The sequence below is a fragment of the Papilio xuthus genome, unplaced genomic scaffold (genome assembly GCF_000836235.2).
Source record: "Papilio xuthus unplaced genomic scaffold, Pxut_1.1 DF826945.1, whole genome shotgun sequence".
In the NCBI taxonomy this organism is placed as follows: domain Eukaryota; kingdom Metazoa; phylum Arthropoda; class Insecta; order Lepidoptera; family Papilionidae; genus Papilio; species Papilio xuthus.
Genome location: NW_013531704.1, coordinates 5,644,209 through 5,716,297, shown reverse-complemented (window position 1 = coordinate 5,716,297; position 72,089 = coordinate 5,644,209). Strand labels below are relative to the sequence as shown.

The following is a 72,089-nucleotide window of genomic DNA, read 5'->3' as shown; positions in this document are numbered from 1 at the left end:
AGCATATGAAGCAGGTCTTAAAGCCTTATGGTTGTATAATATTAAAATATTTTAAAAGATAGTTGGTATTGTTTCTATAGTGTTTGTGAAGTGGGCCTCTGTAAGGAAATATTGAAAGATATGATTATTATCTCAAGTGCTGCCTCAAGCCTCAAAAAAACGTACATGTCACGATAGCTAATATTTGTAATGTATTGCATTTACTTATATAGTTGTATGTTTATTACGTAATTATTTAACAAATCAATTTTCAATTTTAATCATAACTAACTGTCGCCCGCGACTCCGTCCGTGCGGGATTAAAAATAGATGTCGGCCGATCCTCAGACCTACTCAATATGGTCACAAAATTTCATGAGAATCGGTCAAGCCGTTTCGGAGGCGTATGGGAACGAAAATTGTGACACGAGAATTTTATATATAAAATGAATGTTGCTACAAGATTTTTGTCATTATTACTATAGATGCAAATTAAACGAGGTTGTTTTTGGTAACCGTTGATTATTAACTATTTTGGTTGAAGCTTAAACACTGAAATAAATTATCTTTGTCATCCCCCATAGGTATCAAAAGAAAAGTATGATTACATGGATGGATATTTACTAATTCTTGATTGTAACTTCCAGCGGCATTTCTGTTGCTGTGTTGCGCGGCGGCGCTGGGGGGCGCCTCCGCTCTCTCAATCAAATTGAGACAAAATCCGGAGACTCTTTGCCTCGGCCAAGACAACTTCCTACGCATTGCCAGCGTCGACAACTGCTATGACTACTACCAGTGCTATGCAGGCCGTTCCTACCTCATGCAGTGTCCGGAGGAGACCTGGTTCAACGAAGAGGACCAGGTGATTCTTTACTATTAATTTCAGTGCCAAAGTTTATGTTTTGTCAATGAATATACCAGCGCTTGACTATGATCCTATATGATGTTAAGTGATGACTTGCCTTGCAAAATCAGTTTAATACATTAAAAAAATCATTGTGATGTGAAAAGCGTTAAACGCTTTTGTGCCTTAATAGCGAGGAATAATTTTTCAAGTACAATAAATATCAGTAGTCCACGTAACTTGTCAAATCAGCATTTCGAAATGTCATTTAGAAATAAAGAGTGTTCACATCTATATTATTAATAGGTATGCGATCGGTCGGAGCTTCCGGCTAACTGTCGGTCTGAAGGCGAACCAGAGCCGGAACTTGAATCGGAACCAGAAACAGATCCTGAACAAGAAATCGAGCCAGAAGAGGAAGTGGAAGAGGAACCAGAACAGGCGGAGGAAGTAGAAGAGGAACCAGAACAGCAAGAGGAGGAAGAAGAGGCACCTGAACAGGAAGAAGTAGAAGAGGAGCCAGAACAGGAAGATGAAGTAGAAGAGGAACCAGAACAGGAAGAGGAAGTACAAGAGGAACCAGAACAGGAAGAGGAAGTACAAGAGAACTCTGAAACAGAAATAGTACAAGACATCTTACCGGAAGAAGACTTGGATTCTGAAAACGAGCCGGAAGTTTCTCTCCCGGAAGATATTGTTGAGTCAGGTGAATCTCAAGAAGAAGATGTAGAACGTGAAGAGGAGGATGTCGACGCCGAAGAAGAAAATGAAAACGAAGAGGAAGAACAGGAAAGTGAGGAATTAGAAGAAGAAAATGGAGGAGTAGAGGGAGACGAAGAAGTAGACGAGAGTGATGAAGATATAGAGGAAGTTGAAGAAGTAGAGGATGGTGATGAAGAAGTGGAAGGAGATGTCGATGAAGAAGAAGAAGGCGATGAGATTAAAGATGGGGAAGTCGAAGGTGACGATTCTAGCGAAAATGAAGATAGTGCAGAGGTCCTTAAATTGAATTCACAGCAACATCACCATCACCATGTTCACGATCATGACCATCATCATGACCACGACCACGACCACGATCACGATCATGACCACGACCACGACCACGACCACGACCACGCTCATGAACATGACCACGAGCACGATCACGACCACGATCACGATCACGATCACGATCATGACCATGACCATGATCACGGACATGATCACGACCACGACCAGGAACAAGACCAAGAAACAAACGATGATGAGTCCAACGAACAAGTCGATGAAGATTTTGACGCAACACAAGATGATCCTCTGATGAAATTTGTTAAAGCTTATAGGGAGTATAAACTTCAAGAGGAACTAGACTCTGATGAAGAAGAGGAAATCGAAGAACCTCTACGGAATCATCCTCACCCACCTCAACCCCATCATAATTTATATCCATACGGACAGTACCCCGTTAAGCAACAAGAAATAGAAGATGTCGAAAATGAAGAGGAACTAAATGAACAAGAAGAAGAACAACGGGAATTGTCTATGCGTTTCCGACGTTCTCTCCTGAGACAAAATGAAGAGGAAGATGACGATCAAAATGAAGATTTGTTTGAAGAAGAGGCTGATAATCAAGAAGAAGAAAACTTTGTAGAAAACATCAGCGAAAATGATAATGACCAAGATGATGAAGAAGTCTCAAAACGTTTAAGAAAATCTTCAAAGCGACAAAATGAAGACGAAGAAGATGCACAGGATGACGATGATGATGATGAGGATGATAACCAAGACGACGAAGAGGTATCAAAACGTTTAAGAAGATCTTTAAAGCGACAAAATGAAGTAGATGCACAGGATGAAGATGATGATGATGAAGATGATGACCAAGATGATGAAGAAGTATCAAAACGTTTAAGAAAATCTTCAAAGCGACAAAATGAAGACGAAGAAGATGCACAAGATGACGATGATGATGATGAGGATGATAACCAAGACGACGAAGAAGTATCAAAACGTTTAAGAAGATCTTTAAAGCGACAAAATGAAGACGAAGAAGATGCACAGGATGACGATGATGATGATGAGGATGATAACCAAGACGACGAAGAGGTATCAAAACGTTTAAGAAGATCTTTAAAGCGACAAAATGAAGTAGATGTACAGGATGAAGATGATGATGATGAGGATGATGACCAAGATGATGAAGAAGTATCAAAACGTTTAAGAAAATCTTCAAAGCGACAAAATGAAGACGAAGAAGATGCACAAGATGACGATGATGATGATGATGAGGATGATAACCAAGACGACGAAGAAGTATCAAAACGTTTAAGAAGACCTTTAAAGCGACAAAATGAAGATGATGAAGATGTACAGGATGAGGACGAAGATGATGATGTTGAGGACCAAGATGAGGAAGAAGTGTCAAAACGTTTAAGAAGATCTTTAAAGCGACAAAATGAAGGTGAAGAAGATGCACAGGATGAAGATGATGATGTGGAGGACCAAGATGATGAAGAAATATCAAAACGCTTACGAAGATCTTTGAAGCGACAAAATGAGTCAGAGGAGGATGAGGAGAATGAAGATGATGAAGCTGATGAGGAAGAAGAAGAAAATGCCGGAGAAGAAGAAGATGTTGATGACGAAGCAGATGAAAATGAAGAAGACGACGATGAAGGCCCCAAAAGACAAGATGAAGTAGAGGAAGACAGCGAGGAAAACGACGACAATGAGGATAACGACGAAGATGATGAAACGAATGATGATGATGATGATGGTGATGATGATGACGAGGATGATGATGATGATGAGGAAGAAGCTGTAGTAGCTGAGAGCAAGCGGTTCCTTAGTCGACTTTTTAAGTCATTAGGACTTTAGACGTTGGCGTCTTAATTTCAAACACATTTTATAGAAAAGTGAAAGTTTGATTTATTGTAGGAAGTTAGGAGAAAATAATTTATTTATAATTAAGTTCGAGTAGGCTTTTATGTAGCAACACTTTGTGCAATTTTGTAAATATGCTGCAGTGCGAATGAAATAAAGTTGTTTAAGAATTTAAGAGTTTTATTTACGACTAACTTTAAATAAAGTAAACGACAACCAAACTGTAATGTGTTTTGCTACAATAATATTTAATTATAGACGTTTCTTTTGCTAGCTTTTACTCGCGACTTTGTCGCCTTGAAATTTAAAAAAGTAGTATTATTACCTTAAACATCACATACCTTCTTGTAAAAATCTCGTCAAAATCGGTCCAACTGACATGGATTTATGACATGGAACAAACGCTAGCACATACAAACAATTTTTTTCTTTCAACATTTCATATAGATACTCCAATTTTATTAACTAGATAGATTAATTAGAGAAGTCGATTAGGAGTGTTTAAGTTTGTTAACTTTGACTAGGTTTCAAGGAATTATTATACTTAGTTTAAAACAAGTTATGACCAATTAAAACTCATTATAAAGGGATATAGTTGGCGAAAGATATTTGCATAAAGTTATTATGTACATCTTACACGCTTAAATATTCAGAATATAATTTGACTAGAAATCTTCACTTACAAGTGGTTTAGGATCAATGAAATCTACACTAAAGAACTGATTAAGTAACTATTAAACCACTTTTATGCAGTAGAAAATCTGTTTCTCGTGAACTAGTAATTTAGAGTAAATCGCTTGTTTTAGCGGCTGGAGATAACTAACTCAAAACGCGACTAAATATGTTACGTGGGTACTTCATTAAAAATACATTAGGGTTGCCAAAGTAAAACATTAAAGTTTTTATAAATGTACAAAGTCTATTTAAAAAAGAAATAGGTCGTCCATCAAATAAAATACACATAATTTTAAAAAAGATAAAATATTTCTATTAACCATTACGCGATACTTCAAATTAAATCAATGATGTAATTCCAAATTCAAATGTTTCGTTTTTAAAATACCATCGTAAACATCGCGTACGAAACATAAATCCTCTTTTATACTTTACGTGGGAAATCAAATATAATCTTAGCATAATAGCATTATATCTTAAATATATGTTATATTTCTCAGAATTCACGTAACGCAGTTTCCACGTCAACATAAAACCTACAACAATACAAAAGATTGCAAAAAAAACGTTAACACATTACGTGAATATAATATTAAATAAAATATTAAAAACGAATTACCTAAAATATATTATTGGAAGGAGTCCCTTTGGGCAAGTTCCGAAAATACTGGCAGCGTTCCCTCTTTGAATAGCTAAACTAACGTGAATATTATGTTTATAAATTAGGAAAACTCAAATATAATGAAAGTTAAAAATTGTATTCACAAATTTCACTGGCTGATAATGAAATTTTTTGTTTATGGATATTTTGGAATATTTTAGTGTTTGAATTGATGACACAAATATCATCAGGTTACTTCTTGTCTGGGATTATCTTTATATATATAATTCTTCTGTGAGTGTGTATGTCACTGAACTTCTCTCAAACCACTGGACCGATTTTCATGAAATTTTTTGTGTGTGTTCAAGGGTATCTGGGAATGGTTTAGATTCACAATTTTGTCCGCTGGACAATGATTTTTAATTTATTAGTAGTTGTTGATTTTGGAATGTTTTACATTGGATCCGACAGACGGCGCTACCATCGCAGTGTCAAATTTTAAATAATATTCGAATTAAAGACGTGTAGACAGGACAACGTCTGTCGCGTCCGCTAGTAGTCTTATAAAGGTAAAATTGTTTGCATAGGTTTTGTTATAATTTCTTATTTGCAAATTCAACGACCACGGACAAACAGAACAAATAAATTATTTTTACGTAAACTTTAAGGTTGAGACTTTCTATTATGGCGTTTTTAGGTCTTGTAGTTGTCGAATTTCAAAATTATCACATCCGAATTTTCAGAGTTGCGATAATTTATAAATATGAATACAACTACACTTCACTCTTTATATAGTGAAAGTGATCAATTGAGGCGCTTAATACGTTATATTTATGAGGACAGTACTCAAATGATGGTTCTAATAAACAATGGTTATAAAGACATAGTAAGTTTCATATACTGCAACGTAATATCAAGCTGTAACAATCGATAAAAATATAAGTATACAAAGATATAATCATCAACCTGACCTTATTCCTATGAAGGGTCGATACAGTAACTCCTCCATACATCTCTATCAGCCGTCATATCTGAATCTACTCCTTTCTTACGCATATCCTCCTTCAGACAATCCATATCTGTTTTGGTCTTCCTCTACACATTCAATCTAATTATTTTTTTTTGTTTCAAGTCTTTTTCCAAATAGTGGACCTTTAAAATATTTATATTTCTATCTACATTTTACGATCTCCCTTCTTCGTATATATAATGTGAAATTAATATTATTCTAAATGCTAACCTACATAAATACATGAGTGAACTACATGTATAAGCTATTTCCGCAGAGCTACATAAATAGTACAAATTTCAAACCTTATCCATGAAACCTTACTCATTTCCAACTCGACCGAGTCAACACTAAGTTAATTTAGTGCTTGCAAACTCATTCAACAAGTTTCAAAAGAATCTCTAAAAGGGAAGTAAGGACCCATTCACTTTATCGCCTAGTTTTAAATCATTCTGTAGTTGTACATTTTAAAAGGACACTTAGATATATTTGATTAAAGGTACATATTACTTAGAAAAAGAGGCACTTTTTCCCGCAAAAGTTGCTTGAAAATTTTCTTTTGAAATTAAATAGTTGTAATCGAATTCTTCGAAGATATCTAGCATTATCAAATAATTAGTCTATTTTAAATTAATTTAATAAAGTTACACCTGTATACTCTCAAGTTTTTGTTAACATAATTACAGAAACAAAGTAATTAAGGTATTCTGTAACTCACATGTTACGCTTCTAAGTTGTAAGTAAATCAATCACTTGAACATTGGTAACATTCGTATTTCAACGCAACAGGTCTTCGTCAGAAGATTGATCGTCTTTTTTGTATACACCTGTTGCTACAAATGCCTATAGCTCTTGAACTAAGTACGTCATTATGCGGTCAAATGACGGAGGTCAACTAATGACCTTTGTACATTTGCGTGAAGTGCGTCGGTAGCTCAGGGGTTTCAGCACTTGACTTGTAATCTGCAGGTCTTGGGTTCGAACCCCGCCATGTACCAATGTGTTTTTTTCGATTTTCATATGTACTTTTATCCGACGTTCTTACGGTGAAAGAAAATATCGTGATGCAACCTGCACATATCTGTAAAGAAACTACAACATATGTGTAAAGTCCACCAACCCGTACTGGGCCAGAAAGGTTGAGTATGGCCTAGTACCCCCTACCTTAGGGTAGGCTCCGAGGCCATATAGTGAGCTGATGATTACATTTAAGGAGTTTATTTTAAAGGGGTTAGTGAGAATATAGTCACAAAATTACCACCTTGTCTGTGAAATTTACAAGCTAAGTACCACAATATTTTTGTGGTAGTGAACACCCTTTTTGCTTATATTCCTAGTAATAAAAATGCATATTAAATAGAACATTTTTATTAGGAATATAATTTTAATTTAAACGGGAACGATTTCCTTAGTGGCCGTTTTCTCAGCAGTGTTATTATAGTATCTCTTCATTTTGTAAAATAACTCATTATGTGGTCGTTTAATGAAATAACATAGCGAACGCTGTCTTTATTTAAAGAAATACGTAAAACTTCAAATGCAATGTGCTTAAGTGCAATCAATACAATTGTCCCAACACATATTTTGCAGAGTTTAAGTCAATATTTGCGGATCCTTGAACAAAGGGTCTTAGTATTGATTCACTGTTACATATCGAGACTCAATTGCTGAAGTTACCTTTTAGCGCAGAAGTGTAATATATGTTATTACATAATAACAAATTTTGTTTAAAATGTATGATCATCATGCCCTTATCCCTATGGAGGGTCGGCATATTATATACTATTCCTCCATACATCTCTATCAGCCGTCATATCTGAATCTACCACGTTACTACGCATATCCCCTTTCAAACAATCCATCCATACTTTGAATTGTCCTCTACCTTAATAGCTACATTCAATCTGTTAAGTTTAAAATGAAGATATGTTGTATAAATATTTTGTTAAGTATTAGCTTTTAGTAATAGATTTTTTTTTACTAATATTTCTTTAACCATTCCAACTAAGCTAGGCTTGTGCTAGGATATGGTTTACGACAGTAGTCGAATGGCAGGATTCGAACCCCCGACCTCGTGATCGGAAATCCGTACATTTAACCATTAGGCTATTGACGCTTGACTACATTGACTACATATTTGTTGTATATTTTTTGGAACATAATAGAAACTAACGATAGTGTCCGCTTCGACCGGAACACGCATTGATTCGATCAAACTCGACAACTATTTTCAATGACAAAAGGGCATTTTGGGTACAAGCGACCACAAAACATGAATGTAGCTTTAAATCAAACCAAAACTATTGCAAAATTAAAGATTCCTTCCTTATAATATTGATAGTTAAATTGTTCAAGATATCTTTGAAGTGTATTACAAGGAAAAGCGACATTTACATAGTTTATAAGAAAAGGACAAAATATAATTAACTATCTTAATAATAGCAGAGCCAACAAATGAATGCAATTCCTTGTTTAGTCTGAAAAGTCCCATACGGATGGGAAGGCGTCAACGATTTGGCAGAGGAATAGACTAGAAACATTCTTTTACTGTACATTCTCTCTTTTGGCTTTTAAGGGTAGGCAAAGCATTTGCGTCCTTAGTTTGTCAGATTCAAGTAACACGACATCACAGCAGCAACCAGCCTCGCGTCAATTAAAAATAGATTAAAATTACTACTCATCAAGAAAGCCAGAAAGAAATTCGTCACATGAAGAATTTTTTGATTGATTTTTTTTTGTAACTTATACTCTTATGACCTGTAATTTAAAAATTAATAATAAATTGCATTGTATATTGTGTTGATATATTCAATGGTCACTTCGCTATTTCGACATATAAAGGTTGATGCTTGTACATTTGTCACCTTCCAATAGTATAAAAAGGTAGGCATAAAAATAAAAATTTCAAAGATATGAACTTCTACATTATAGCGTAGAGTTGATATATCGAACAATGTCCATCAGGCATCATAGAAACAAGTTGTATGAAATGTGGCCGTAATAGACTTGCAGCTATTGTGCACAAACAAAGACAAGAGGACGTGCTTTGTTTATTCAGGGTACTGTGCAAGCTGCTCCGTGGAAAAGATACGAGTTATTTTTAACCGGAGCTAAGCCAAGGACACTTTTCTTATTATGTTATCCATAATACTACTCTTTCATCCTTCTATTATATTATGGGATAAATTTACTAATATTACTCGGATAAATGTGAATGTTTCGATGGATGGTTGTTTGAAGGTATCTATAGAGTGCCTAAACGGATATTGAAGAGATTTGGCATAGACGTAGAACATAGTCTGGAAGAACTCATAGGCTACTAAATAAGTTTCTTTTTAACGCCGTGCGGACGGTGTCGTGGGCGACAGCTGGTCTATGAATAAAAAAAATACAAGGTTCTTATTTTCTTCATATGTGATTATTAACCGAATTCAGGCTCATCGATTACTATTAAAATTGTTAAGTCATCATAATCAGCTCACTACGTCCCCACTGAGGGGCTCGGAGCCTACCCTATGCTAGGGGTGATTAGGCCATAGTCAACCACGCTGGTCTAGTCCGGGTTGGTTCACTTCACACATATCTTTGAATTTCTATATATGTGCAGGTTGCATCACGATGTTTTCCTTTACCTTAAGAACTTCGAATAAATGTACATATATAAATCTAAAATCGAAAAACATATTGATACATGGCGGGATTCGAACCCAGGACGTGCAGATTACAAGTCAAGTGCCACCCCTGTGCCACCGACGGTCTTTTTTAAGTATTAATGTCGAAATTGTACCAAATGATGTCTGTTTTATAAGTAATGTTTAATTGAAGGAATATTTGTTTCAGGACTTAAGTTTCAGCTACCAACAGGAATTCTGTAACCGTTTAAATTACATTTTCGAACAATAAAAAAAACAAATAACTAATTGGAAAAGAATAACCGTTTGATATTATACTACGTATAAAAGTACCGACAACTAAAGTTTATGAATACGGATAAATGAAAAATCTAAAATTTTTTTGTGTTATCTAACTTTTCATATATGTATTCAAATTGACTACAAAGTTATAAATATCGAATAGTTTGGGGTCAGAATACAGAACGCAAACAATAGAGACAAAATGCGTCAATCCATCAGTCCTATTGTTATCGTAAACTTTATCACTTACGTAAATGCTTTTTACAATTCATAATAACTTTTTAAATTCAGTAACCTTTTTGTATATAAAAAGCGAGTTTTCTTTTGTGTTTAATCTATATTAAAATTTAACATACGACATAGCATATAAAGTATAACATTAAAGACGGCATTGGAATTTTACTGTAACTTTCCTATTCCTTCCTATTCCTAGATTGAACAAATAATCCACATGATTGGCAAATGCAGGCGTGTCTAAATATAGTTATGTCACCGTAAAATTGACAACAATCTTACAATTTTACTAGTGACAATAATGATCCGAATAATTTATTTTTTTAAGAATGAAAATCTATAGTTTTAGAATTTATTTGTGATAGTCTATAATCTATGGACGTAAAAAGTAGTGAAAATAGTAAAAAAGACTTAGTAAAGAAATTTTTAAATAGGTATTTTTTTCCAAGACAAGACACGACATAAAATTCCATTATAAAAGAAATACTCCATTCAGTTATGTATGTAGTGAGATTTTGACAAGAAATATTCTCAATTTGACGGTAACATAGAATAGTTACAATACGCAATATCGACGGCGGAGCCTGTGATCTGTCGAACGGTCGTTCAATTAAAACGTACGTGATACAAGCTATAGTCTATGATTGCTATCAATACGATATACCAGAAATTATTCGTACCAAGATACCTTCTAGTTTTACTAAATTGTAATAGAAATTGAATCAGAGATCTTAGATAGTTAGCATTTAAACATATATAGAATTAACTAGCTGTCGCCCGCGACTGCTTGCGTGCAGAGTTAAAAAAAAACTTAATAAGTAGCCTATGTGTTCTTCTAGACTATGTTCTATATGTAGGTTTAATTTAATTGCGATCCGTAAAGCCGTTTTAGAGATACCTTAAAACAAACATCTATCCATCCATCCAAATTTTAATTTTATAATAATTAATAAGAAGTAAGATTAGGAAGGTTAAAAACTAATCGTGTGTTTCTGTGACTAAAATTTCCTTTATAAACATATTGTTATCTCTGTTTTATACCGAGAATTTGGTCTCAGAAACCAACGGTAAGTTACTCAAGACTACAGAATTTGAAATTAAAAATTTCAATATAAGGTTCGTGACACATGTAGTCAATCAATAACATGCTTTTAGATTTTAGATTATTCACACACAGCCACAAAAATGTTTCCAATTTCGTAATATTAAAATTTAAATGAACCCAACAGGGTGTCTATTACGTTGTCACTTAGAGATAATTCCGGTCTGCGGTGTTTGTCACATATTCTTGTATGACACCCCCGTGAAAGCGAACCAGGACCCATAAAAACCTAATTTTGGTATAAACTTAACATAGGTTTTGATTGATATAGTGAATCGTTAAGTAGTATACGTATAGGACAATAAATCCAATATGGAGATAAATCTGTGATACATTTTAGATTCGTTTCTATCTCTTTGTGTTATGAATATCGCTTTCGTTTCGCTCTTACGGCTGTGTGCTACAGGTTTAATGAGAAAACAACGTTTTGGTTTTAACAATTACCTTCAATCTTTACTATGTATATGTAAAATAATTTTACGTAGTAGAAAAGTTCATTCACCTCTTACAATCTAAACTATCGTCGAAATAATTGCAGAATTATTAAGAACACTTCGCCCACGAATCCGTCCGCACAGAATTTAAAAAAATAAATATAATTAGCCTATGTGTTTGTCCAGACTTTGTTCTATATGTATGTCAAATTTCATCGAGATCCGTTCTGCTGTTCTGGAGATACATTCAAACAAACTAAACATTCGCATTTATAATATTAGTAAGATTTATGTTCATACGACTCATTGTAGGTAATAATAATTTTACGTCGTACGATCTCAATCGGCTTGATATCAAAATTAATCGCTTTCGTAACATAAGTAATGGTTAAGAAGCCGTATCAGTTAAAATTTCACCTCCAGCAAAGTACTTTTATATGAGAATTTTGTTCTAAATGCCATTTCACGTTTCCGAGAATATCTGTAAAACAACCGTTATGGAACACGTGAACTACTAGTTGAGTTGTTCAAAGGGAATGAATTCTGCTTCCTGGAAATGTATTATAAAGTTTTGCACTCTTTTGGTAATAAAAAAGTGTTAGTACTTGAAAATAGTATAATACTTATATGATATAATTTTCTTACGTCCATTTACATTTACCATTTTGTATGAACGAAAATAATAAAATGGTTTGATAAATTAAACTATAGCGTGATGCTTCGACTGTAATTGTCATTGAATAAAGAGGCATGTGAATTGGAAATGTAAAATAATAATTATTCGAGAGAAATCAATAAGTTTTTTTTTATGAAATATTTAGTTAAATCATCTTATTAATATTATAAATGGGAATGTTTGGATGTATGATCTCGCTAAAGTTTGTCATAGCTGTACGATATAGTCTGGAAGAAAACATAGGCTACTAATTTTCCTTGTTAGGGTTCCGTACTTCGAAAGGAAAAAAAACGGAACTTGTTGTCCGTCCGTCTGTCTGTCAAGACCCATTTTTTAATTCCGCGCGGACGGAGTAGCGGGCGGCAGCTAGTTAATAATAAGCGCCTTCATCAAAACAAATCTATTAACACGTGTTATAGGATCATATTGTGCGACATTTATTAACACCATCATTTATCTTAAGCTATAATAAACATTATAAAGACCTATAAACTTTGATCTTACTATTCCTATATTACTTTAATTAAAAATAAATATAACTGGCCAACTATAAAAACGGCCAGTATTTCAGTAAAGAAATGACGTTTACGATTTAAAAAAAAACGTGATATTTTTGAACATAGCAAGTATGTAAAGCTGGCTGTTTGCAAGTTAATTTATGCTCGATAACTCTACAAAGCCTTTTAAGTGCCTTCCATAGTCACAGGTAATTGACACTTAGTGAAAGCGATCGTGACTTGACTTTGTATTCATTCCAGTTATTGAATTATTAGGAAACAGTCAAAATATTCATCCATAACCCATGTACAGTATATAAATAAATTTATCAACTACGCAAAACACACTCTAGTCGTCTAGTCTAATTTTAGAAATGCTTTTATCATCTTATTATACTAATATTGTAAATGCGAAAGTTTGAATGTTTGTTACTAGGTATCTCCGGAACGGGTCAACGGATCTTGATGAAATTTGGCAAAGATGTAGAACATAGTCTAGAAGAACACATAGGCTATTAAGTTTCTATAATTCCGCGCGGACGGAGTCGCGGGCGACAACTAATTAAAGATATAGTTAATTATTGGGTACAATATTATAATCAGTTTATTAATTTCTTTTTAATTAATTTTTATGAATGTAATTTATTTCATAATTGGTAATTGAATGTCTTTAAATGCGAAGGTTATAAATGTGTGAAATCTAGAAAAGAGAAAGATAGCGCTGTTAAAAATCCGGATTTAATAATAATAGCTCCGGCAACGAAAGCAGTTTAACGGATTAACTCGGTTTTAATTAATATTTTATTTAAATCCTGACATTTCCGTTTTTACTAGTTAACGTACGTAATTAAAATATACAGCGTTATTAAAACCGAGCACACATCGAATCAATATAAAACTACTAATTATTATTGATTCGTTACAACGTATCAGATAATTTATATATAATATAATAATAGTGAAATAAAATAGTACATAGCGGTATCCACTTTATAAAAACTATTAAGTCGTTATGTGGAATGATATAACGTGAAATGTCAATTTATTTTTAACAATTTTACTAATATTAAAAATGCTTGAGAGGATGCATGGGAAGGGAAGATATTTTCTTTCTGTGCATGCTCTCCTCCGTCTATTAAAGGTAGGCAACGTATATACAATTGCGTATGTCTATGGGCAACGGTCACTTCGTTATTTCAGCGATTTCAGGAGGCCGCTCGCTCGTTTGCAACCTTACGATATAAAAAAAATGCTAACATTTGGATGTATGGATATTTATTATAATAGTATCACCCGCATGGATCTCTCTGAAATTTTCCATGAATATAGAACATAACCTAGAAGAACACATAGGCTACTAATTAAGATTTCTCAATTCCGAGTGGACAGACTCGCGGGCGACAGCTTGTATTTTCTATATACGTAAGTGGTTACGTGAGGTTTCTGACGACAGTTAAAGAGATTGCATTTCAATTTCATGTAAAAAATCCAAGAACATTCAATATTTTCTAACGAATTTAAAAAGGATTGACTGGAAATTGAAATTGGCTGGATACGAATGCATTCATAACTCGTGAAAACTACGGTGTAACATATTATGACTAAAATATATAAAGTTAAATTAGGCCATCATTTTAAAAATAATGTTGCATATATTTAAACCTGTAGGTAAACAGAAAAACGTGCAAATAATACGAAATAAACTTTTATATTCACCTATTATTCTTTTTTTCATTTCAAGAAAGTCTATTTTCCTTTAAAAATTTCAACACAATGTTCTGGCTTATTTAAGCTTTATAGTAAGTTTTAAAAATATGTTTTAAATTATACTTTTTATGTTTTTAATCTGTGCAAAATTCTTTTTAAAATAAGAAGTTTAAATGAGTTTTATTTTTAGATATTTTGAAAATGGAACTTATACTTACATTATTTTTGTAGGTTTGGTTTTGACGTCATTACAAAACTTTATAATGCATAATTTAAACAACACTAACAACATTTTATAAGAAAATCAACATTATTTTAAATTATAATAACACTTTACAAATATCAACAAAAACGAAAAAAAAATTGGGCAATTATTGTTTTCTGTAACACTTTTGTGCAAGTATCGAATTAGCTATTTAGGATTTGAAAACGTTTTTAAATTGACAGTCACAAATACAAGTAGTGTTGCCATATTCAAGATATATTTTAGTTTTTTTTATTTTTTTATTTTTAGTTAATTAAAAAAAAATATAATAAATTATCAGTTACAGTTAACGACTTTTAAAAAATGCTAATTTTTAGATGTTTTCTTTACTAAAAAGAAACAATTATTGTTATTGATATTTATGATGATGATACAAAAGGTATGAGAATTTGCTTAAATGGAGAAATTATAAGATTTTTTTAAGTACTAACATATCAACAGTGAAGTTTCGTAGTGTTGCCTTTTATAGAAAAATTGCCGTGTTCCTTAAGCGAGTTGCGAAAACGACGGCATAATAGTAAAAAAAAGCGATTAGTCGTGTACCACTAGCTGAATTTTTTTCGTACAGTCACATTAGAAAATTGCGTTCTATTGGTTATTGTTCAGCATCTAAGTCATAATGCTTACGAAAGGAACAAACGGCTGTTGGATTTAATGTGGTTTAGTTCAAGTTTCGCCCGATTGTACATTGCTAGGGTGAGTAATTACTTATTTATATTTTATCTCAGTGTAACTTTTTTGTCTACCCGTCTGTAACTTTATGAAATAAATTTACGATTTAGTACTGAATATTAATTAAGGGTCCCCAATATTTCACAAATGTCGAAGTTAACGATTTGTTTGGAGTTTTTCTGAAGAATGATAAATATAATATGTGTATTTATCTTTATTTATCTGTCCCTAAACCAACAAAATTTTAACCAAAACTTATATATATGTTATCTTACTGTGTATTAAATATCGGATTCTATATTTATTTAATATTTATTGTACGTTTAAATATTTATACAAGTGAGTTAACTTTGTAAATAAACACAGACTTATTTATTATTGGAGTTGTATCAACTAAGTACTTATGTAAGAAAAAAGTAAACACTTGCTAAATAAGTATATAACACTAATTTTATATAAAATAAAGCTTATTACTCGCTTTACGTATAGCCAATTAACCGATTCGTTTTCATCAAACGCTTAACACATTCGATGCGCTGACCGTACCTAATACGTCGAAAGTCTAGCGCCACATGTTCATGTCAACGCTACCTACTGCGTCACAGTCGGGTACACTAATTAAGACTGAAGTCGATCATTTCCGTCCCTAATACTACGTGTCTGATATATTAAAGATTGATCAATTACTATAATTCTGTTTATCCCAAGTTCTATATTGGAGTTAACAGAAATAGAAATTACTATCAGCTTTCATCATCATCGGCTGACTATACTGTTCCTGTACCCACTGAGGGTCTCGGAGCCTACCCTAAGTTAAGGGTGATTAGGCCATAGTCAACCACGCTGGCCAAGTGCAGGTTGGTTGACTTCACACGTATCTTTGAATTTCTTCTCAGATATGTGCAGGATGCATCACGATGTTTTCCTTCACCGTAAGAGCGTCGGATAAATGTACACTTGTAAATCAGAAATCGAAAAAACACATTGGTACATAGCGGGATTCGTACCCAGGACGTGTACATTGCAAGTCAAGTGCTTGACCCCTGAGCCACCGGCGCTCTATCAGCTTTATTGATGTAAAATCTTTTGCCATTAATTACAAAGGGTGTTTATTTTTTGGGTGAAATGGTGTGTTTGGAAACATGTGTTATCCTTAGGGGTATTTATTGGTAACCGCTTGGACTAATTCTGAGAAAGACGATGTTTGTGACAGATGTGATTTGTAAACAGTATTATTACAAATCATATTACCTTTATGTCAAACATGTCTTTGTGCTTTGTGGTCAATGTTGTTGTTGACGGCAATTAATTATGCTGTAGACTAGCGGTCGCCTGCGACTACGTAAGCGCAGAATTAAAGAAAAGTAGCTATAATATGCCGGAGTTAATCAGCTACCTTCCCGTCAAAGTCCAGTCAAAATCTGTCCAGCCGTTACGGAGTTTACCCGGAATAAACGCGGCCTTGAGAAGAGAGACGGTGATACAAACATTTTATTTCGTCATTAGCTACGCAATTTCACCACGTGTACGAAAAATGATATATTTTTTAATATATATTGATATATACTCATATTGTAAACGTAGATTAGTGTCTTGATATTGACCAGAGTTGTATGAAACAGTAGGGGTTGGCGTACACGGACACGACGACGTGGACGACAACATTGGTATCACTTGAAAGTGCCACTACCAACTGTTTAAAGCTGTCCGTGTACATCGGCTCCTACTATTACAAAATATTTATAACACCTTATTAGAAAAGTTATGTTCTATGCGACATGAAACCTTAAACCTATTAATCTTAGAATAACTTGACTATAGGATTAATAGTTTGACATAAAATCGGTTTTATGAAGTAATGGAGCAATATTGTATATAATCCTGTTTAATAAGATAATATAAGAACCCTCACCTTCCCCATTATAGGCCTATATTGATTTAATCAGTTTATGGGTATACTAGCTGTCGGTCGCGACTCCGTTCGCGCGGTATTAAGAAAAAAACCATATTTAAGCCTATGTGTTCTTTCAGACTGTGTTTGTTATGCATCCCAGATTATATTGAGATCCATTCCGCTGTTCTGAAGATACTTTCAAACAAACATCCACCCATCGATTTATCCATTTAAACATTCGCATTTATAATTATTCTAAGATTTAACCTGTCATATTTATTAAATCAGGGTAGACAGGGAAAATCTTATAAATAAAATTCTAGTGTCACAAGCGGACGGAGTCGCGGGCAACAGCTAGTAATCTATCACAATTTTATCGCACTTGTTTATAAATAGGTATGCCGCTTAAAAATATATCTTTCAGCAAAACACTATCAAATATGAAAAACCTTACTGACTGAATCCTCACGTCTCCGTGTGATTTCTCGTTTATATTATACAATGATCAACAAAGCTTTGTTATATTACTTTATGTCGTTAGGTTAGTCTTTTTTTGTGCTCTGTACAATATAGTTGTGATATTATCGGGATTAGGTTTCTTCCATGACAAGTCTTCTAGCATACTACCCCGAAAGTCAACCAAAATTTAATAATAATATGATTTGGTTTACAGCGAATTATTTAACTGCTAGACGTATACTAAGAAACAGGATCAAATGCGAAGTAAACTCTACATTTCTTTTCTTAATTCACTAGTGTGTAACAGATCTAATAAATACTAGCAAGCTGCAACCCTTTTTCTTAAAAGGAAAGGATGGGAAGTGGAAGTGGACTTTCCGGATGAGAGGATGCATGGAAAGAGAAAATATTTTCTTTCTGTTCTCCTCCGTCGATTAAAGGTAGGCAACGCATATGCAATTGTGTATGTCCATGGGCAACGGTCACTTCGCTATTTCAGCGATTTCAAGTGGCCGCTCGCTGGTTTGCCACCTTATGATAATAAAAAACGTATAAAGCCAAGGATAGAGTAAATGAGACAAAACATTTTTTTTTTCGATAATCGATATTTATTTTATATCATAACTGACAATGATACATTATAACAACTAAGTAATCGAGTATCCAAATGCATCAGTATTTGTATACGAACTAGCCTAAATAGTAGAGAATGTTATGTATGTATGTAGAGTTGTATTAAACAGCGAGATTCGAAAAACTATTTTTAATTATAAATTGACATTAAATATAATAAAAATTCCCAGCCTAATTATTAAGTTATTAATTTAATAATGAATATGCCTTTCCCCTTTTTAAATATACGCTATAACATGAAGATTTTCTTTTAAACTTTGAGAAAAAAAACTTATAAACAATGAGATCTCTAAATAGACAGCTACTATCAAAAACACCTACCATCTTAGTCTTTTATCTCTTAATGGTAATAAAATCTTTTTGGTAAAAGATCCTTTTTGTTGTTGAAGATATTAAAAAAAACAGCCTAAAGACCTTTCCAAAGGTTGACTATAATCTATGGACAACTTTCGCAACATTAAAATTTCATTTAAAATCCTGTCATCGTAAATACACTATTTACAATAATTTTAAGGAGAAACTTTACGTTTTAGTCCAATCGGAAAATATTTAAAAATAAATAAAATATTTTTTTTTTGTATTTTTCAAATAATTCATAGTATATTTTTTTCTATTTATTCATATCACAGTATCGTAAATTTAACATATATAAAAATTATACAATAAATAAAGCGATCGTAGTAGTAACAGAGCATAAACATAATAGAATTAACTAGCCATGTTCGTTTGTTTAAACCACGTTTCTGAGTAACTCTTCCGAAGACAAGGCGCCATCCTGAAATGATATTTCATATTATTTAAACTGTCGAATACAAAAAAATCACACGTCATTCATAAGTAACATAACTTATAAATAAACTATACATAATATCCTTTTATTTCTAATATAATGTTTATTCTTCCAGGCATTAATAAGGCAGGATAAGATATTAAATTAAGCTTTATATGATTCACCGACCAAAGTCTTCTATTAAAACCTATTGTTATTTTCCCAAAGACAACTACAGGAATGGCGGTATGCTTTATACAGAGATTCTGGTCTCGGAAACCAACAGAAGATGATTGTTGGATTTTACTGCATATTCACTTTTTCCATTTAAATATGACGTGGTAGTTTTCAAAAGTAGAGAAAATAGGCATAAATTAAGTTATGGCATAATAGCTTTCGCTCACATCACTTCACTTAAGGAACGTGATCAAACGTGGTGGTTTATTCATTGAGAAAATATTGTCTAATTAATTTAAAAAAAAACATTATACCTTCTAGAAAAATAACAATAAAGTTAAATTAGAAATTATATGAAATATTGATTTTAAAATTGAAATTGACAATTTCACTATACTGTTAATAATGCAACATTAATAGCTATTATGAAATGCAGAGATGCAAAAGACGATTGATAATTACTAATATAGAAACATCAAATTAGCATGAAATTAGACGGCCTTTGATGGAGAATGTTGCATATTTATAACCTTAAGTAGATTTACAAAAGCATTAGTTTGGAATAATTTGTACAGACAATAAAACTGTTCTTAAAAACGACTTATACTAATTTCGTTTAATTATTTGTCTATCTTCAATAGCAAAACCTAGAGTAAAAAGGAATAAGTTAAATATATTTCATATTTCGTGTAAAAATACTACGAAGTGTTATGAGAATTGTTACCTGATTGAGGTCAACGAACTTTCGCACGACAGATCGAGCGAAATCCGGATTGTTGAGCATTTCATTCACGAACCAATCCACTGGGATGCTTTTAATATAAAAAGAAAAATTATGTAGATTATAAAACTTTTAATTGTTGTGCACTTTAATTAACTAATTGCATAATGTATTTAAAACTGGAAACGCTATAAGTAAATATGAGAACAAAGAGTAAATAAGTTAGAGGGAAAAAGACAGATATAATTTTTAATGACATGTAAATTGGAATCTATTCTACACAATCTTATAACTTATATTTATGAAAGTATTGTATAGATGTTTCATCAGTGAAAACCCAAATCAACCCAAGTCGTGAAACATTTTATTCTCATATAAATTTTTGTTTTGTAATATAATCTACAAAGATTAGGAACTTTGCTCTTTGGCTTATAAGTTTGTAAACTTTGAGACGCCATTTTCCTTCACGTTACTATATTTTTAAAAGTTGGACGGTAATAAGATATATTTGTTTGGCAAAATCTTTTTAAATTTTAAGACAATATTAGCTAAATTACGCATCGATCAATCAAATACGACAATATGCATTAAAGTCGAAGTCAATAAGCAAGATCTAAAAAAATAATGTTCATAAAGACGTAAAGTAAAATTTTAGGCATTCATATAACGAAGCTAACACATTAGTTTTAATATTGTAACATATTCTATTAGGTGTTATTATTAGTATTAGTTACACAATTAAAGTCTAAAAATCTGGATGACCGAGCTTCGCTCGGTATTTTTTTTTATTGTGTTTTTTGGAAATTATATTTAAGTAGGAATTACTAATAAAATGATGAAATATGAATAATATTTTTCGATCTTACCGATAGAAAAAGTTAAGTTTATGTTTAAGTTGATTATCGATAAAACAGGAATAAAATTACATTTTCTAAAAATGATTCCTAGCTAGATCGATTTATCGCCCCCGAAACTAAATTTTATGAAAATCGTTGGAGCCGATTCCAAGATTCCAATTATATTTGTAAAGAATTGAAGAATTATTTTACTAGAATTGCTCATTTAAAGATATAAGATTAACTAAAATTGTGTCTTGTGAACATTTCCTTATTGTAAAAAAACAATTGACACAATACCTTTCAATAACTTTGTCATCGTTCTCCTGGTTGTCCTTCTCCGGCATGTTCTCAAGAGACTCCCAGATATTCTCCAAACCAAAAACTGTAATTTATATAAATATAAGAACATATACAACAGTAATATTGTATTGGTCCCGAAATGAGTTATTGTCAGTACTCGAATATAGTTATATCATAATAAAGGCACATTCATAATAAGTAATAAGCAACATTTGGGTCACAATATTTCTTAAGACCTCATCGCACATCGAAAGCGCTTAACTAAATACAATCTTCTCCTTGATTGTTCTTTTGCGTAACAAAAGGACACCTCAGATGATCTCTGTTGTCCCATTCCTCCATAACAGTCCTAAATACGGAGTGAAAGAGATGCATTGTAACGTAACTTCCTAGAAGCGACAGTTTATCACCACTATAAGGGCTGGCAAACACGAACCGCTTAAAGCAGTCGGCGTACTGTCGACAACATTTCTATAGGGAACTGAAAGATTCAGAAGTCAACTGCTGATTTCAAGACGCCGACCACTTAAAGCTTGGAGTTTGTAGACCGTGTATGACAGCCCTTATACATGCTATATGTAGGATTTGTTTATGTATCATATTGTGTTTTGTTTGGTTACGTTTACCGATGTAGACGTTTCGTGTTAGGTTAGGCATGGTAACAGTCCCTAGGGTATTTTCGGTTGACATGTAATATATTAAATAAATACTGGTTACGTAAACAGTACGTATGTAGAGCTGAATACGTGAACAAACATATAATAACACATCGCCAATATGTGGGTGTTTATCCTTTATATTGGCTTCGAAATCATCTCCAATAATCGGTTTACCTCGACCGCGTCGTGTCTCATCTCGTTTGCCGTAGCCCCTTGCGATAAGTATGTTTGAATTGGGCTTAAAAGTACCCCTGGTTACTCTTATTTCCACCTCTGTTAGAATTCATTCTTTTTTTATAAATAACTTTGATAACACTTTATATTTAGGCTTTAAAATCTCAAGCAAGATTCATTTGCTTTGAATTAAAAGCAACTAAAGCGTTTGATATTTTATAATTACCTTCATCATTAATATCATCGTAACCGCTCCTTTTGCCAAAATCAGAGGCAACCATTAGCTTAGTCTTGGGTCTAAATATCTTGCGTGGTGCGTCAAAGTTATCTAGACAAATTTAAGTTTTTTAAGCAGTGTTAAATTGTTTTTGTATAAATATTTGAGGTTAATATATTGTTTATCATGGCAATGTACTTGTTCTGCTTTTTTTAAAATATAATTCTTAGAGATATTAAAACGCCTACAAGTAAATTGCCAAGAATATTTTTTATATTAAAGTGTTTTAAGATAACATATTCACCAGTCAAATTGGTGTTAAGATCCTAAGCATTATATACTTAGCTTCTTACACAAGTACAAAGTAACTAAGGTTTTCATGTACAAATGTGAAACATAAAATAAAACTATTATGTAAAAGTTCCAACACTTCGATTTAGCAATGGAATTTTCAATTCGATTTTGAAACATATGCATGCAGCGTAGTAGCTAAGCAACCAATAAATCTTCTTTGAAGCTGAAAACCGCCATCGAATTGCGATTTCACTTGAAGTAAATTCGATTTGAACACAAGCAACATATAAAAGGCCCGTCCAAGGGATTCCTGAGTCAATGTAGTTCCCAGTTGTAAGGGTACTGTTTGTCCATTCCACAGTTCCGTTGCAAATTGATGGCTCAATCAAAGCCGGAAACCGAATTACTTCTTTCTATACCTTCGTATTCCACTTCCGGTGTTCTTTTTCCGAAATCCCTTGCAATACCAACCGTGGGGCTTTTAAATGTTGGGGTTCCACGACTCGCGCGTTCTGATGATGATTGATGTTCAACGTCGCCTTTACAAATCATTTCAGTTTAGTACAACAATAAATATTATTAAAACGTTTCTTCATTAATTAATATTTACCATAACTAAAGAACTGAGAAAACTATCTTTACTAAATCCGTTACTTTAAATTACCACTTGTAATTTGATTGGCTACTCAATTATAGCTTTATTATGTAACTAGCTGTCGCCCGCGACTCCGTCCGCGTGGAACTGAACCAAACTTAATAAGGAGCCTATGTGTTCTTCCGGAATATGTTCAACATCAATGCCAAATTTCAGCGAAATCGATGCAGCCGTTTTGAAGATACTCTCTAACAAACATCCATCCATCCATTTGTTCAAACATTCGCATTTATAATTTAATATTAGTAAGACAAATATCAGTGAATCATTGTCGCAAAAGATAAGTTGGTTATTATTTAAAAAAAATCTTACGCTATTATAATTAAATAGCGAAATGTAAACATATGACAATCTGTTGTTCCCTTTAAAGTGAACACCACAAAGCTACTTTAAAGGAAATGTAAAGTTAAAATACGTCTAAAATTTATAATAAATTTTCCGTCCCATTAGTCAGCGTTAATGCAAGTTTTGCTTGACATACAAGATGGATGCCCGTGGCGAAGGTCCTATTTAAAAGTGACGTTACATTAGTGACTTTTATAATGATTTATAATACACTAGCTATCGCCCGCGACTCCATCCGCTCGGGAGAATATTAGTCTACATCCATGCTAAGTTTCAGAGACATCCATGCAGTCGTTCTTCTAACAAACATTCATCAAAACAATAGCATTTATGACTTTCTATGTTTATTTGTCATATTCTTAATATAGTTCATTTCCGAAAACTTCTCACGATGCGCGCGGTTTCTAGAACTACCTTATGTATCGAGTACTTAATCCAACTGTTTAGCAAGAGCTTCTTAAGATGTTGATCGAAGTACTAGTATGATAAAGTTCATATAAAAATCGTGACGTACACAAGATATGTGTAATATTTTCTACGTACACAGCTTGATCAATAAGGAGTATCTTATTTCAACGTCGGTTATTGCCGTCAGGTATAAGGGTAACAACTCCATGTTTCAATTATAGTTCGCTTTTGTTTTTCTCAACTGATACATATGTTACTTACATGAATTGTCTTGGTATAACGAGTATGTAATTGAACAGTTTCCCTCAGGCGAAACTGTATTTGAAAAGGTTTTTTTACTATCGCTGGCAACAGATAATATATTGCCGATTACATTCTTTTTTTTAATTTAATAAAATTAGCATTAGATTTGTGGAAATTTACTAATATTTTTCGTACCATGCCAACTGAGCTCTATGCTTCTGCTAGGCTATGGTTTACGATAGTCGAATGGCGGCATTCGAAGCCTAGACCATGTACACGGAAATCTGTACCCATAGGCTATTTACGCTTCAGTATTTTCCGAAACTCGAAATATATGTTTCAAATACAGAAATGTACGTGCATATATACAACCGTATTATGTATCTTTTCACTTTAAATCAATTCAGTGCCAATTTGCCCCTAAAACTTTGGCACGTAATAAGATTATTCTAACAAAATACCTCTGAAGCCGTAACAATAACAGGAAGATGCAGGGCGCCTCTAACTGAATTAACGTCTATTTAAATTAATATAAAATTGAACAGTAAACTTTCTGAAACTTCCCCACTGTATATATTTAAGTTTAAATCACGTCATTCGCAATATCATCAATCAGTTTTAAAAGATGAGAGAGAATGCTCTCTCATCTTTTTTACAACTTAACTGGATAAGGGGAACTTGGTCATAAAAACTGTCGATTTCCGATGTACCAATCAAGAAATATTCAATATTAGTATTTGTGTTACCTGTCTATCTCAATACAGTTGAAACTCTTTAAAATATACTAAACTATGTAACTAAACATGTTAATCTTAACCCAAGGACTCGTTTATCAACATAGTTTTGCTTTATTGTAGTAACTCTAATATTATCGGCGTAATTTGCAACGTAGTGCAATTTCGATGAATATTAATGTGGCTCAAATACTCCTTAATTCTGCTGTATTACAAAGGCATTGAAATATTATATGATCTTCCATTAAACAGATAATAAATAAAATAAACAGATGAGAAAGAAGAGTAATAATCTTGGAATAAAACCTACAACTAAGTGTAGGGCCACTTTCTTCAAGATACACATGTAGATTATGATCATAGTTTCCTTGCCTTATGCAATAGACATGTGTCTGCCTCATTATAAGGCAAACATATGAAGACAGTAGCAGACATGAGAAGACATGTTAATATGTAATTACTTTGTATAGCTTGTACTTACGTTCAGTCCTGGCGGAAGGTCGGTCACGCTTTCCGAAGCCCCTGGCTGTCATCATCTCGACGTTCTTAAAGCCGCGCGTGGGCCGCTGCTGTTTGCGCGTCATACGCGCCTCGGGCGCGCCGTCCGCGAGGCACAGGCACATCGCCGCCACCACGATCACCACTTGCATTGAGATGTTCATGGCTGTTTAGAAATAAACTTGTTGTACTTATATGGGAATTAAACTTTCATATTTTTTTACTAACGTAAAGTTTGTAACGCAAAGGATTCTTATAAAGACTGGCCTTTTGAGCTCCCGATATTTTTAGAATTCCGTCTATTACGAACTTTATTAATGTTTTTAAAGTTTGTTATAGACCTGTTTTTGGTTATTAGTTACTAATTAGTTACTAAATCTTTAAACCTAATTAGCTTGTTTTAAGATCAAAATAACAATTCCCTAAATTTACCTTTAAAATCAGGTTATCTCGTATAAACGCTTATAAATCTACTTACGGCCCGTCCTCATCAATTGCCGAAAATGTCTCAAACTACTAAACTTTCCTTTTAACGCTAAGAAAGCGTAATATAATGGACACACTCGAACATCCTTGTTTTATGGCCACTCCGTTGAAACTAATATACGGACGAACACACCCACGTTTATATACATCTTCGAGCTAACAAGACAGGCACGTGCTGTAACGTTTTATAGAGCAATACTGATCTTTTACCGCGCTGTTAGCACCTTAGGTTACGTTTATCGCCATTACGATATACTTATGTTATTTTTGTAAAACGTGCAACAGTTTAATCATTATCATCGTAAACATATCTCATAACTATATGTATACTAACTGTGGCCCGCGACTTCGTCCACGCGGAATTAATTAGTAGCCTATGTGTTCTTCCAGACTATGACCTACATCTATGTCATATTTCTGCGAGATTTATACAGCCTTTTTGGAGATAACTTCAAACAAACATCCATACATCCATCAACACACTCGCTTTTATTATATTAGTAAGATTAGAATTATAAAAATTGGGTTTCTACTACGCTAGGACTAAAAGTGTAGCTTTCAATTGTCTTTAAAAAAAAATAAACACACTGTTTTTGCTTCGACAGTAGAAACACGCGATAAGACATCTATGGTAGCTTTGAAAAGTGACTGAACTTAATGCTTCTTGGTATTTCTTTTGTAGTTTCAACGACTTAATACTAAAGGCTAATCGACGTAAGCGCGAAACCATATATCTTAATCTTTGAGCACATTCAATGGACAAAATGCACTTAAGTGTTTTGTTACTCGTAATCAAAAGCGGATTAAAAATTAAATTATAAAAACGTAATTCGAAATATAACAATTGTAATTTTCATTCAAAAATTATATTACGTTTCGAATTCCGACCTTTAAAATGGTCGCAACATTTTTTATTAAATTTACTTTGTGTTGTTCAAATTCTTTTATTCTCATATCCGAGTACAATGATAAACGTAATATTAATTTACTTTTAACAATCTGTCCGACTAAGATTGAAATTAAATACGAGTTTGAAGAAAAGAATTCCTTTGAAAAACAATTTCTTCCTTACTTTATATCGTATCTTAAGAGCGGATGAATTTAAAAACAAGTCAAGTATTGTTAAAACAATTTTGTGGGGCGTAGGATTTTATTTAATTTCTTGCTTAAGATTTATACGAATCCATATTTTAAAAAAAAGATTGTTGAAGAATGATGCTTGTGAGAAACCACTATTTGATAAATTACCATCTTCAAAGGGAAAGCTGAAAATGCAACCATGAAATTGATACTAATTGAATTTATATTGGCCATTTTTTAGTGTGGGTCATAATTTTTATAGTAACTAACAGCATTAGTTTCAATGACTTAATGATCAGTTTGATGTTAACAAATCTGTTGTAAAATATTGTTTATATACGTGATATATTTAGTTAACAATTGGTGTTACTACAGACTTTAAAAAACCAAAGATTATTTTTAGATTTTTATTGACAATGTAAGCGATTCTTTTACGCTCATACATAAATGCCCAAGACGTAATCCGAATAAGATCAGTAACGTTCTAAAAATAAGAGAATACCTTAGCATTGCAAATAAAAAAGTAAATCTTCAATATGTTAAGATCTTGCTAAATAAAGAATATTTTCTCTCAGATCCTAATTTTATGCATGAAACATAGACAAAACACCTTTTACATATCCTAGAACCTTCCTCAATTCATTAGGAATTACCTCTAAGTAAGTTCAGAAATTAGCGTACATCTTTTCGTTAAATAAATAATTCTTATCAAACCGTGTTAGTCTTATTTTGCATTTATCGCACGCGACTCCGTCCGACTATGTTCTATATGTATGCCAAATTTCATCGAGATCCTCTCCACCGATCCGTAAATACCTTTAAATAAACATCTATCCATCCATCTAATTATTCATATTTATAATATTAGTATGATAGTAAGATAATTGTCAAAGTAATTTAATATTTCTCCAAATATCTTATCTAGGACAGTAATAACTAGAGTGTAGATGACAGACATGACAATTCCACGTATTAATGAACAGTGACCAAAATAGATCGTCGAATGCTAATTGCAGAGGCGGAATAGTTTGAAGCAAAGGCAAATTATCTCTCATAAATTATATGCACCTAATTTTATAAAGCGGGATATTGTTGCGTAAAATATTTGGGCGGTAAATTCTTCTTTTCACTTTTTTTATTTGCAACATTATTATCAGCCAATTTGAATACAAACATAATGGTATGCAAACTCCTTGTGTACCAAAGAGGTCAAATAAGTACATAATTATTTCGAAAAAATAGGACCCTAAAAAGACAATTTAAAGCATTTTCAGTCTACTACTAGTCTATTAATATGGAAATCTGAATAATTTGTAAAGGAAAGTTTAATATAATAAGCAGAGTTCAGGTAACAAAGGTCGAAATGCTTTAAAGAGTTAAGTTTAGCTTTTCATATAGCGTTAGTGAAATTTAAAACTAGTTCATAAAGTGTCGCTGGAGCTGAGCTATTTTAATTTAGTCGTTCTCATTGACTTTGTTTATTGTTATCGAAGCTTTGACATAGAAATTAACTGAAATTTTCTTTATACTGAATTATTAAAATATATTGAAAAGAAAGTTAATCTTTCATAGCAATTGTTATATTTATAATTTACCATTTCACCGTCGGTTTCCACTGACACATGTACAAAAACATGTGTGTCGATATTATCAATTCACTTTTTTTATATCGTAAGGTGGCAAACGAACGAGCGGCCACCAGAAATCGCTAATATAGCGAAGTGAACGTTGCCCATAGACATACGCAATTGCATATGCGTTGCCTACATTTAATCGACGGAGGAGAGGATGCACAGAAAGAAAATATATTCCCTTTCCATGCATCCTCTCATCCGGAAAGTCCACTTCCGCTTCCCATCCTTTCCTTATAAGAAAAAGGTGGGAAGGGGAAGAGGACTAAATTAGGCCTCTGGGACGCACACTCATCAGACGAAACGCGAAATTGCTTCCACTTCATGCCTGTCTTCTGTGTGGTCGTGGTATTTCACCGGGCGAACCGGGCCAATTCGTGCGAAGATGTTAAAGGGGGCTCTACCACTGTTATTTATTCTTTGTATTGTTACTGCCTACCTTAACTTTACGTACACTGTTGCCGTATAATGAAAACAAACTGAATAGGAAGTTCACTCAACTATAGCGTGCGTCAAACTTGTGTGTGATGTATTGTACTCTCGTTTGAAACTTCTCGAAGGGCTTTTATGACGTAGACATTTTCTACTTCAATAGAGAACGGACATTTATGAAATTCAAACCCTTTTAGATGATATTTACTCACGTGCAGGTGTAAGACATTTTTAATTTTCTCCTTATAATTATCGGAAGGTAAATGTAAAGTCTAATTAAATTTCTTTTCTTACTTAAGTTTGATTTAGCACCATGACCTATAATTAAGCAAGAAATGGGTATAAAGGTCCTTCATAGCAAAACCTCTCCTATTCTTATAATTTAGTATTTGATAATCTTACTAATATTATAAATGTGAATGTTTGGATGGAAGGATGGATGGATGTTTGTTTGAAGGTATAATATATCTAGAACGGCTGAACAGACCTCGAGTGGTAAATATATAGAACGTAGTCTGGAAGAGCATATAAGCCACTAATCACGTTTTTTTTAATATTGCGCGGTCGGAGTCGCGTGCTACAGTTAGTTTATTACATAAAGTTGTTATAAATAATTTATCACGATTTTGATATGAATAATATAAAAAAATGATCACGTAAAATGCTACGGCAACTCAAAAGGGCAGAATATCAAACATAGGGTCAGCTTTAACTATAAAATTGTTATTACCTTACTTCACGGCGACATCTCGTTCAATTCTTTCGCATTACCGATCATCCCCTGACTTCGCGAAATTTAAACGACCTACCTTAATTCAATCATTTAACAAGCCGACCGAATATTATATTATTATAAGGGTTTTTGGGTTAACATATCAGGTTTTTAACTATTATTTTTTTCTTTTATCTAATCTTTGAATGAATGTCTAGGAATCAAATACAATATTATGTATTAGACATGGTAGAACATTGTTTCGTTTATTAAACGACGTTATTATTTTTTTTTATTTCAACCATTATTTTATTTATAACTGTGCCTATCAAATTGCAAATTTAATAGATACTTGTTTTTGCAATGGATATTACGAAATACTTCGCCGTCCCTTAATCCCAATACGAATGTGTTAAGTGAAAGTTATAATTAAAAAGGGCTTGAAACATCAACCACACCCATAAAAACTATATATCGTTGTGTATTCGCAAGGGAAAACTTTTTTACGTACGTAAAAGAGGAATTTGCAACATAATTCAATACTACCAAGGTCTTATAAAGTATTTCAATTAATAACGTAATACATACTCCGGTTAAGAAACCTCACAAAAGTTAATATAAAAATACTTATAATAAATGTCTGTAACCATTTAATTAAACCAGTGGTTCCCAAACTTATTTTATCTGCTGCACACTTTGAGAACAAAAATTTTTTAGCTCCCCCATATTTTCACGTATTCAAAAACCACTATAACTTCAAATTAAATTAATTAATTATTGTAACCTATATATGTATATTAACAGAGAATTCTAAACGAAACTTTTACTATAGCCCGCAACTTGAGACCTGCAGCGCCCACAAGGCAGCGTTATCGCCCACTTTGGGAAAGACTGACTTAAACGAATCGAATCAAAGAATTCGTAAAGTTGACACATTTTATATTATGTTATTATATGAGATTTTTGTCAGTATTTTACGGCCCAATAGCACTGCACAATAATACAAATGTCGATAACGCGTTACGAATATTTGCAAATTTTCGTACTAAACCCCTTGATCTTTTATTTACGAGTTACCGCAATTACTCGTGAAAACATTTTTCCACGAACACATAAAGTGAACTAAATAAACGCCCTTGCCGAATTTACAATGTCGTTTGTTTTAATTGATGAAATGAACAATGTGAAAACAAATGAATAGACAAAATCGATATGCAATGCAATACAATACAATTTATTGGCTGTACTAGCTGTCGCCCGCGACTTCGTCCGCGCGGGATTAAAAAAAAAAGAGTAGCCTATGTGTTCTTTCAGACTACGTTCTACATCTGTGCCAAATTTGATCAAGTTCCGTTGAGCCGTTCCAGAGATATCTTCAAACATCCATCCAAGCATTCACATTTTTAATACTAGTAAAAAGGAAGATTTAAATTACAGGTCATATAAGTACGATGTAGAGTACGTGAAAGGGACAAAGTAGTTTAATACACATATTTACGTTGGAGACGACAAAATAATAATTTTGTGATGTAAAACAGTACAAAGCAAGCTACTAAATGTTACCTTTTAGTAGGAAATGTGGACAATTAATGGTAATTACCACTGGTTTGCAGACTGCAGTTAGTGCTTTGGTCAGCAGAATTGAGCTTTGATTGGAACTTATATCAATGATGTTTCACCATTTGACTTCGAATGTAATTATAACTAGCTGTCTGTCACTCCGTCCGCGTGGATGTATAAAAATACTTAATATTAGTAAGTTAAATAAAAAGCAGCTCTTCAAGGAATAAATTCGAAAAAAAAATGATTAAATAGTATCCTATGTCCGTCTCCTGGCTCTAAGCTACCTCCTCGCCATTTTTCAGCCATATCGGTAAAGCCGTTTTTGAGTTATAAATAGTGTAGCTAACACGACTTTATTATATATATGTATATAAGATTTTACTGAGGTTTTGTATTTGTCAAAACTTTGACATGAGGGGATGAGGGGATGCATAGGAAGGAAAAACTCCGTCGATTCGAGCCAAGGCATCTACAATTGCGGATTTCTATGTCTCGGTCACTTCGCTGTTTCAGCGATTTCAGGTGGCCGCTCGGTCATTTGCCACCTTATAATTTATATAAAAAAATTCTTTTATAATAAAATGCATATCTATCTAATATGTTTTATTAATTAAATTATAATATTAAAATGCTAAGTTGATTGTTTCTTGTTAAATATTAAATAATTTCCATTATCAAAAATGACGCCATACTAAAAATTACTCAGTCTCTAAAGTATTCCTTTACAAAAGAATTCTTGAATGTTTTAAAGCTCTTTGCTTTCTTTAATTTTAATTTTGTATAAACAATTGGAATAAACTTTTGTACTGTAATAGACAACCTGTTGTTTATCTTTTGTAAAGTTACTAAATAGTAAGTTTCCTTTGATCAATCGGGTGGTTAATTGTTAATTTTCTCAGAATGTTCATTCTGTATTAACCGCTCATTTCATCAAATGTTTGAATTACTTTCACTATACTTAATAAAATTTAATCTAAAAAAATAGAGTTCTATTCTATATAGATTAAAAAAAATCTCGTTTCAAAAATCAAAGCTTCGATCACAAAAATTATTGGCATTAAAAAACTCATTTTAACAAAATTTTCAACAAAGCCTTTATCGAAAATAATTTTGAACTTTGAAAACGTTCGAATTTGAGAGATTTTGAAAGGAAATTTAGCTTTGTATGACAAGGCCAACCATTAAATTTGGATTCAAAACAAGTCTAAAAGATTAGACCTAATTAGACTAACTAGTAAACCATTTATCTAATTAATAACATTAAATAGTTCTAGATTTACAAAAAAATGCTACCAACATCCATCTTACTAATATTATAAATGCGAATGTTTGGATGGATGTTTGTTAGGTGATATCTTCAGAACTCAGAATCTCGGTGTAATTTGGCATAGATGTAGAACATAATCTAGAAGATAACATAGGCTACTAATTAAGTTTTTTTTAATACCGCACAGACTGAGTCGCGGACAGCTATGAATAAAAGATTTATTAAAATTTGGTACATTAAGTAAGTGGTTGTATGGACATGTTCCGTGCTAGTTTAGTTCATCATCATCAGCTCACTACACGTCCCCACCGATGGGCTCGGAGCCTACCCTATGTTAAGGGTGATTAGGCCATAGTCAACCACGCTGGCCAAGTGCGGGTTGGTTGACTTCACACAAATCTTTGAATTTCTTCTCAGACATGTGCAGGTTGCATTGTGATGTTTTCCTTCACCGTAAGAAAGTCGGATAAATGTACATATGTAAATCGAAAATAGAAAAACACATTGGTACATGGCGGGATTCGAACCCAGGATCTGCAGATTGCAAGTCAAGTGCTTGACCACTGAGCCACCGACGCTCCTTAGTTAGTTTAGTTACAAGAACTAATTTACTAATTACAACATCTCGAAGTACAAACTACTCAAATAACTAAATTCAATTAGCAAACAGGTCCTGTATTGCACTACGCAACGACAAAACAAACGAGAATCGTACTGTGTAATTACTCCATACCGTCCTTCCAATCTCCAACCGGAGTGTAACCGCAAAGATATTATCTTATAGACCTCTATTTGCAAATGCTAATTAAAATTCAACAATCAAAGCTTATTATTAAGAAACCACAGATTGGTTAATAGTTATTGTATTTGAAGATTTCCTATTGGTTATCAATTTGATTGCATTAATATTAAATATTGCCGTTTAAACATTAATTATCGACTATTCGATATTTAAATTAGCAAATAATCGAATACTTTACAATATTGATAAACTCCTTAACTAGAAAGGTAAATTAAAATATATTAAGTTAGATGAATAACAAGACCTATTAAAAATATGCTAAGTCACATCTTTCTAATGAAGTTACAGTAATTAATAATGTTTTAAAGTAAATGCTTTGTCATTCTGATCGTAATTGAAATCTCTTTTGTCCCTATTTGGATCAGAAGATGCTGGAGGTGCGAATTCTGACAGGCGCGTGACGTCATCATTATGAGCGGGTTAAGAGGTAACATGACGTAAAATGAAAATCCTCTAGTAATTAATGTCATTCTAAAAATGTACGTTAACGAGGTTAAAAAGGCCAGCGAACAATTAAAAACTAGCTTTGTTGTAAGACATTTTTTTAAACTAAATTTTGACATTTCTGTACTAACATTATTTACAAAATTTACAATTTTTATTTATGTATGTAACTATAAAATTCAAAAACTACTGAACTGATTTCAATAAATCTTTTACCATTAGAATGCTATATTATCCCTGAGAAACATAGGCTATTTTATTTTTAGTAACATCGCTTGGTATGTATGGAAATTCCACTAATAAAAAATTGCCCATCAAACCCATTGGAAGAAATACTGTCTCGCTAATTCGGTTTATATAAATTAAATTCAAAAATTAATGAAGAGAATTTTACACGGTCCATTCAAATCCAAGGCTTTCTTAAAGTTAGATTTGGTTACATGAATAATAATTAGTATAAATTAAATTAAACAAGACATCAAGATAAGATTATTTTAAAATATGCAACAATTTTATTTTCAAATTGTATGTTTGTGTTAAGAAAAAACAGAATGACTTAAACTAAATACTATAACTATTGTGACATATATATTGTCTTTTAATGTTTCTGACGCCGTAGGCTTATGGAGTTAGAATAAAGGATCCTTCGTCTGTCAGCTCTGTCATGAGTTAACAGTAAGCTAAGTACTTTATATTAGTGCCAGTTTCAAAGCTAACAACGCCCTGAGCGATATTTCTACAGCGCCCCAATTCTTACCATGCCTTTGGTTACCAGAGTAACGTGAGACCATGTAGTTCGCAAACCCGTGTCTTCAAATTAAATTAATTCTATGTTAAACTAGCGGTCGTGCTCGACTACTTCCACGCAGAATTAAAAAAAGTGTCCTATAATATACCCGTGAGCAGTAGTTAGCTTCCCTTTCAAGTCCCATCAAAATCTAGCCAGCTGTTCCAGTGATTATTCGAGATAAACGCGCCTTAACGGACATACAGACAGACAAATTTTTTAAAAAAAATTGTTATTTGTTATCAGCCAAGAAAATTCCATCATGTGTACTTCGATGCTACATACAGAGACTCTAATTTTATTAATATGTAGAGATTTATAAATACAACGTAAAATTTTCTCTTAAAATAATACGAGTATAAAACTAAGAAACATTAAGAAGCACATTAGAGGGATACATTAAACTCTTGTCTCCGACAAAGAGATCTCAAAACTTTCTTAAGTGACGCGGCGTTGATTAAAATTTAAACTAATTTGCTGGTTAACATAACTTTAGCTATAAACAAGAAAACTAAGTAGACCTTGTGACACAAGAAAACGGAACTATAAATGTATAATAATTACACTTTTATATAAAAGCTTTTTCTCATTTAAATTAGCTTTTAAAGCGTAGAGAAATAGTCTTTTAATTGAGAAGTTTCTCAGTTCATTCGAAAAAAATGAAATATTTTCTGTACGTAATCTTAGTATAGAGTTAGTCTTTTATGTTGGTTCAATTATTGTCAACGAATGTTATCTTTGTCCACAAATTTTATTTTTGTTTTAGTGCTAAAATTAATGTGGTCATTTTTGACAAGCAGTCATTGCCAAGACAAATAAAATTGTGTACATTCGCGCAAACAAAAGCGCATTTACGATTATGGAAATGCTTTTGCGTTAACCGGGAGCTTATCTTCTTTGGAACATACTTTTTTTTTTAATTTTCAACCAAATGTACATCCATTAGGAAAGTGATAACGAAACAACTCCATATGAAAATAAATAAAACAGAGGTGCTACTAAATTATATTGAAATTTAAAGTTATTTAGAGTTTTATATGGAATTTTTTTTAACAATATTTCCTAAAAAAATAACTGGCTTGTGCTAAAATCTTACTAATATTATAAACGCGAATGTTTAGATGAATGGATGGATGTTTGTTTAAAGGTATCTCTAGAACGGTTGAACAGAATCCGCTGAAATTTGGCATAGGTATAAAACATAGTCTGGAAGAACACATAGGCTACTAAATTTTTTTTAATTCCGCGGAGACGGAGTCGCGGGCGACGGATAGTGTCTGAATATATTTGAAATGAAAAATAAATAATGTCGGCCAAAGTCAATTATAAAATTTACTTGAAAAAATATGTTACAATCATTTTTAATTCTACACATTTATAACGAAGTCATCCTACATAGCGCGAAGGGTAAATAAATTTTCTCAATTTCCTCTATCGTAACGGAAATTCAATATTTTCCCGGCATTAAAAAGAGAATTCAAAGTACTCTTGCTTCCTAACAATAAGACTTTTTATCGTAGCAGTTATCAGCGAATGAATTGCTGGAAAAAATTTCACACATGCAAAGGTTTTTATATGGCTTTTGTATGTTTCGTAAGAAAAGGTTTTCGTTAATAATACTTGCTTACAATTGAAATGCTTTAAAAGTCTCTTTATAAACCTGAATCGATTGAGGTTTTCAGCAAAAATGACAAATTACGAATTGATCCCAAATTAAAATACTGCTAAATACATTTTTATATTAATTATTATTTCATGCAGATGTATGAATGCAGAAAAAGCGAGAGTGGTGTGACAGATCCATGGTCTCTGTCTACTATTTTGAGTTAAGGGCGTGGGTTATATTATTGTTAATTGTGATACAATCAATAACTTTTCTAACTGGACAATTGATCTTCGTACACTTAGACGTTTCTTATTTGATTTTAGTTTTCTTTGACTTTGTCATCAATTCCAAACATGTAGTATCCTGTGAGGAAACTGTATGAATACTATTATCTCTATTATTGTAAGGTAAAAAACACATACTTTGATTTTTCAAATATTGCTTCTGTAATGTCCAACTAGCCAATGTGACTATAGATTACGCTGTAGCAAAATTAAATGTTCGAACAAACAAGGCGAGCTTTCAGTTTGTTTTACCGTATTGCCGTCGGTTGCTATTTTAATCAATTTTATACCAACGTATGTAAATCAAGCTTATTAAAATCGTAATAATAGTCAAGATAATTTATATATTAATAAAACAATTGATAGGCTCCGAGCATCAGTGGGGATATTATTAGCTGATGATGATGATACTGCCTAACTTTTACTATAATTACTATAAGACTTTCATCATCATCAGCTCACTATACGTCCCCACCGAGAGGTACAAAGCCTGAAGGTTAAGGGTGACTATAAACACTGAAATAATATTATGAATTAAATACGCATAATGTTACCAATAGTTAACCAAACTAAAGCCAGCTACACAACGTTTTAACTTTACGGCCTTAACTGAACAGTCGGATTCAATGAAAATATTAGTCTGTAAGAAAAACTGGATGCATAGTAATTTTTGTATATTAGTAAATCAAAAAAGCGCATCAGAAAAATAAAATTGTTTTTAATTAATGTGAAAATATAAAGTACTTTGCACTTTATTTAATTTTTCAATTGAAACAATAAAAATTATTCTAAAATGATTTTTTTTTGTATAATAACTTTTTTACTTCAAGAATCAGACGAGTAATATTACTTTAAGTTAAAATTTCAAATCCCTACCTGTTGCTACAATAAGAAGATTTGTCAAAACCGAGATGTCTTATTATCTACTTTTGAACACGATTTGTCGCTTAATCGTTTCTTGTTGAGAAAATTTTAAACGCTTTTTTCTTTAGCAATATTTTATGTATAAATGGACTGTAAAGTATATAACAAAATAAAATGTTCTACTTCGGAATATATCTTTTTTACATAACGACAATCATTTGAAATGTTGAAATTACGTAACCGTTTATATGCTACATAATAAACATATTAATATCTATGTGTTTCCAAAGAGAATTAGAGTGATAACGATATGTTTTCTCCGTGTGTTTTAACAGTGAAAATTCTAGAACAAAATGTTCTCAGTAAAATTTATCTAATACTCTTACTGTAGTACGAAATATAGTATTTCAAAGGAATACTTTGGCTGACGATTCCTAACTCCTTATTGCATTATGTGAGTATTGTACCAAAAGCTTTATTGAATGTAATGTAAACAGAGGTGTCTTGATATGATTTAAGGAGTCTTGAAGATGGCTGATAATATGATTTTTGATATTTCGATTTCTATGCGTATTTGATAAAAAGAATGTGCTTTTTGAATTACTTATTGATGGATCGTAAAAATGCTAAAATATTTTTTTATATAAAAATTTTCTTTAGATTTATGAATGTTTCTTGCAAGAATCCAATGATATTTTAAGTCGGGATCTGCTTCTTTTATGGCTCTACATTATGATATGTTTATATAAATCTACAACGAAAATATTTATGTTTAGTTTGGCTTGTCGTTGTAAATGTCCAATAAAAATATGAAAATATTACGTATTTAAAATCACAAAGTATACTTACTCTTAAAAGTTTTATTATTTTTTATGATAAATTATCATCATAAAATATTTGATATTAAATTATAATGATGATAGGTAAATAACATGTTGTTTTTCAACTAATATATTAATAATTTTGACTTGAAAAAATACGATTTAAATAATATTAAAAAAACTTAAATGCAGTAATTTTTTTTCGATAACTTCAATTTACAAATAAAAACATCCTGTAACCGTATTTTTCTATTGTAATACCTGTACTAGACATATTGTTATCTCTATTTTTTCAAAGCGAGTGTAAGGGATGACTAAATGTTTTTTAAAGTGTGTTTGGGCAGTGTAAACTGATGGTAACATGGAAGCAATATCTAGATCATGTTGAGTCACATAGGTCAATAAGCACCCTAACGGTTCATCAGCCTTGCATACTCTTTACGTTTATTAAAAGTAACCTTTTTTACAACACAACGCTGATGCATACATTTCTTTTTATTTTTAAAGGTATTTTTAATTATTTCTTATCGTAAAGATAATTGTCGTAATCTAAACGTGTTTAATAATCGGTAAAAGAAATTAACCTTTGTAATTAGCAAAAGAAATTTTTGTATTAAAATTTATTTCCAAAAGGTTTTTTATTGTTTTTAGGATTCAATTCTGAATTAAAAATATACTTTTTAGTCCTTGTCTCAAATACATTTTTTTATTTTTAGTGAATATTGGATCGTGCTTTCATGCTTATAATTACAATTATTGTTATAATTTATCTTGTAAAATGCTTTTATAAATGAGTTTTTCTAGACAAATTTTATTTTCCTAAAATGAATTAATAATAAGAGAGGACTCTTTCTTATTTTTGTACATTTTTAAAAAAATTAAAAACTTTAGGAAAACTTTTTTCGTAATACTAAGCTTTGTAACTTATAATAAGTCAAGTATAACTTACCTTCTAAGTTATCGTAACTGGACGCCGGGACACTATCACAACTAGTAAAGCGTCACACACGTTGGGCTGATGGAACCGGAATGGCTTGGAACGTCCCCACTGGTGCGTTTTATACGCCTGAGGTGGACCCGCTCGCAAAGCGGTTGGTGCTACGCGCTACGCCGCCCCTACAGCGTAGGCGTGCGTAGGTTTCCGACTACACCGAACTAAGGAGTTTAAACATGAAAAAGAGTTTAATTGAAAATTTGTTAATAATTTAATTTGGAAATTTAATTGATTTTGAACAAACTTTTGTTGAGGTTACATTTTCAAAGGTAAAAATGCGAATATGTGTGTCCTTAATCGTGCTTTTATTAATATTTTTTAGAAAAAGAAAACTACTAAGTTACTTTTACGAAAAAGCACCCTATTTCTTTATAAAGGATCATTTGTTTTGTCAAAGAAAGTCAGGGATGACGATATATTTGTATACAAATTTTTTTGTCTCGGAAACCCACGATTAGTAAAGATTGCTCTTGATAAATCTTTATTTACTTACCACGCTAGTAAATAGAGTACTATATGAGGTCGTTACTTGCTGCAGTAGACTATTGCATTTAAACAATCTAATTCTACTTGTTTAACGAATGCGGTCATTAGGCGATAACTATTTTAATACTAATGACAATTTTGTCGCCATTTCAGACGTGTTTAAACTTTATTTAAACTACATAAGTAACTAGGAATTCATTATATGTAGTACTCGGAACCAATCTACATGGGTAAAGTTTTTTTTTTTAATAAGTTGGCAAACGAGCGACCGGCCACCTGAAATCGCTGAAATAGCGAAGTGACCGTTGCCCATAGACATGCGCAATTGCAGTTGCGTTGGCCTACCTTTAATTGACGGAGGAGAGGATGCACAGAAAGAAAATATCTTCTCTTTCCATGCATCCGGAAAGTCCACTTCCACTTCCCATCTTTTCCATCCAGGGAATGGATTTAAAGAAGAAAGCCTCAAAGTTTAATGTCATTTATTCAAATCTGATGTGTAACAATAATCAGGAATTGTGTAGTTTTATTGTTATTATTTGATTCTGAGTATAATTACAAAGAAAGTCTACTATTGGGTTAAAAATCAGTTGTAGGCTTTCTTTAGAACCCTTCTAAATAAATAGTATATACATAATATACATATAGCTTATCTTAGCTGTGTCACAATATTATATAGCGAGATGTCATCTCATATCTTAAGTTATCAAACGTAAATTCAATGTTATTTTACTCAATATATCAAATTTCGTGTTTCGTAGCACCGTAGCACCGTAGCACCTCAACACTAATCCCAAAGGTAGATATTGTTTACTGTTAGTTTACGTTCTTAAGAATACTCAGTAGAATATATATCAGTAATGTATCTGCACTATTTTCCTCTTACAATTACGTCACTAAACTATTCTAGAAATTTTGTCACCTGACAGCCATTCGTGCTTTGGGCAATATAGTTTACTTATTGCTCTTAGTTAATAGAACGCAAACGTTGTGTGTTGTTGTTCAGTACTTTTAGGAACCAAAAAACGATCATTCTTGTAAATGTTGGTAAAGTATTTTGTTCTTTTTTAGTCTGAAATTTAATTACGTAAACGTGACCTTGATATTTTGTTATTGTGAATTATCACCAAGAAAACATGCAAAAATTGGTATTATTTTCTCTAGTATATAATCTTCTCTTTTCGTTTCAAAGGATAAAAGAGCTAACAACATTTCATACATATCTCATTCGTAGAAGTTACGATTAACGTCATCAACGGACTTTGTATATTCAACGTTCTAATTATGTCTGACGATAAATTGCATTTGAATACATACACTTATTAAAACTTTACTCAGTATGTTCAAGTTTAAATTAGATAGCTTCCATAAGTGCCAGTGCGCACTTAGACTTGATAATTCTACTAAGTAGAAACGCACAAAATACTATCAAACACTATCTAAATGGAAGTTTATTAAGTCGGTAAAAAAGAGACAAATTTTTTAATGTACGATTGCATTTTAGATACTTAAAAATTAATAGTAACTATATTTTATTTATTATTATATTACTAGATGTCGCCCGCGACTTCGTCTACGCGCATTAAATATTAACCTAATTAGTAGCCTATGTGTTCTTCCATACTGTGTTCTACATCTTTGTCAATTTTCAGCGTGATCCGCTTAGCTGTTTTGGAGATACCTTTTAAAAAACATCCATCCATCTAAACATTAATATTCATAATATTCTTCTACAGATAGATCTACAGCCCTTTGTGGGCCTCGGTAATATTATACTAGTAATTTAATTTATCTTAAAAGAAAGACTAGACGTAAAATTTTTGCACATCTGAAAACAATTAGGTATCAAAATATTTATTTAAAATTAACGCGCAATTGCCCGCAAACTGTAAAATATAAGATAATTAAGTCGTCGGCCAAAATCTATAATTATGTTAACAACAATCCTTAGAGCTTTTAGATGAAGCTTATCCAAAGTAATTTGCGTGAGATAATAACGTAAACGATGTTTATGAATATAAAATTTAAGTATTAGATAAATTATATAATAATTTAAGAAGATCTTTAATTTTCGTACATTTAAAAGATAAAATTTATTAATTAAAATAAAAGTTTCAACGATTTTTTAAGATATGTAATTTATGCTTAATAAGTGAATGATTGTGTAAAAGTTATAGTTTAAAAATAAAATAAAACGCTTATCGTATCTAATGAAAAAGCTCCATACTTCATTTCCTTAATTTCTTTAAATTTCACTATATTTCTGCACCTATTTTAGTAACATATCTATATATATAAAAGAAAGTCATATTAGTTACACTATTTATCACTTAAGAACGGCTTTACCGATATGGCTGAAAATTGGTGAGGAGGTATGTAGTTTAGAGCCATTTATTCATTTGTTTTAATTAATTAAGTTTTTTATACATCCACGCGGACGGAGTCGCGGCCGACAGCTAGTTTATATAATTTATTAATTTTGACGTTGAGTATAGTTAACAATTGAACCATATCACTCAAAAAGATGAAAAATGTATTATACATGAAGGGGAAGACATTCTCGTTATATCTTCCTGTGATAGAATTTTCAACGAAGGATCCTAAGGTTAAGCAGAATTTACCTTCAATTGCGACGCTCACAGTATTTTTAAATTTAAGCGGAAGCATTGTAAAACATGAAATGTTAGGGGGAAATCCTTTATGGTTAGATTACGTCTTAAAGAACCTTAAAAATCATGGAAGTAAAGATAAGTATCAACTTGTAGAGTTAATATTATGTTAGTTTAAGAACTTGAAATGAAGAGTTTTCAATTACCTTGGTTTATTCAAAATTTCCATATGTCTAAATGAACAAGTTGAATGTTATTTAAACTAAAAAGTACAGCTTTTATATTTAACATATATCATAATTATTAATGGCCTGAGACGGTTTTTTGACTTAAAAAAAATAGTAATGCGTTAACTTGAAAACTATTGGTTCATTAATTTTGAAATAATTATTTTAATAATATTTTACTATAGATCATATTATATTTAAAAAGTAAATAAAAAAGAGCAATAAATAGCTTGCATCTTTAGAATAAAGTAAAGAGTTTTCAAAGACTTGTAAAATTATCTAATAGCTATTCTAGTCATTGCAAATGAGTCAGTAAAGTGCGCTAGATTATGCAGAGTTTTATCCTTAAGTGGTGTAGAAATTAGCTGTATATTTAAGACTGGCGCTACATTTAAGTATTTAATACTGAATAACTAAAATACATGTTATTCTTAAAAAAGGGTCTTGACAGACAGACGGACGGATAACAAAGTGAGTTCTATAACGGTTCCGTTTTTTTCCTATGAGGTACGGAACCCTAAAAGTACTATAATTCAGGTGTATTAATTTTTTTAACATAAAATTTTTTTTGTCATTTCATAAATGTTTTTAGATTTTGAATTTTCACAAAATAATTTCATGGATCTTAAAGCCTTAATACAAATGGCCATAGACATAATAAAATGTTTTTTTTTATTAATTAATTTAAACTAATTTGTAAGTTTATCATTTGTTTATCAGGTAAATAAACCTATAAAAATTATGGCAATGACTTAGAATAAATTTTGAATTTGTTTTAAAAACATTTAAAATATTTAGTTCAAGCTGTCAGTCGTAATACAGTTAATAAAATGAGGTTGTTATCGGTTGAGGCCATCAGTAGTAACGCGTAGCAGAGCTTACTTAGCCGACTTAAGTAATTGCTTTCAAAGAGAGCCTTCTGCGTACGACCCATACAAATGTCTTGATTGTTTCCTGTTTTTTTTAATAAACTAAAAAGCATTGATTGTGAAGCCTCTAAATAGCTTCCTTCGTTTTGGGATAACAATAAGAAACTTAAAATATTACGTGTACGGTACATAGTGAAGGTTAAAATATCTCTTATTTCAACTACAAAATGTTTCTCCTCTATGAGATTAAACACAAAGTACATAACATAGATATACATATTGTCTTATATAATATAACTAGCAGTCACCCGCAATTCCGGTCACGCGGAATTTAAAAGAACAATAATTAGTTATCTTCTTCTTCTAGTGCCTCTTCAGTCTTGAAGGTTATTAGTTATCTATATTTTGTTAAAGATTATGTTCTATGTGTATGCCAAATTTCATCGAGATCCGTTTAGCCGTTCTGGAGATACCTTTAAACAAACATCCATTCATCTAAACATTCGCATTTATAATATAAACAAAGCTTCTTTAATTTTAGATTTCTCGATGACGTCACCAAAACAATTAGGTTTCTAGACATATTTATTTAGTGAAATCAAGAAGTATTTGGGGATGAAACTTGACACTTTGTAAGTTAACAAAGTCTCCTTCAGATTCCGGGTGACGAGGTCTCTCAATTAAAGGCTCAACTGCGCAAAACTAACAAATAAACTAAACAAACAGATTACTCACGCAAACTGAATAATACGGGACCAAAATTAATTGGATTCATATATTTGCTAATTTTATTTGTTGTCTCTTAGTCTATCTCTCATCTTTGGAACAATATTCACCATAGACTTCATTGTTCATCAAGACAAAATTAAAAACAAAACCTTTTTGAATCTTGCTACGACTTTTGTCTGAACTAGTGGTGGCCCATTGGTAGAATTTACAATCTTTAATGATGTTCATGAATACTTCGTGAGGTCAACAGATGTCGCTGATAACAGTCAAGGATGCATACTATGGAAGAAATTGGGATAGGTCTATTCCGAGCAATATTACTTATATTATAAATGCGAATGTTTGGATGGATGAATGTTTGTTTAAAGATATCTCCAGTACGGCTGCATGGATCTCGCTGAAATTTGTCATAGATGTAGAACATAGTCTCAAAGAATACATAGACTACTAATTAAGTTTTTTTTTTTTAATTCCGCGCGGACGTAAGCTATAGCTAGTGAATTGATAAAGGCAGATGGTGATATTTGACAAGTAATAAATCAACAGATAAAATAAAAAATATCAAAACATTTTCAATTACTTCACTGAATAAGAGAGAATCTTATCCATATGCTGCTGTTTTTTTTCTTGAATAAACAAATACAAGTGATATGAAGCACTCTGGCGTATCACTGCCTGCAACATTATTGGAATCCATAAGCTTGAGAAATAATTACATTTCTAAAAGGATGTAAGATATTCAAATCTGCATTCGATTATTTAACTTACCCCTCACAGTATAAAGTACATTTTGCAATGTACACACAAACCTATATCTAAATTAGAAGTTTCCGTTCCCTATTTTAGTTCTCGCATATTGATAGAGTGTACAGCCGTGAACGAATATTATATTGACTTCTTTTAGAAACAAGATAAAAATCTTTTGTATGATTTCTAGAAAAAATAACCTATAAATGATTCTCTAGAGTCTGTTATAATCTATTGTCCCTATATCTCCCTCTCCATATCCCAGCTTTGAAGTTAATTAATCTATTGATAACTTCTTACTAATCTTACTCCAACTTATATTATAAATGCGAATGTTTAGGTGGATGGATGGACAGATGAATGGATATATGTTTGTTTGAAGGTATCTCCAGAACGGGTACATGTATCTCGTTCAACAAAGCCTGGAAGAACACATAAGCTATTAAGTTTTTTTTAATACCACGCGTACGCAGTCGCGAGTGATAGCTAGTCTTACATAAATCATGATCAAAGGTCAGAAGTTCATATATGTGTCTATCCAATTTACTAAATTTATTGGACTCACGAATTGGTTTGTTAAAATGAGTCGATACAATAACGAGACGGCTAGGAAAGCGAAATTGGCAGTTGTGAAGGATGCATGACTCAGCTCGCACCTGCCCACGGCGATCCCGACGATTCTATTAGCCTTCTTATCTCAACAAATATTGGAATGTTTGCCTCCATCTAATTCGGTCGCTACGTGACGACTTTCCTCCATTATTGTCATATTACACGTTAGCATATAAATAATTGTATATCACTTTTGTCTATTTAGTTATTTTGGGCGTTTGATTACTTTTGTGATAGACTATTTAATTTTTCGCATCTCCAGAGAGTTTGCAACCGATGAATTTTTCGTGTGGACGGTTGTCAGTCGGACGTATTGTTCTGAAAAGATTTGAATATTATACAGAGCATGTTGCGTAGTTGTTAAATTCTAAGGTAATAATGTAAAGAAACCTATATATGTATTCGTATAGTATCATAATATTATCTGTGAAGGAATTAAATATTTGCAACTATGAAAAAAAAGTTTCAAAGGTGTATTTTATTTTACTTTTATTTCTGTAACAATAAGGAGTGATAACGTTTCATTACTTTGCTTTGTTTTGTTTTCTTTTCTTCTCCATTATCGACCGATAACTGAAAATTAAATGAAAAACTTAGAATTTGATAGCTGGTAACGACATCTATTGGTCAATTCAAAACATTATGAACTATAGACATTCATCTTCCTTTTTTGTTTCTTTACACTCAAAAGTTATGCACTTTTACGAGTAAAAATAACAATTGCGTTTCGGAAAAATTGAAAAGATCATTTTTGATGAAAAGGAATGTAAATGTCAGAAATTAAAGAAGTTCAGAAAATAAAGTTTTTTTAGATTTTCAATTATAAATTTGAAGTAAAATATGTTACGCAATTTTAACTATATCAAAATCTAATAGAATCAATCTTCCAAATGGTATTTTTATATTAAATTTTTTATTATTTTATGTGTCTGATTGCATGATTCAATGGCCGTATTAGACTTCAATTAATATTAAAAGAAATTAAAAAATAATTCGTAATATCCGCAAAGAGTGACAACTTTAGGCGTAAAAATTGTCTATGGCACTCCGCCCGGAATATCATAAATCTATTGGCTTAAGAAATTGAGTTGAAAATGGCGCGCGTTTTGTCATATCCTGTTGTGTGTTGGTGAGTGCATGGCCTCGACGTTGATCCCGTTCCAAGATTTTTATTCCGTAACACCGCAGTCTTTCACATATGTAATATTACCCCAATATAATATTCGTGATGGTGTCCTGTAAAAGGCCATGGATTTGATGAAAACGGTAAGAGCAATATAGTTACAGCATATTTCGTTTAATTTTGTTTGGCTTTTGTTTCTTGTTTTGGTGATTTTGAAACTGGCCATTACATTAGAAAAAATCTCTTTCCAGAATATGTGTGCACGTGGGAGGTAAGTCTAATAGTTTTTATTGATTAGACGGTATACTGTTTCGCATTTGCACCATAAAAATTGAAGTTTGTTGATTTGTCAATATATGGCACCCGGCAACCGAGCGTTGTTACGCCATTTTATAGTCCTCCAAATGTTCCGCACATTTTGCAGCTTTGACTTTTTACGAGGAAATACTAGATGGTGAAAAATATGCTTTAATCGGAAGGAATTGAAAAGGAGGTCAATTTGATAAACATTGGTTCTAGGTATGTGTATTTCAATATTGCATCGTATTACATGACTTGACAAACCACATGTGCATAGATGGATTTGTTGTTATTATTCGGTCGGTACAGGCCAAGTTGCATAATGTATTTTGCACGATATTCGAATTGCTAATAGTAATAATCTAGGATGTTTTTAATTCCATTGCGCTTTATATTATAAAAGTTATTCCTATAAATTTATAACCTATAAATTTGACAACCTGGAATGAAGTCCAAATTTCATTATGTCTTTAGTCAATCGTTTCAAGGTTAGATGGTCATTGAAGTCTATTCAGAGTAGAACAGTTATTAATTGTTCTTTGTAAAAAGCCATATCTTCACAAAAAAAACTCAATGAAAAACTAAAAAAAATTAGCTTGGTGCTCACTGCATATTATCTGTGTCTATTTCTTAACTGTTCTCTCTTTATTATAACAAAAGTCATAAATATGTATATTTCTTATAGTTATTAGAAATACACACAACTTAGGATGTAAATAACTAAAGTAATCTTTATATCAATAATCTTGTATACTTAAAAAATCATATTCATTAAAGTGTAAATGATTAAATAAAACATTCAAATAAATTTGCATATCTCTAATAGCAATCGCAGTATATCCTTGCGTGTACAAAATGAGAAGCAAAAATAAAGTAATTCACCAAGACAACTTGTAATAAACATAGGATTCTTCACCATTAAATTAATAATGGGTATTTCCACCGCTCACATCTCAGGTTCTAAGATTTTGTGTAAATAGGGTATGCAGGAGGTTTTTTTTTGTAAAATATGAATAGATTGATTATTAAATTCAGCTGTTGGAGTTTTATACTGTTTTGAAAATATATAAATACCAATAATAACAAAATCCAATTTATCTCTAAGTAGCAATCCTTATTCTATACTTTGTCTGAATATACTTTATGTAGATTTAACAAATTAGATATTGTAAGGAAAATGATAAGGGTCATTTAAGATCTGACTAAATAATCTATAAAACAAAAACAAACTACACCTTTGGCCTGTGAATTTGTCTTTGTGGAGTTTTAAAAAAAAACTTGAAATCTATGTATCCTTCCAGTGACACTGTTGTCGATATATGCCAAATTTTATTCAGATCCATGCAGCTTTTCCACGTAATAAATATCCATCCATGCAAACATTTGCATTTATAATATTAGTTAAAGGTAAAACCCAAGTAAATCTGATTTTACTATTTCTTTTGGTAATTTGTGTTTGAAAATGAAAATAAATGATTTATTGTTTCAACAAAAATGGTACATATTTGCGGCGGGACTTCCATTTAAGCATCCATAAAGAGCTTGTGATTGCACATCCCATTCTTCCATGTGATATAAATTGTATTAATGGTACCTACTTAATCTATGTATTATAAGAAAAACAATTAATTTAACAAACGAAACAAAATACAAAAAGCTTTCTTGCAGTCTCATTATTCAAATTTATAACTTAGTAGATTTTTCTTTTATTTTAGAGCTAATTCAAAATTTAACCTTTAAATTAAACTAGATGTTTCTCACACCAAGAGTTCCTCGATTTTTCTAACTAACAATCCAATAGGTAATTTATATAATCCTGTCTTAATGTAATATTGAATTCAATAGATCCACAGTTTTTGATTTTTTCTTTTTGCAAGAATCTTCTCCTGACATTGTCACAACAAAAAAGAATTACCGAATTTATTCTATCTATGTGAGATGCTCTAACTGCAACATATTAAATATATAGATTTTAAAGTAGCCCTCTTGTCAATCTCTTGACTGACTCTTCTGCCCTCCTCTCACTGCCCCTTTATCTTGGTCTTGCTGTTAAATTACTGCTATTGCATTGTACCCCAAACTTGCTCTCTATACTCAAGCTCAAATATCATAGGTTGATAATGGGTGCACATCAACACTGCAGTGACTAAATAATAAACTTTAAATAAAAATATTTGTATTTAATATAGAAAAGTCTGTATTCTATTTAATTTGTAAATACCATGTTTATCATATACTTGATTGTCGCAAGTGACTTTGTCTGTGTAAAACTGAAAAAAAAAACCATGACTAGTATGCCTATGTGTTCTTCCAGATTGTGTTCCAAATTTATGTTTGCCAAATATCATTGCAATCTGTTCAGCTGTCCTAGGGTATCTACCTCCAAACAAACATCCATCCATCTAAACATTCCCATTTATAATATTTGTATGATAAGTAGGATAGTTGTGTGTACTAAACTCGTCTAAAGATATGTGAAATATTGATCAAGTTTGTGAGTTTATAATCGGACTTGGCTTATGATAAATTATATAAAATGAATAAATGATGTTGAAATGATGAATTGACCAAATGTTTCTTAATTATATAATTAAAAAAATATTTTTAATTATAAAATAAGTCCAAAATTGTATACAGTAAAATCAAACATCACACTTCCGAATTATATTGGCCATTTACAAGTTATTCATAGTTTCATATACCTAATCTGATTGTAAATTGATCAATTTCAAAATCTGTTGGTGACATATGTAAAATATTTGATATTGCCTAGAATGTAATTGCTGAGTTAAACTGTAGTGGCATGTTTCAGGAATATGAGTTCCTAGACTTGTCAGATGTAAAAGAAGCGGAACTGAGCAGTCTACAGTGTGCACTTTTCGAGAGGAAGCCAGAGAGGTCCGTGCCCACCACAACTGTAGCGGGTTGGACTGAACCCAGCGCAGGTTAGTTGTTTTTACTTTGCATAACACACATGACTACTTTATATAACACATGTATCTACATTTGTGCCTACAAAATGTTGCCAAAGCGATTGTGTTTCGTGTCATTTTTTGGATCAAAATGAACTTTATCACATTTAAAACATGAATGAAGATATTCTTTATGTTCCTTACTATAAAATATAATTTCTTAAATGAGGCTCACTTTTGTTTACTTGCTGCTCTTTTAATCTTCTAATCAGAATGCTTATTAAAACAAACCTTGAATTATGCAAATGTCTCATGTTGTTCAAGATACAAATTATTCAAATTAAGATATTTTTGGTCCAAGAACCTTTAACACTTTTGACAACACAGAGCTTTTCCTAATGAATTTCGCCTTGAGTTTGTCAACTCAAGGGTTTGTATTCTTAACTAATTCACGTTAGTACTTTAGTTGGTGGATATTTGTGTAAATAATATTGTTAAGTAATGCAATTGCTCCATTGTCTAAGACGCCATATTTCTTAATTTACCAACAATGAAATTAAATAAGTAATGAAATTTTGAGTTTTCTTGCCATTTGAAAATTGTGTAAATATTCTTGTCATATTGTAATTCTCCATCAGAATATTAAATTTTATTAAATCAACGTAGATATTAGTTTAGTAACATATCGTTAAAATATTGTCTAAGCAGACTTGTCATCGTGTTCATCGAGCACAGTGGGGCCACCGACCGTGTCGAGCAGCCTGGATAGCCTGTCGGGCGGCGAGTGCGAGATGGCGCCCCACTCGCCGCAGCGGGGCGCCGCCGCTCCCGCCCACACCGCACCGCACGCCACGCACGCTGCGCCGCACGCCCCACCCTACGTGCAGCCGCCCACCTACCCGCCGCCGCCGCAGTGGCCCGTGGCGCCGCCCAACGTGTACGTCAGCCAGGTCACTGCCAACGTAAACGTACACGGCTACATGGGTCAGTACTACCAGCCGCCGCAGCACCAGTACGTACCTCCTGCGCCGCAGGTGGAACGCGCGCCACGCAACCATCGGCGCGACAGGCGCGGCAAGAGACCCCCGTCCCCTTCGCCGGCACCCCAGGCGCCGCCGTACTACGTGCAGTACCCGCAGTACTACCCGGCAGCGCAAGCACAGGGCGCACCCCTCTACCATCTGCCGGTCTACCAGCCCCTCGTTTATGGGCCCTATGCATACCCTCCATACTACACAGAGTACCAGGTTCCGGTTGAAGGTGAGGCCGACAAGGTCCCGGATGAGTACCAGCAGGAGGTGGTGATGGAGCAGGAGGCGGTGGACGCTTATTACGCAAGCGCACATTACGCAGGGCCACCGTATGGACCTCCGGTTGAGAGTGGCGTCGAATACATACCGCCAATGTACTTACAACCTCCCCCGCATCCGGGACCGATCCCCATGCAGCCTCAGATCCAGCACCAGCCGACTCCTCATCAGTTTAATGTGCACGCCAAAAACTTTGTTCAGGGTCAGAACCATAACAAGAATTATCCAGCTCTGGACAAACCTGACAAGAATGTCGCCGGCACGGCATCCGCTTCAGCGAGTACTCCCACGGGATCGGTCGAATCGGTGCCTATAAAAGATCTGAAAATTACCAGCAAGGATCCTCCAAGCCCCAAGCAGACTGAGCGTCCCGCCGACTCAAATCAGTCTAAACCGCCAACACCGAATGATAATAAAGCATCACCAATGCTCAAACAGGATCCCATGAAACCTGCATGGTCACCAAATGAAAATAAAGTCGCAACCGAAGTCAACCAGGCCCAAAACATTAATAAAACTTTCACACCATCTCCATCTAATGGTCAACCTGCTAATAATAACAAAGTACCACTATCAATGGGAAAACCGCCGAAAGGTCCCGCCGCTCCTTTTTCCGGCGGCAAACAGCCGACAAAGCCTTTGTTGCCACAAACAGCCGTGCCTGTACAATCAGTCTCTACGCCTAAGCCACCATTCGGAAATAGGCAGAAGCGAGAGGGAACGAATCGATCTCCATCAAACGACAACGACGGTGAGAAAACTATTGAACATCCGAAGCGCGAGCCCCCACTGCCACCGAGCAAAGCTCCCATGCCCATTTCTATTACCCTGAATACTCAGGGACCACCGCTGATCGTTTCGAACAAGTCACCGTTTGGCCATTCCAGGAAAGCGGTTCCTATTCCTGAAACACCTCCAGCGCCGCAGCCCCCACCGCCTGCGCCCACTGCGTCAGACTTTCCCCCGCCCCCGACTCCCAGAAATAGAGGGGAACCTGTGCCAGCGCCAGTTGTACAGCCAAACCCAGCACCCGCTTCTGGCAAGTCCTGGGCTAGTCTATTCTCTAATAAACCTTCAACTATAATGACGCCGCCCCAACCTGTAGTTCCTATCGAGGAACCCTCGAGCCCAACGACTACAACACCACCTATCCCTTCTAATGTGCAAAGGCCAGTTGCTAAAGTGCCGCCTTACGATGCCTCTCCCCTGCAAAATAATGTCGCTGATAAAGCGTCTACACCGAGGCCACCGACCAACGTGCCTCCGACTGTGTCGTACTCGGAGAAGACATCAGTGAATGCTGTTAGCAACCCACCGGCCACGCAAGCGCCCGTGAAGAGTAACACCACGCCAACTCCGGAGCCCCAAGCCGCGCCCCCGAAGGAGCCGTCACCCACTTTACCCATCCAGCCGTCGCCCTTCAGTGATGATCCCAACTCATACAGGATGGGAGGTAAATAAATTCATTTTGATAACTCTGGTTTTAGTACTTTTGCTGGAAGTTATCTAATTACTTTGCAAATCACAGTCTGAGAAATAAATGAATCTTCTAAATTTAAATGTTAAATCTATACGTAATTTCCAAAAGTATAAGCTCTGGTGAAAAGTGAGAATAGAGCACATATTTGTACACACCATTTTAGTTTTTATAAATATGTATGTTTAAATCGCATCCTTTGTGTTTCAGAATTCCTGACAAAGTATCAGCTAGACAATAGGCCGGTGTCGCTCCTGCCGCGTGGTCTTACCAATCGATCAAACTACTGCTATGTTAATGCCATACTACAAGCGTTGATCGCTTGCCCGCCATTTTACAACATGCTGAAAGCGCTACCATATCAGACGCGCCGTGGAAAATCAAGCACACCTGTTATAGACTCCATGTAAATATAACTTTAAAATTTATTGGTATCAACAAAAAAATATTGGTGAATTATACTAATTGTAAATCCTTTATCTATGAGGAAATGGTAGAAAGTAAAGATTCAGTGTCTGAACCTACTTTTTACCAGAGCTCATTAACATTAAATATTTTCTAGATTTTCAAACAATTATATTTAAAAAGATGTGCAAATTTGTGTAAATTTGGCCAGTTTCAGGTCACACAATTTTTATACATATTTTTGCTCGATGTTATAAGTTTCTTGAATTCTTCAATGAATCACCAGGGTGGAACTCTGCTACGAGTTTGGTCCCCTGGCGAATACTATGCGACGTCGCGGCGAAGGCAGTAACGGGGCAGTGGCGCCCACGGTTCCCGCCGGCCCGCCGCTCGACGGCAGCGCCGGCCTGCGTGTACTGCGCGCGCTGCACTTCCCCGGCTCGCAAGAGGGTAGGCAGGAAGATGCAGAGGAGTTCCTGGGATGCCTCCTCAACTCGCTCAATGATGAGATGCTAGAGGTAAACAATCTCCGCAATACTTTGAAACTATTATAACTACAGATTTATTAGTAGCAGTATTCTCTTTGACGATTTGACAACAATGTAATAAATAATTTTCTATTTGTCGGTTTTTATATAATTTTTATCATTTATTTTATGTGATTCTATTTGAATATATCAATGTTTCCAGTTGATGAAGCTTGTGGAACCTGAAGGACCTAAGGACGTTAACAACCGGCCCAACGGCGTCGTGCCTCCGGAGCAACCCCCACCTGAGGAGGACGACGATGATGAATGGAAGGTAATTCACCATTTATTTTATGTTTGTACGTAATAAAATTTCTAAGAATTTTAAAGCATAATTTTCTCTAATATTTGCTCAGTGAAATTATTGTTCAAGTGACATAAGTTTGCAGTATGTTTGCTTTTCCATTTTTAATTCTTTGCGTTGTTTACCTCAATGATCTAAGAACTTGTAAATGCCTTAAATATTTACACCTTACATAGTTTTTAACAAATGATTTGTATGTTGCAGGTGATGGGCCCACGCAACCGCGGCGCTGTGGAGCGTCGCTGGGCGGCTCGGCGCACCCCGGTCGCGGACATCTTCCGCGGCCGCACGCGTCACCGCCTGCACCGCGCCCACCACCATGACGTCACAGATGCTGTGCAGCCATTCTTCACGCTGCAACTTGATATTGAGGTACGAATTGTATGCAACAACTAGGCAGCGAATGGGCAGGTCACCTGGTATTAGCAACTGCTAGACATAGACATTTGCAACCATATGTAGAATAGATATGTTTGTTATCTCTACCTTAATTGAACAGAGAAGTCCCTTTTACCTTATTTATCCTTTCCTCGGTTGAATCTTAACTCCTCCTACCTTTTTACATTAGGATAGGGAGGGAAAGGAAGATTAATCTCATCTCAGTCAAAGGAAATTATTTTTACGTGACAAAATTAAATTATTTGCTAATATTTTTTCATTTTATTTCTTAAAGCGTTCAAACACGGTGAAGGACGCTCTCGAGCTGGTTGCTGGTAAAGACACACTAGAGGGAGTGACGGACGCATGGCAGCAGCTGTCCCTGGAGGAGCTGCCTGTGGTGCTGCTGCTGCACCTGAAGTGCTTCCAGCTTGATGCAGACGGACACACTGCAAAGATAGTCAAGAATATTGACTACCCCATTGACTTGAAGATTGACCCCAGTTAGTATAACTCATCTACTTGTGACTTTAGTTGCCCCAGTCTTTTTTTTTGGTTAATGGCTTAGCAGTCCCTTGGTGTTAATTTTAAAATACGAAATATGCCTTTAGCACCTATTAAATAACCCTGAGTTTGGCAGCATAATCTAGTAATTTAAATAGTAATTAAACTGACTTTAGGATCAGATTAAATATGGTTTGTGACGCAATATCTGTTTACCGGTACTAAATATATACCATGATGTATTTTATTTTTCGTCTCTGAATGTGATAAAAATATCACAGTAATGTAGACAATTATGACTGAGTTTTCTAAAATAACACTATCCTTGTATTTGAATAGAACCAAATACTATATTCAACACATTATGTTTACAGAAATAATGTCGTCCAAGTTGAAGTACACGCAGAAGCAGCGATTGTACAAGCTGTTTGCTGTTGTTTATCACGAAGGTGTTGAGGCAGTGAAAGGACATTACGTCACTGATACCTACCACGGTCAAGTAGGCTGGATAAGGTATGTTATTTTATACATATCTCTGTAAAATTGTGCTTATTATAGAGGTAAAAAAAAAGTTGTGAACGTATTTACGTCAACTAAAGTCAACTTCGTCACATGACGTTTAAACCAGTTTATTTTTTACTATGATGTTTATTATTTTTCGTCTCTGAAAGTGATTATTGTCACAACATGTAGACACATTTAACTGAGTAAACTTAAATATACAAGACTTTACCCAGTCCAGTATATACCGATGCTAATATAGTATTTACTCCACAGATATGATGATTCAACAGTGACTCAGGTTACTGATGCTCAGGTGCTTAAGCCTAAGCCACCTCGTATGCCGTATCTGCTCATGTATAGACGGCACGACATGCTGCCTCCACACAGAGCCGCCGGGAAACCGGAATAAACCGGTTTTGGACCGGAGTTAATCGGTTTGAAGCGGAATAAATCGGTATAATCTGGTTTTATGGATATCAACTGAATTACCAGTGATGTGACAGTGAATGTTTAGTGTAAATATTGTGTCAATACAACTAGCTGCTGCAATAACTAGTTGAAATGTCTTATGTATGTATGTACAGACTGGTGTAAACAATTTATTCTATGTATTGCTGGAAATTTTGATTCTTTGCGATTTTTTTGTACTATTTATATTGTATGGTTGAATTTTTTTTTATAATGTAATATTGGCAGAATGTAATGATTTTAACATACAATTATGAGGAATATTAAGTAAAAAATATGAATTGTTGCCAATAATTGTAAATATTGTGAACTAGTTACTGCAGTGATTAGTTCAATAAATTATTTTTGCACAACGAAATTGTCTCACGTATCTGTATAGGTTAAATTGTGTGCAAATAATGTACATTTTTCCTATTTAATTGCATACTGATTTTTTTTGTTTGGTTTTATGAATTTCATTGCAAGGCTTGTTTTATTTTTTTCAATTTTGTAATATAGTGTAAATTAGACTTATAGTTTTAAGGTAGGTTTACACTTTATGGAAAATGTTTTTACGTTTCGTTTCTCCGAAATAATCTGATAGATTATATGACATGTTTGATTGAATTTTAACTTGTTCTGATCAATGAATGGGTGTTAAATTTGTAAATATGTTTTGTGTAAAATACTAGGAGTTGGCAATGTGGGACCCTTTTTTTATTATAAGGATCTAAATTTTTTTTTGTCTCATAGTTTTTTTTAAACGGTTGCTTGAAACTGCCAAAGTATATTATATATTGGTTGCAACTCCATAAGTAGATTAAGTTTTCGACAATATGGAATTGTAAAATAAAAAAGAATAAAAAAATGTATAGGCATTACTCTAATTAATAAATTAATATGAAAAATATTAAAAAAATGGACTGATGGGAAGTACAAAGTTGGGATATGATGTGATATGGGAAGTTGGCAGATATCAAGAATGCATTAAGAAGTATGGAAATCTTTGTATTAATATTATTCGAAATAAAACTTGAAAATGACGTCAATTAAGTTATATTAAGCCTTAAAAAAAAGTAATATGCATCTTGTTTTTTTTTTGCTTTACTAAAGCATGTATGCATATAAATATCCAAAAGTTTTTTCAATATCACACAAGAATGAAAACTACTAGGCATGTTGACGGATTACATGTTTTTTTTAATTTGCCAATGTCCAACTAGGAATTGTGGTAATACTTGCTAAATTAGTCAAACTATCCAATCGAAAAGTTTACCCCTTGTCAAATTTTTCTATAGATTTTCATTGATAAATATTGTAATTTATTAAATTACAAATTACTATTTTGATATGCTTATGCACAACATTGTCAAGAAACTTTTTGCGATCTTTTTTCAGATAGACAGAGAACATGTTTTATGTTCATGTTTCGTCAAATAAACAAAGTAATTGAGTTTGTAGGCAGATTTATAACTTGTAGATATCTAATTTGGAATACTAAAGTGTGGTGAAAAAAGCCTTTTTGTAAGGCACTAATTTTCTCAGTGTAATTTACAATACAAAATGACATTTCGAAATGTCAATTCTCAATTAGACGTCAAACTTGTAAGATCGTTGTATGGTGTTATGGACGGTGTTAGGAAATGTTTCGTTTTATTCTATTTGTTTGCACGAAATTATATTTAATATTAATGAATAACTATAGGTAAGACAAGGCATATGTTTTAAATGATATGAATTTTAAGTGGTAGATAATTTGCTTTTCGGTTATATAGGAATTTGTAGCTTGTATTTTATTTAAGCTACCATTTTAAGATTAGACTTATATATAAAATTTAAATATACATCAAGCATGTAAATGCACATCAAAATCATTTTTTTTTTCTTAATCATAATTAAATATAATAAAAAATGCCTAAAAAATGTTTTCAAGGCCAAAAGGATTAATATCCAAGATGGCGACAATAAGCATGGAATTTTGAAATATGATTTGAAATAGTATTGAGAGTTATTCAAAACTTTAAAATACTAAGTTCATTACTTTAACAACTTGCACATATCTGTGAAGAAACTCAAAGATATGTAGTCAACCCGCACTGGTCACCAAGGTTGACTATGGCCTAGTCACCAATAATTTGAATAGGCTCAAAGCCCCTTTGAGAGATGAGCTGACAGCAAATTTAATTAATTTTTGTAATTATATATTTTTCATTCATACTTTCACTACACTAACAGAAACGATATTTTTTTCTTTCAATGGAAAGATGTAATAATTATAATATTTATGATTGTTATTTATTAAACAAAAAGTGATATGAATTCGCTCAGTGATTTGTTTGGAATGTTTTTTTTTTAATTGCAAATAAAGATTGCTCCTTGTTTTTTGTAGTTAGAAATGTTTTTGGTGAGTGTTTAAGATTTTTCTAAGCTGTAAATTGTATTGTCACAGCTTAATAACAAAGAAATATATTTGTATATTATTGAAAACAATTTAAAAAAGATATATCGTTTAATCGATATGTTTATTTATTGAGCTAATGATTACAATGCGTACACAATAACATGATACACGAATTACGTTATTTGTACATTGATATTATATTTTTTCTATCATTCGATTGTTTCACGAGGTGAACTTTTTCGTATGACGTCATCTGTTTGTGTCGTGTTATTGTGGTCGTATAGTAACTGGTCATCTGTAATATCGCTGTTAGATTTAACTAGGTGCTTTGATGGACTGGAAGCGATGCAAAGGAATGTGTAACGTGCCCTATGTTTTGTGATATGAGTGTAATGAACGAATTGTGCGATTGTTTCGGTATGTATTTGATTGTATAATTATTGTTACTGCAAATTGTTATAGAACATAGATATTATCACGCCGTTGCTATGTTTTTAATATTATTTTAGAAACGATTTGGATTTAATACATTAACTTTGTGGAACATGAAATGCAAGATTTTTTAAATGTTTGGTTAAAAATAATTTTCTCTATAAATTTCGATACTGCTTAGTTATGTTCAATATTTAATGTACTTTGTCTTTTCTGTTAGAAAAAAAAGTGGAAATTATTTTAAATGTAAACGCTATTGGTGTATACTAAAGGAAAATATAAATTAAGGTTATTATACTAATAATATTGATGTAAGGTAATGTATGATCTCACCTCGTTGTTTCCAAATTAATCACAATGTTTAATGGATGTAATTTTTTCTTATTAATAGCCATACACGGACCTCTGTTTGCAGTCGATCGCTTGAAGCTGATACAGACTGCAAGACCGTGTAAGGCAATCTTTAAAATAGTTGTACAAAAATTAATGTCACCAATTGACTGTGGATTAGATTAATGTAATTGGACGAGATAAAACGTGAGGAATTTGTGAATGTAACGAATCAATCACCTTTTAAAGTTTCTCGGTCGTTTAAATACTTATGTTTACGAACGGACGGTACATTGACATTACGTACATCGGTCCAATGAAAAAAAACACTAGGTGATGTTTTAAATGAAAATTGTAATGTCAAAGTGTTTGATGTTATATTGAAATGTAAAATTTTTAAGGATTTATTATTGTAAAAGCTTTTTTTTATCTGTAACTCGGTTGTTGTTTTTTTTTTGTATGGATTTTGGGTAGCTAATAATGAATAGTGATTGTCAATAGAAATAAAACTAGATTTTAATAGTACACCAAACTTGAATATGGAAAACATTATTATTATGTTGATGTAGCTTTTTCGCACAGCGATATAGAGGTTAGGATATTGGTAAGGTTAATTCTTTAAAATATATGGCGCAATATCGCTAATACGTGCTATTTTTTTTTTAAATTCGCGGTTTAATACCTCGATTAGACAGATGTTCTGTTTATCCTTTTTATAAGGTACTATTTTCCAGATAAAACTACCTCTATTTTTTCGTCATTGCTAAATACGCTAAAAAAATTTGCTATTTTTAAATAAAACTTTTTTTTAGTTTAAAAACGCAGATTTTTCTTTGAACTCATCTAAGATTTTTTATACGTTTTCTCTACAAAAAAATTATCAACGTATATTTCAATTTGTAAAAATCTTTAGTTAAAAGTTTATAAAATTGATTTTGTAATATAATTATGAATGTTTTTGCAATGGCGATGTTGCGTCATCTTTAGACGTGTAGACCCTTAGATGTAATCGTCGTAAAAGATTTCTATAGTAAGGTAAACGAATTTATGTGCATATAGAAACCTTCACTCAATTTAAACCGAACAATCGAAATATCTAGAATATTCTTTAGTAATTCTATTGTCTACATTGTCTTTTATTCCAATAATGGACGTTTTTTATTTATCTTTATATTTTTGTTTTTAAATGCGTAAGACTGAACGCAAAATTCCCCATAATTTATTTTTAAAATTTTAGTAGCAACACTTTACCGTGTTAATTTTTTGTTAATACATTTGTATCGATTATACGTTTATTTTACCGTCCATGGAAATGTAGGGGAAGTGTTACAAATCTAACGTGGAGTTTCCATTGCTGTATATTTGTCTGCTTTTTAAAATATGAAACGGATAACAGGTCCTGTGACAGTGGACATCCACGGTAATGTTTTCGATTATTGTGGACACGTCTTAGTATAGTGCTAAACCCTCTCATGTACTATTAAAGATCGTCATATTTCTAGAAATATTCTATATTAATCTTTACTTTTAAACGACCTTAACAAACATATATTTGTAAGGCGAGATTATTTAGGACCGAATATCGTATACTTTTCAGTACAAATTCACAGTTTCTTGACAGAGATTAGTGTTTGGACGTGAATTTTAAATTTGCGTCCGTATTCGCGAATTATTTTTACGTAAATGTAAAAATATCCTACAATTTAAAGCTGTGCGTTTTTAAAAACTATTTTTCCCTGAATTCTGTGCTGGTTACAGTATTTTTTTTTCAATTTCAAACAAACAAAGTTCGAGTTTCAAAGTGTAAAAAACTATTTAAATGTTTTGATGAAGTCATTTACTTTTGGATAACAACTCGGCAACGATTTTTTAATTATAAAATATTGATCTTTATAAGTGGATAAGCTGTAAACCGGGGTATTTTGTGCCCATTTGATTTCCGCCATTTTGGCGCTGATTGTAATGGTGTTAAACCAACTAATGAAAGGAGATGCGTGAACAAAACAAAAGCTATCATTTTCAAGCAGTGACCTATCCAAGGTTTTTCTAGATATCAGTTCTATGAAAGAATAAATGCAATAGGTTATAACGGAGTATTAAGAGTTATTTTAGATTTCAGGATGGATATACATACATGAATGTTTTCAATGAAAATTATATTAGTTTTATTAATGAACGTTCCTGAGAAATATTTTATTGTAATTAATAATTATATGATCAAAGTAGTGAATAGTTTTTGCATATGCAGCTTTATATTCATATTTTATGGTCAGTTTTGTTTTCGACAATATATTAAAATCGATTGTCCTTTCCTATTATGCTTTTCGCTGATATTTTTAACTTATTTCTTAGATTAAGGTTTATTTGGCTTTGGTATGAGGGAGTGTAATGTTTGTTTTCCCATTGCAATTTGAATTCTTCGTTTAAGTTAACTACTAGATGTAAACATTTAAAATAACGAAATTCAATTTAAGTAAAATAAATCTAAAATTTATAAGGATTTATTATTTATAAGGTTGAGTACACAACAAAATAGTATTGATCCATTTGCACAAAACATCCGATATCTTTCATTATCAAGAATGGTTAGTCTTTTATAACATTGCCCTTGAAAATTACGACTGATTTGTATTACAATTCGAATATATGCTAAAGTAATATCTAGTCGAATATAAAATGATAAAAATATAAGCTAAATTTATATTCATTGAAATCAACAGAAAATAAGTGCAATAGATTTAAAGAATTTATTAAAAAAAAAGTCCTGGTCTAAATCTACATAACAATGAAATTACATCGGTCTATATACTTAGAATATAATGTATGTAATATGCTTATTATTAATTATTATTTTTATATGAGAAGTTATAATTTTAAGTTACTATTAATTTTAGTGATAAGATCCAAGGCTGTATTAAAAAGGAGTGTTTTTTTTCCTCAACAAGGAAGTTTATAATGTTTTATTTAACCTATTCGGAATATCTTGTATAAAAATACTCCTGTTTGAACGTAACAGAGATTATAAATATCTCCGTTTGCTAACAAATTGGACGAACTAAACTCTGTTACGGCTGTTTCTATAATTTGTTAATATGTGTGTATGACTAAATAAAAAATAATCCCTTTATTTTGGTAACGAATTGGTGTTATGAAAAATTTGTGAATAAATAATGGTGTCATTCTGAAAACTATTTTTATTTGACAGGAACAAATGTACCAGCGGTTTATCTGTCCCTTCATTTTCCCTGTCGTCTATAAAATATCTATATATATAAAAGAAAGTCGTGTTAGTTACACTATTAATAACACAAGAACGGCTTTACCGATATGGTTGAAAATTGGTTAGGAGGTAGCTTAGAGACGGATAAAGGATACTATTTATTTTTTTCGATTTATGCCTTAAAGAGCTGCTTTCTATTAAACTTATCTATATATTAAGTTTTTTTATATATCGCCGCGGGCGTCAGCTAGTTTTTCATTAAAAAAATAAGTCTAAAATGATTTTGATTGTTGCAGTCTCATTTGCTCGAGTTTTAAAATAGAATGAGGTCTTATTCAAAAATAAAAACAGACGTTGGAAAAAATATGTTTATTTTTAATGTTACTGCATCATTTTACATCGTCCACGATATTCTGAAATAAAATGCATTAGTATTTAGAAAAATATCAAACTAAGCACAGGAAGTAATGATAAAACTTTAGTTTTTTTTACATATAGCAGATTTTTTACAGTCATAACTTTTTAATATTAAATTCACAAAGATGTCTTACCCTTACTCTGCATCTGAAAACGAAGTAGAAAATAATGAAGATAGGAATGGCCACCAGACACAAGCCGAGCGACACCAAGCCAGCGGTCGCTTCGAATGTCGACAGAGATCCCACGCCAGTTAATACCACCTTTGAAAAGTTAAATTGCGTTAAGTTGGTCACCATTTTAATGTGGGTTTCCACTATAAAAAAATAACTAATTATTTTAATTTTCCTAAAAAAGACATAATAATGTGCATTATGACAGTGGAACTTGCCGCTTGCTATTTTTTGGGGTAGTCGTACAGTTATTGGTATAGTAACTTGCTTCTCATGAACGATATTTTGTTGTTAAATGGTCATAATCGGTATTTATTTCATTATAATGAAATCTTCAAATTACAATACGTACGAAAAACAGTAAAGGTGTTAGAGCCCAACTTATCCTCATAAACATGCAGGGATACTCGCCGACCGCAAAGTATATCTCGTCACAGAATGTGGTCTGTCCGTACGTGTAGGTGATAACAAAAGCCACGACGGCGGCTATTGGAGCGCGCGCTTTGGACACCGGCCATGATATTAGGAAGTTAAGGATGTAGAGACCACCCTAGAGAAAAGAAAATCCGAATGTCTAGAACTTTTATAGCCGTACTCATTTATCTTACTTACGTTGGGTTTCTGAGACCAAAATCTCCGTTTAAATGTTTATTTTATTTGTTGTTTCAGTCTCAGAAACCAACAACTATTCGTATGTGGTATTACTTAGTGTTGTTTCTGTATGAAAAATCCACACGAAAGGTCCTAGCGTAAAATTTATAGAATATTGTTACCTGTGTGCAAATCGTCATGACGCCAATAAAACAGAACAGTACACAGATCGCCACAAGGAACGCCCACGAAATCTTACGTATGGAGTGACCCGTGAACGTCGACATTATTGTTTGCAGCAGTAAAGCCTGTAAAGAAAATTATAATTAAACTTTCTTGTTGAATTTTCAAGAATACAAAAAAAAAATCAAAACTTGAACATCAAAATTACGGATCTCAGTTCTTCTTATTTTTTTACATTGATATTAACATATCTTGGCAAAAAATGATATGTTTTATGTCATTGTCTCCGCAATACGACTTGTGCATACCGTGGTGGATACAGAGAGGACAAACAGCGTGAAGAAGACGAGAGCCGACCAAAACTGACTGCCCGGTATCCTCGCTACGTAATCTGCCCATAGTATTATTGATGACGACGAACCTGAAAAAACGTGGTAAATACCAAAAGTTACAATATTTTTGAGAATTTGTACATATTGTATGGGAACACTAATTTGCTCATTTCCCCAAAAAACAAGTGAAGACTTATTACCGCTCCTGTGAAGTTCGCCTTTAAACGAAAAAAAAGTGGTAGCAAGGAACGTGGAGAAGAAAATAATAGTCCTCTCGATTTTGGAATTAAATTCCTAAATAAAAATCTTAAAGCTCTTCTAATGGCACGACAAGCGCCATTTTTTATAGGTATTCAACTGTTGGTTGCGACTGTTATCTACGATATTTATACTTCTAAATACAGGACTTGTTCAACTAGAATCCTGACTAGTTTAGTGGGAGAACGGTCTAAGTATAGCATTCTCACCGCTCCATATATTAGTATCGTTATCATAATCAGTGCGCAGTGCTCCGTGCGCCGCGCCCAGCAGCAGCGCACTGCCCATACAGCTAGTCTTTGCCACGAGGAAGGTGAGGAGTGCTGTGGTGGCCAGTGTGTGAGGCGCCTTCGGGCAGTACGAGCCCAGCATCACCAGTACTCCCTGGGATATTGACATCTGCACCAGCGAGTACTCGAGAGCGTCGCGCCATATCTATCAAAAACAGGACAGAATATAGACCCGAAGTACGACTTTTCTTCGAAGAGTAATCTATCCCATGGAAATCGTCTTTGTTCAGGCTACATTGTGTGTTAAATTTCATTCTTTCGATTCCCGATTTCAAATGTACTTGATTAAAAAGATTCATCCAAATTTTCTTATTCAGTATACCTGCGTGCCCTCAAGCAGAACATTCCAGTCGCACTCATTGAACATGGCGGCGGCGCCTGAGAGCCTCGTCGCGCCCAGCACACACACCAGTAACACGAAATATGTCAGCACATCTTTGAATAGTACCAACTGGAAGAAAGTAAAGATATGCTAATAGAAATCATGACCTTGAAACATCGGAGTGGACCAAAACAGTGACAGTGTTGCCTGCGAACATCCGCTAGTCGTTAAAATAAATCAAGAACGTGAATGAAATTTTACTAATGTTCTGAATTAATGAAAATGATTCGATGAAAATGTTCGTAATTAAGAAACTCATCAAATACTTTGTAGATCTTACTTTAGAGTAGCTGTATATGCGTTTGAATGCGATAAAGTATATGAGTAGCCAGCTGATGACGTAGTAGACGGCCAGCTCGGGCACCACGCTGCCCAGACCACCCTTCAGCCCGTCGCGTTTTAAGTTCAAGATGAAATTACTAAAAATAACACGTTATTACTCCTTTTCCAAATTACTTATAAGCTTTAAATTGTTTATGGATTCCAGTGTAATTTTTATATCGAAGCAGAGTAGCCGAAACCTGCTCGGTCAATGGAACGCTAGTTGTAAAAAGTTCTACTATACAAACAAGAAGAACGACTGTGCGGGAGTCTCGCTGCTCTCCGGTAGGGGTCGATGTCGCGCGGCGCAGGCTGGCTGCGCAGTCGCGGCGCAGTGCAGCCAGGGCAGGAATGCATGCGCTGAATGCACCAGCAGCGCCAGGCACCACGCGCTCACTGCTCCCGACACAAACGCCGTCAGCGCGCAGCACGCCAGCATTGCGAAACCCACTCCTGAGGGACGTAACTAAATCACTAACATGCTTTAGCGTAGTTTAGATTTTGTAATTTCTCCATAGGTAGGCGAAAGGCTGTAAGAATTAAGCCAAAATCTTAAGATTTATAAAAACTTGCGAGTAGGTAGTCCATGTAGATGATGGAGCGTCGTATAGATTATTTATGCAAATATACCACGATTTTTTTTTTAATTTACGGTTCAAATGTTTAATTAATAAACTTATTTATATGTTGTACCTCGAGCCACCGGCGACAAATCCCAGCAATTGATAACACTTTTCTTTGTAACAATACCCAGAGCCAGCTCCAAATACATGAGCGGGTAGCCGAAGATTACGCTCAGAATGTTGTATAGAAATATGAAAGGTATGAATTTTTTCATATCGTGTAAATAAGGGTGCCACCACACTTGCACTATACCGATACAAGATGACATTACGAGTTGTCTATAGTTTATGTTGTTCGTCCAACGGTCATTGATCTGAGAGTAATAAGAAAAATATAATGAAAACTAAAAAAACAAAACAGCTTTTTAGTATTTTCGTTGTGTTTCCACTTAATAAAGACTTGTACACAAACAAATTTTTAACTATGTTTTAAGACAAGAGAGATGTTAATTACGTTACGTCGAAACCCAAGTGTGTAGTGGTTAAAAATATGTGATAGCTTACAAAAGGATTTTCTATTGTTTCAGACGAAGTCGAAGCACTCAAACTCTTCGTACGTGAACTCTAAAAATTATAAAAAAACACACACATTTAATTCAAATTCATATTTAGGAGTAATTCAAACAAATATATTCAAGATATGATCTGTTAGTTCCTACATATTATTTTTCATACATACCACACTTTCGCTCATAGTTTACAAATTATAAGAATAATAATATAAAATGTTGTTTCTATAAATGAACATCAAAATCGGTCGTAAGATGTGACATAAAAATCGTCAGATCGACAAGAATATCCGACTTAGTGGGTATAAGTCAAACTACCGCTCACTAGCGCCCCTCTGTCAACGTCAAAAAAGAGTTACAAGATTCTATTCACTTTGTATGGACCAACAAGGATATTTGAATCGGCGGCCATACGTTAAACTAAATTATGATAGCTCACTAGCACCCCTGTCAATGTCAAAAACCTTTTGTCACAATACCATTTTTTCGTGCTGTAGTTGTCATTTTACGTTTTTTTCTTTTTTGTCCTGTAGGTTATTAGTTCATGTAGGTTTTACATATTTTCGGACAGAATTAAACGCGACAGCAACAACATGCAGCACGGATAATATCCATATTTGGCTTTACAATAGTACAGAACCTTTTTATCAATTTTTCCAGGAAAATTGAAAACTTACTTTAATATTGGCACTAGTAATCTTTTGACACAGTCGCTTAGTGTAGATTTCTCACATTAAATAAAAAGAAATTGGAAAAAATATCCTTTTGATAAAACAATTGTTTATTTTAACTTATAACATAGCACACAATGTCCAACAATACAATATAACTAAATAAAGTTGATACGCACCGTTTTTCAAAAATCAAATCAAATTCAAACTAAATCAATAATATGAAGAACTTTTTACATGACAAGTATACACAAAAAAATATGTAAAATTGTCGTTTACATGGTTGGTGCAAATATATGAAAAACACCATTCGTTCACTAAAGTTTTTTGGTTACATATTATTTGTACCAAATGTGCCCTTAATATCTAGGAACCGGCGTCTCTGATAACATAGTTTGAATCACTTATCAGCCCAAAAATATAGTTTTTTTTAATAAAAGTAGTCAGGAAACATTTTTTAAGCATCCAAAAATGCGCGCATTTTGGCTTTGTCATAGATTATAGAGGATTTTTTTTTCTAAGGAACAGAAGTTGATTAGAAATTATGGAATTTTTATTCAAATCGCTAAACTCCTTTTATTCAACATAAAATTACCACTTTTTTATTATCATAATGATATTTAATAGTATAAGGTACCTTTACTATTAGTAGCTTATATAAAAAATTAATACTAAAACCATTAAAATTATTGCTTTACCTAAATGTCTTTTATTGCAATTTTAAAAGCGTAAATTGGATTATGTTTCTAATCAATTAAATTTATATTTTTTTAATTGTGACGTCATCAATTCCCAGATATAATGTAATTTTTTGCAGATTTTTTTATAGCATTTAAATTATTTTTAACATTAAGAGGCACATGTTTTTACGATATCAATCTCGCTTCTTCAATGTAAAACTAACCTAACTATTTTTTTTTAATTATAGAAAATTTTAAACTTTATTTTGACTCTAAATGTTTTGGTGATGGATTCGAAATTAAATAAGTAATCAATAGACAAATTATAAAACCGCTATTTCTACTCTTTTTATTAGCTTAGACGTCATAATGTCCGAGGCCTGTGCGTCCAAGCACGCACAAGCCTAACTTTACTCCTCTTATCCTTCCCACCCTTTTCTTGCAAGGTATTATAATTATGGAAAAGGAGTTTAATCCTCTTTCTGTGTGTCCTTTCCTCTGTCGATTAAAAGTAGGCAACGCATCTGCAAGCTATAGACAGCTTCACTCACTATTTTGGAGAATTTAGGTTAAAATTATATTCGTGAAAAAAAAATTGTACATTAAAGTAGCGATATTTTAAACTTACATTACATGAAAACGAAAAATTAATGAATTATTTCTGTGTATACAATGTTAAAAGTTCCACACATTGTATTACCCAAGCTATAACTTGTATACAATATTGTATTTAATATACATAATATTAAAATAAGTTTGTATAGACTTCAAATACTGAAGAGATCGCCCGCTGAAGGCAAAGGTGCTAGACCTCCGGTAACATCAGGCAATCTGGACACATCTGGCAAATTGTCTATGTGTGATTTCACTTCAGCCTTCACTGCGTATATTTTCTGCAGTTTGATATTATATTCCTGGAAGAAAATTATGTTTTATTTATTTTCTTTAATAATATATTTTTAACGTTATTAAGCGGAAAGAACTATAGGAGAAAATATTCAAATACACAGCCCATTTCCATAAACGTTCGTGCTAAAACCCCTTTTCCACTATTCCGTAATCAACCACAACCGCCATCTCAGTTTAATGCAAAGTAATACAATGTAATTAATTATTTAAGTTCGATTTTACTATTTGAGTGGGACTTCTAGTGGAACTGGGATTTAACTCCACAGGTACATAATAGTACATACCTCTAGACGGGCTTCCGCCTGTTTGGCGAGGTCTCTCTGTGCCTGCGCGAAGTCCCTGAGCATGCCCGCAACCCGCCTTCTCTTCTCCAACTCCTCGGACAACCTCAGGTTATATTCAGCCAGCAGTTCCACCGCTGAATTCACCACAGTACTCAGACTGAGCGCTGCTTCCTTATCTGAAATAAATGTTTGAAACATTTATTTCAATGGAATGGGTGTTTGATTTTGAAGTGGTTATTTTAATGTGTGGATTTCGACTCTATAGTCGACCAGTGTTACTATTAACACTGGTATTAATATAACTTGACTTCATCAGTGCAGGACTAAAAACTGGCCTATAATATGCCCGCATGAATCAGCTACCTTCCCGCAAACGTCCAGTCAAAATCAGTCCAACCATTGTGGAAATTAACTGGAATAGTTGTTAAAGGCTAGTATTATTCAAGTAGTTTAGGTCAGATAACCTCATTTTGGTACTGAGTGTTGCATAATAGTCCCCAGTTATTGACTACTAACATCCCCAGATCAAAGACAATGATTTTTATATCTATATTTAATTTTTCTGTCTATAGTTTTCAAATTATAAACATGTTGCATATTCTAACCTTACACTGTTTTGTACTTAACTATAGTCTGCTGATAAGTCTAGAAGTTACACAATAAGAAAATGACTGTAGGTTCATAGATTTTTAATTTTTTGTAGTATATATGTATCTCTTCACTGGTTGTGTGTGTGTGGACTTATGTTTTATCATTCTATTGAAATTTGGACAGATTTAAAAGTTTAAGTATCATAGTCTTACAAACTTATGTGGCCCGGTGTGACCAGTGCTGTTATGACAATATGTCTTGTTGGAAAATATTGAAAATAATGTTGAGCATAGAAAGATAAAAGACAAGGTAACTACAGTCTGACTGGTACACTGGCACTTTAATTTTGATATGGAGTGCTTAACAGTTTTTCTCACCGGACCAGATAAGGATATCATACTATAGTGTTCAAATATTTGCAGACTGCATAAAACAGTAAATGTGTGTAATAAATGAAACAAAATGTTTGCTTGTATCAACATTTATTTGTATAATTGTTTTAACAAAAACTGCTTGATGCAGTCTGTGGTATGGATTGTTGTTACCTGCTAACTTAGATAATAATTGAACTTCCGATACTTCCGGAGGAAGGGAGGCGATCCTTTCTCTCACCGCCTCATCACTTGATGCGCTTGATTCCAATTCTAATAAAGCCTGGAAAAGATAATGAGTCTTTAAAATTGGAAAATGGTAGAGTTCCCATGTTCCTTAGATTTAATATTGTATATCAGCAGGAAAATATTTCAACATGGATTCATGGTAATGTCCAAATTTTTCTTTTTGGAGATTTTGTATAACATTGATTATGTATTCTTTGAAACATTTATTTGCCTTCTATTTTTGCGTTTTCTTTTTAAATATTTTCATTTTTTAAATTCACTTCATGAGTAAGAATTTTAAGGCTACATTTTGTTACTTTTTAGAACTTGTTTATTGACCTTTTACTTAAAAAAAAATATTTTACAATCTATTTTAATATACCTTAATTAATTCTTCAGGTTCCGGAGGGTCTCCGGGTGGGGTTTTTGGACTAAGTGTTACATGTGTCTCTACATGACCATCAATTTCCACTTTTGTTTCACTTTTACGTCTTTCTCTTTTCTCTTTATTCTCTAACTTTGGCTTTTTCTCAGTCTCTTTTACCTCCTCCTTTACCTCTGATGTTTTACGTTTAGTTGCTTGATTAGGTATTGCATCATTCGGATCCACTGGAACAAATAAAACATTATAACAAACTCAAATTTGAAATATTTATTTTAAAATATGAGTGTATTTGTGTCAAGAGCTAAACAATGCAGACTTCAATCAAATACTTTTCAAAATGTAGTAAAGGTTAAATACTTTTCATAATGATATCTTAAAACTATAAAAATGCTTCAATACTTACTTGCTTCTTTAAATTCTTGTATCTTGTCAGCATCGTAAACACCTCTCTCTTGCCAAATGGACAGTATTCTGTGAAGTGATTGCTTGGTTTTTGCATTGATACCCGTTTTGGCCATATGTTGGAAAGTTGGCACAAGGACCTCGCCAAATTCTTTGCCATATTCTGGACCTTTCTTTTTACTATTTTGTATCACATCATTAGCCAGATACATAAATGTGAGTTGTTTACTATCTTTCGCTAAAAGAATATTTCTTATTATCTTCATTAAGTTCTAAGTAGAACATTAGACAACAGGAGTCATCAAATCGAATATATAATAATTCAAGAAACTTCGATAATTGACGAATACCATTTATGTAATCAAAGTTATTGCAATAAAAATCTTTTTCCTTATTCAAAATAATAATTTCACTGATTTTATGAGACACAATTAAATGTTATGATGCACTAAAGGGAAATTACAGGTTACCTTTTAACAATTCCTTAAACCAAGTTTTGACTACGGCAGCGTGGTGTTTGCGATGGTGAATTAACCATAAAGACAACGTTTGAATACTTTGTTGACTTGAATTCAGATCTTGTAGTTTACGAACCAACGCATTTTCAGTAAAACCTGCCATGGCGCAACTAAAATTAGTTTTATAACAACAAACGGATAATATTTCCACCGCGAAGTAAAATAATTTGACAGTTATTTTTTTCTTTCGAATTTGACACTGAAGGCACTGACGTTCGTGTTCGTTTTGAAAACAGACTAAAATAAATTAGTTAAGAAATTAGCTGCTTGATTTGTTTTCTTTTTCGCTCTAATTATGCTTATAATTGGAAGTTATTACACTTATTGGAAGTTATTAAATGTTAATATAGTTGAAAGGTGTGTGAATCAATATCAAATTATGTAGGCAATAAAATTTAGGATCCATGTTCGCATGCACAATTTCCTCGCTCATATTTTACTATTATCAGCAGCTGATATAAAAATGGTCGAATAATTTTTTACTTTATCCAGAAGAAGTAAACAAAATCGTGTGCTCTGTCTGTGGAAACCCATGATAATTATGAGGGTTTACCTTGAACTCCAACTGAGGGCAATTTTTCATTGTCTGATTTATGTCACAAAATTTAAATACTACAAGAAAAAGAAAAGGTCTGCTAGGACTTAATGAAGATAAGATCTAAAAGACGATGGTTACATACTTCAGTCGTGTAACAAGACAACAAAGAAAAAAAATCGTCCTATAAGGAAATTGACATGGCTGATAAATGTTGAGGTCGTTGGTACAGTACCCTCATAACTTTCTTAAGAATCTGTTCAAATATTAACAAGACACTTCCTGACGTAAATGCTACACACAATGTAAAATATTTG

At 32.9% G+C, this 72,089-nt stretch overlaps 5 protein-coding genes across 9 annotated transcripts in view; 2 read left to right on the top strand and 3 right to left on the bottom strand.

The window, feature by feature from the left end:
- The window catches only part of LOC106121406 (glutamic acid-rich protein), a 4,464-nt gene extending 606 nt beyond the window's left edge, over positions 1 to 3,858 (top strand). The window contains exons 2-4 of one of the 4 annotated variants that reach the window (XM_013317072.1): positions 627 to 841; positions 1,130 to 2,517; positions 2,722 to 3,858. In XM_013317072.1, coding sequence (XP_013172526.1) covers positions 627 to 841; positions 1,130 to 2,517; positions 2,722 to 3,682 — 2,564 coding nt within the window. In that variant the 3' untranslated portion in view covers positions 3,683 to 3,858. Of the gene's footprint in view, positions 1 to 626; positions 842 to 1,129 lie in introns of all 4 variants that reach the window. The other 3 variants (XM_013317073.1, XM_013317071.1, XM_013317070.1) reach the window with 3 other exon arrangements.
- A 15,285-nt stretch (positions 3,859 to 19,143) lies between these two features.
- Positions 19,144 to 39,293, bottom strand: LOC106121127 (allatotropin). Its single transcript, XM_013316627.1, has 8 exons — positions 39,222 to 39,293; positions 25,477 to 25,659; positions 23,030 to 23,149; positions 22,326 to 22,427; positions 22,100 to 22,198; positions 21,264 to 21,348; positions 20,131 to 20,218; positions 19,144 to 19,235 (listed from the first exon to the last, which is right to left on the bottom strand). Exons 2-8 carry the CDS (start codon positions 25,655 to 25,657, stop codon positions 19,191 to 19,193), a joined length of 720 nt encoding a protein of 239 aa, XP_013172081.1. The 5' UTR covers positions 25,658 to 25,659; positions 39,222 to 39,293; the 3' UTR covers positions 19,144 to 19,190.
- A 7,340-nt stretch (positions 39,294 to 46,633) lies between these two features.
- Usp10 (ubiquitin specific protease 10) lies at positions 46,634 to 57,599 on the top strand. 2 transcript variants are annotated; one of them, XM_013316828.1, is made up of 11 exons: positions 46,634 to 46,811; positions 46,920 to 46,939; positions 49,768 to 49,913; positions 50,589 to 52,643; positions 52,878 to 53,073; positions 53,359 to 53,590; positions 53,763 to 53,873; positions 54,108 to 54,275; positions 54,577 to 54,784; positions 55,160 to 55,298; positions 55,563 to 57,599. In XM_013316828.1, the coding sequence occupies exons 1-11, from the start codon at positions 46,794 to 46,796 to the stop codon at positions 55,696 to 55,698; spliced, it is 3,429 nt and encodes a 1,142-aa protein (XP_013172282.1). In that variant the 5' UTR covers positions 46,634 to 46,793; the 3' UTR covers positions 55,699 to 57,599. The 2 variants fall into 2 exon arrangements, with proteins under 2 accessions (XP_013172282.1, XP_013172283.1); XM_013316829.1 differs by lacking the exon at positions 46,920 to 46,939 and having other exon boundaries at positions 49,781 to 49,913.
- A 4,874-nt stretch (positions 57,600 to 62,473) lies between these two features.
- LOC106121548 (sodium-dependent serotonin transporter) lies at positions 62,474 to 66,658 on the bottom strand. Its single transcript, XM_013317258.1, has 12 exons — positions 66,369 to 66,658; positions 66,194 to 66,253; positions 65,760 to 66,003; positions 65,315 to 65,519; positions 65,026 to 65,164; positions 64,686 to 64,814; positions 64,283 to 64,508; positions 63,792 to 63,904; positions 63,483 to 63,608; positions 63,062 to 63,259; positions 62,671 to 62,799; positions 62,474 to 62,532 (listed from the first exon to the last, which is right to left on the bottom strand). The coding sequence occupies exons 1-12, from the start codon at positions 66,381 to 66,383 to the stop codon at positions 62,509 to 62,511; spliced, it is 1,608 nt and encodes a 535-aa protein (XP_013172712.1). The 5' UTR covers positions 66,384 to 66,658; the 3' UTR covers positions 62,474 to 62,508.
- Positions 66,659 to 68,232: 1,574 nt separating this feature from the next.
- On the bottom strand, positions 68,233 to 71,428 carry LOC106121047 (regulation of nuclear pre-mRNA domain-containing protein 1B). Its single transcript, XM_013316531.1, has 6 exons — positions 71,190 to 71,428; positions 70,721 to 70,957; positions 70,315 to 70,541; positions 69,879 to 69,987; positions 68,743 to 68,918; positions 68,233 to 68,463 (listed from the first exon to the last, which is right to left on the bottom strand). Exons 1-6 carry the CDS (start codon positions 71,338 to 71,340, stop codon positions 68,317 to 68,319), a joined length of 1,047 nt encoding a protein of 348 aa, XP_013171985.1. The 5' UTR covers positions 71,341 to 71,428; the 3' UTR covers positions 68,233 to 68,316.
- Between the last annotated feature and the right edge of the window lie 661 nt (positions 71,429 to 72,089).

Coding starts and splice junctions, on each gene's coding strand:
- LOC106121548 (XM_013317258.1), bottom strand. Junction 65,165..65,314: donor CCCGCACAGTCGTTCTTCTT/GTTTGTATAGTA, acceptor TGTTATTTTTAG/TAATTTCATCTTGAACTTAA. Junction 63,609..63,791: donor TCCTCTCTGTATCCACCACG/GTATGCACAAGT, acceptor TTTTCTTTACAG/GCTTTACTGCTGCAAACAAT.
- LOC106121047 (XM_013316531.1), bottom strand. CDS start 71,340: ATGGCAGGTTTTACTGAAAATGCGTTGGTTCGTAAACTACAAGATCTG. Junction 70,958..71,189: donor GTTTAAGGAATTGTTAAAAG/GTAACCTGTAAT, acceptor ATATTCTTTTAG/CGAAAGATAGTAAACAACTC. Junction 69,988..70,314: donor AACCTGAAGAATTAATTAAG/GTATATTAAAAT, acceptor TATCTTTTCCAG/GCTTTATTAGAATTGGAATC.
- LOC106121127 (XM_013316627.1), bottom strand. CDS start 25,657: ATGAACATCTCAATGCAAGTGGTGATCGTGGTGGCGGCGATGTGCCTG. Junction 22,428..23,029: donor ACCGGAAGTGGAATACGAAG/GTATAGAAAGAA, acceptor AAATTTGTCTAG/ATAACTTTGACGCACCACGC. Junction 21,349..22,099: donor TGAGACACGACGCGGTCGAG/GTAAACCGATTA, acceptor TATAAATTACAG/TTTTTGGTTTGGAGAATATC.
- Usp10 (XM_013316828.1), top strand. Junction 53,874..54,107: donor ACGACGATGATGAATGGAAG/GTAATTCACCAT, acceptor TGTATGTTGCAG/GTGATGGGCCCACGCAACCG. Junction 55,299..55,562: donor GGTCAAGTAGGCTGGATAAG/GTATGTTATTTT, acceptor TTTACTCCACAG/ATATGATGATTCAACAGTGA.